Here is a 72,089-nt window from a genome sequence, read left to right as displayed (position 1 = left end):
ATAGGCCTAATGCCTTTTAACTACCTAAACCAGACTAATAATCAGATTAAAATTAGAATACAAAAATGGAATTTTATGAAAACGCTGTTATCAGTTTATAAAAGGGTGTGTGATTGGTTGTAGTTGCCTATGTGTAAATCAAATATGCAAGACACAGAAATAATAATGTGCAATGTTCCAGGATACCCATTGATTCTTGAAGAATATACATGCCTTGGGAATTTAGTACAACTGTCTATCATAACCCCAAAATCTAAGGTCGCATTACTCTATTCGTTGTTTAGCCTATGTTCTACCAAACAAAATGGTAGGGTCAGGCTTTTGAAATTACAGATTGGGAATTTAACATTTAGGGTAGACTATGCATCCACAATATCTAATGAGTTATTTCCTGAAACCTAGGTAAAAAAAAAAGTGTGCAGTGTGACAGTGTGAATAATGGTTTCTTAAAATGATGTTCCAGCCTTGAGGATATTTTGCCTCCCTCATTGTGTACACGTTTCATCAAAACTGTGACTGTCCCCCTGGGTCCCAATTACTGGAGAAATAGGACACCTCACCATCTCTTAAAAGTGTACATTGATAAAGCTATGCTATTCAATGATACTGTGCTGCATGAATATTGTGGCATATATAGCACAATATAAATCAATTCCTGAAATAGCTTTGGACTAATTAGTCACAGTGTAGTCTCCTGTGAACAGAGCAACCCTTAAAAACAAGTAGTGGTCCTGAAAATAAGAAAAGAGAATGAGAGAGGGAACAAGAATAGCCTACTAACAACAAACTTCGAACTAGCCAAGGAAGGAACAATCATTAGAGACATTCTCTGAAGTGATGCAGCATCTCTGAATTGGATATGAATAAGAGCCACATAGATCTACTGGCTATGTGAATGAATGTGTATATGAATGTGTATATATCTAACCACCACTCATCAGACTCAATGTCCCTTTTCCTCTGGTCTCAGCTGCACTCCTAATTGCCTGTGTTAACAACCCAATTAATTCAGAGGAGCGCATCATTGAAATGGAGACGGTATGAGTTTAATGCAGAGGGTCAGTGGGCTGCCTTTTCATGTGTGTCCCACTGCCCTCTCCCGTCTTTTTAATATATTCCTGATAACAACCCATAATGCTGACAGCAGCTGTATATGTCAAATCACTTCTCATTTCAAAGCGTTTAAATATGCATTAGAACTTCTCTAATCATCAAATTCAGCAGTGTGACACAATGCATATGGCTGTTGTGCAGAGATCTATGGGACGATCAGAGAATTGATGCTGAGAATGTACATTTATGGCCATACATTAAACATTCCCCTCCATTAAACAAAGTTCATCAGGGCCACTGCTTGAAGATATACAGGAGACTGAGGTGATCAATGTGGGCGTTTGGTTGATTTTTATCATCCGTATGCATAGCAAGACACCTCTTTAACAGTACTACCATACGCTACTACCACATACTGATAGACACACTCTGGGACCAACACACTCTCTCTCACACGCACATGCACACACAATCTTTGAAAAAAGGGTTCCAAAAGGGTCCTTTGGCTGTCCCCATATGGGAACCCTTTTTGGCTCCAGGTAGAACCCTCTGTTGTAAGGGTTCTACATGGAACCCAAAAGGGTTATCAGTGGTGTAAAGTAGTTAAGTAAAAATACTTTAAACTACTACTTAAGTAGTTTTTTTGGGTATATGTACTTTACTTTACTATTCATATTTTTGACAACTTTTATATTGTACTTGTTACTCCATACATTTTCCTTGACACCCAAAAGTACTCGTTACATTTTGAATGCTTAGCAGGACAGAAATATGGTCCACTTCACGCACTTGTCAAGAGAATATCCCTGGTCATCCCTACTGCCTCTGATCTGGTGGGCTCACTAAACACACATTTCATTTGTAAATGATGTCTGAATGTTGGAGTGTGCCTCTGGCTATCCTCAAATTTAAAAAACAAAAACATTTTGCTGTCTGGTTTGCTTAATATAAGGAATTAGAAATTATTTATACTTTTACTTTCGATACTTAAGTATATTTTAGTAATTACATTTACTTTTGATTCTTAAGTATATTTTAAACTAAATACTTTTAGACTTAAACTCAGGTAGCATTTTTTTACTTGAGTAATTTTCTAATGAGGTATCTTTACTTTTACTCAAGTATGACACTTCTGTACTTTTTCCACTACTGAAGGTTATACCTGGAACCAAAACGGGTTCTTCAAAGGGTTCTTCTATGGGGACAGGCAAAGAACCCTTTCAGGTTCTAGATAGCACCTTCTTTTCGAATAGTTTAGTTGCAGGGATTTTATCATTGTATTGTCAGTTCGAGTGTAGATAAAGTTCAGCTTTCCATCACTGTCTCCTTCCAGCCCAGCGGTTAAGTTAAGGTTGTGGATGGGACAGAAAGGCGTCAGAGGCTTCACCACCACTGCACCCCCAGGTAAACCAATCCTCTCTCTGTGCAGAGGAGACTGAGGAGAGAGCTAGTCTGTACACTACAAGCTGTTCTTGACTACCAAGGACGAACAAGTCTGTAAGGGGGCCTAGCCCACCCAAGTGACTCTTTACACTGTATGCAAGGATTTCCTTTGTGTTGCTCTTGACATCCCCCATTCTGTCACACCTCTATGAAGCAGAGGTTCAGTTGTCTTTATATTCTGTGATCTAATAGCTGATTGGAGGTTAACTTTACAGTAATACTGTTGGTCAACAACTCAGATTTTGAATCCAAACAACTCAGATGTTATAAAGGGGTCTTGGATTCATTGTCTCCTTTTCTTTGTTCCCGATCTGCGCTTTTGAGATCCACTCTTCTCTCTTTCCTCCCCAAGGACTCTTGGGGGCATGGGCTTTCAGGCAATGACTTCTCTCTCTCTCGCTCTCTCTCCCCCTCTCTGATCATGCCTAGAATAATGCCTTGTAATGGTTGTTAATGCTTTGTAACTTAATTAAGCATTATGCATTGTACAATGTATTGTTCATTTTACAATGATATTAAATCTATTTGCCTTTAGAATTGCATTCCTAGACTTTTCTTGACCTTTCTATTACTGTAACTCATCAATAGTCTGTTGCACATTGCTAATTCATCTTTATGGAGTCAGATATTCAGTTTAATAGACTTTGTTAACATACAAATTACACAGTTCTATCACTTACATATACACAGTTGAAGACGGAAGTCTACATACACCTTAGCCAAATACATTTAAACTCAGTTTTTCACAATTCCTGACATTTAATCCTAGTAAAAATTCCCTGTTTTAGGTCAGTTAGGATCACCACTTTATTTTAAGAATGTGAAATGTCAGAATAATAGTAGAGAGAATGATTTATTTCAGCTTTTATTTCTTTCATCACATTCCCAGTGGGTCAGAAGTTTACATACACTCAATTAGTATTTGGTAGCATTGCCTTTAAATTGTTTAACTTGGGTCAAACGTTTCAGGTAGCCTTCCACAAGCTTCCCACAATAAGTTGGGTGAATTTTGGCCCATTCCTCCTGACAGAGCTGGTGTAACTGAGATAGGTTTGTAGGACTCCTTGCTCGCACACGCTTTTTCAGTTCTGCACACACATTTTCTATAGGATTGAGGTCAGGGCTTTGTGATGGCCACTCCAATACCTTGACTTTGTTGTCCTTAAGCCATTTTGCCACAACTTTGGAAGTATGCTTGGGGTCATTGTCCATTTGGAAGACCCATTTGCTACCAAGCTTTAACTTCCTGACTGATGTCTTGAGATATTACTTCAATATATCCACATAATTTTCCTCCTTCATGATGCCATCTATTTTGTGAAGTGCACCAGTCCCTCCTGCAGCAAAGCACCCCCACAACATGATGCTGCCACCCCCGTGCACGGGTGGGATGGTGTTCTTTGGCTTGCAAGCATCCCCCTTTTTCCTCCAAACATAACGATGGTCATTATGGCCAAACAATTCTATTTTTGTTTCATCAGACCAGAGGACAGTTTTCCAAAAAGTACGATCTTTGTCCCCATGTGCAGTTGCAAACCGTGGTCTGCCTTTTTTATGGCGGTTTTGGAGCAGTGGCTTCTTCCTTGCTGAGCGGCCTTTCAGGTTATGTCGATATAGGACTCATTTTACTGGGGATATAGATACTTTTGAACTTATTTCCTCCAGCATCTTCACAAGGTCCTTTGCTGTTGTTCTGGGATTAATTTGCACTTTTCGCACCAAAGTATGTTCATTTCTGGGAGACAGAACGCGTCTCCTTCCTGAGCGGTATGACGGCTGTGTGGTCCCATGGTATTTATACTTGCGTACCATTGTTGGTACAGATGAACGTGGTACCTTCAGGCGTTTGGAATTTGCTCCCAAGGATGAACCAGACTTGTGGAAGTCTACAATTTTTTTTCTGCGGTCTTGGCTGATTTCTTTTGATTTTCCCATGATGTCAAGCAAAGAGGCACTGAGTTTGAAGGTAGGCCTTGAAATACTGTCACGGTTGTCGTCGGTGAATGAGGACCAAAACGCAGCAGGTACGTGAATGCTCATCTTGATTTTTAATTATCTTCAAAAATGAACATACAAAACCGAAAACGAAAAAACTAACAAAGAGTCTGGCAGAGCAAAGCTCAATATAGAACAATCACCCACAAATCACACACACAAACACACCCTAATATATGGGACTCTCAATCAAAGGCAGATAGACAACACCTGCCTTCAACTGAGAGTCCCAACCCCAATTAACCAAACATAGAAACACACACACCAGACTAACCATAGAATACAAACACATAGACCATCAACCAAGAACCCGGAAATACTAAATCAAACACCCTTTACACAAACACACCACCCCGAACCACATAAAACAAATACCCTCTGCCACGTCCTGACCAAACTACAAAAACAATTAACCTTATACTGGCCAGGACGTGACAAATACATCCACAGGTACACCTCCCATTGACTCAAATGATGACAATTAGCCTATCAGAAGCTTCTAAAGCCATGACATCACTTTCTGGAATTTTCCAAGCTGTTTAAAGGCCCACTGGAATTGTGATACAGTGAATTATAAGTGAAATAATCTGTCTGGAAACAATTGTTGGAAAAATGACTTGTGTCATGCACAAAGTAGATGTCCTATCCAACTTGCCAAAACTACAGTTTGTTAACAAAACATTTGTGGAGTGGTTGAAAAGAGTTTTAATGACTCCAACCTAAGTGTATGTAAACGTCTGACATCTACTGTAATATCATATGATAAGTATTACCCCACTACAGGTTCGACTAGGACAGCAGGATAATAAATCTCACATCATCTAAGTCCCAAATAACACCCTATTCCCTTTATAGTACATTACTTCTGACCAGAGCACTAGTGCACTAAATATGGAATAGGGTGCCATTTTGGGACTCAGGCATCATTACCTCAACTGGTATTTAAGGCAACTTGCTGGGTCACTTGACAAACTGCTCATAGATGGTTATCAATTCTCTTTACTCATCTATAATTCAGGGCATTGCATTACTATGTCTTTCCTCTGTCTCCTTTCCTCTGTTCCTTTGTCTCTCCTCCCCCCAGATCCACCCAACACGAGAGACGATCCGCACAAAATAGAATTTCTGAATATCACATTACATTCTTTGTCTATTATTGGAATCCAAGGAGAGAGGGATGATTGACAGGCCAGGCTGAGTGGCTGGCCTTGATTTGCAAAACTAAGCCCCTCATTGAGGGAAACTCCTGCCAGTCAAACAACAGTATAGGAAATCTCAACATGGCTGTTAAGACATTTTGAAAGGCTTTGATATTTTTGTCTTGATATTTCAGAAATTATGATCGTGTTGACGATTTAAAAGTAATAATATGTTGAAGTATTTCATCATTAACCATTTTAGTTGTGTGTCTACATTACTGTGGTACTGCGGTAGCTCTTCTTCTACAATATAATATTATATTGGGATTAAGAGCAGTGGTCTAATGGAGGATAACCACGTGTAAATGCAGTTTACCCACCTTTTTATGCTCAACAGTTTACCCAACCTTTGTGGAAAAATGCATTGAAAGATATAGGAAGCTTTACTTTTCAGATTTCAACCACCTAATATTTTACCACTAAATCTCTGATAAGAGTATGTTACTGGGACACGTATACACCATTTCAAATATTCCTAATGCATCCACTAATTCCATCTCTGTGTTTGTGCATTTTGTTCTACTTGATTCTAATTATATTGTATTGAATTTAGCCTCTCTCCCTCCAGACAGAAGATCTTGGCTGGTAGCCCGGTGGACTGTCTCCTGCTCTCTGGCTGACTACTTCTGGCTAATGTTTTTATAACTCTCTCTCTCTCTCTCTCTTTCTCTCTTTCTTTCTTTCTTTCTCTTTCTTTCTTTCTTTCTTTCTTTCTTTCTTTCTTTCTTTCTTTCTTTCTTTCTTTCTTTCTTTCTTCTCTCTTCTTTCTTTCTTTCTTTCTCTCTCTGTCACAACATCCACAGAAGGGGGCGCCTCTCCTCGGTCGAGTGGCGCTCGGCGGTCGTCGTCGCCGGCCTACTAGCTGCCACCGATCTGTGTTTCAGTGTCTATTAGTTATGTCTGGTTTTTGTTTGCACCTGTTTTGTGTTTTGTCATAAGTCTCCTGCGTTTGACTCACTCCTTAAACTGTTCATTCCGCTCGTGACAGAATCCCGCACCAGGACCAATTCATCGCCCTGCGCCCCTACCGAATCCAACCGAACCCAGTACAAGCGGGATACGGATAATGGCCCAGGGGTTCGATGGGACGGCCGCTGGGTGCAAGGGGTTTTTGCTCCAGTTGGACCTGTACCTGGCGACCGTCCGGCCCTCTCCCTCCGATGAAGAGAGGGTGAGCGTCCTCGTCTCGTGCCTCACGGGTAGAGCCCTGGAATGGGCCAACGCCGTCTGGGAGGGCCCAGACTCAGCAAAGGACAACTACCCAGAGTTCGCTCGCCGCTTCCGGGCGGTATTCGATCATCCCCCGGAGGGCAAGGCGGCGGGCGAGCAATTATTTAATCTGAGGCAGGAGACGAGGAGCGCTCAGGACTTTGCGCTGGGGTTTCGGACTCTAGCCGCCGGATCGGGGTGGAATGAGCGGGCCCTGATTGACCACTACAGGTGTAGTCTACGTGAGGACGTCCGCCGGGAACTGGCTTGCCGGGACCATACCATCACTCTGGACCAGTTGATTGATTTGTCCATCAGGCTGGACAACCTGCTAACTGCCCGGGGACGTTCCGATCGGGGCCTATTCATTCCACCTCCCATCCCTCCTGCTCCAACGCCCATGGAGCTTGGAGGGACCGCTGCTAGGAGGACCGGAGGGGGGGGCCTCTCCTGCACCCACTGTGGCCGTAGAGGACACACTGCGGACCGGTGCTGGAGAGGTTCTCCCGGGAACTCAGAGGGCAGGCAGAGCACTCCATCGACCCCCCCAGGTGAGTCCGCACCAGCCTCACCCAGACCCCCCTGTCGACCACATGTATGTCTCTGTTTTCTTCCCTGGTTTTTCCCCCCACTCCCAGTATAAGGCACTAGTCGATTCAGGCGCAGCTGGGAGTTTCATGGACCGAAGTGTTGCTGATAAGTTAGGGATCCCCCTGGTTAAACTGGACAAACCCTTCCCCGTGCACGCGTTAGATAGTCGACCACTAGGGTCTGGCCAATTGAGGGAGGAAACAGTGCCACTGGTCATGGTAACGCAGGGGGGTCATGAGGAACGTATCAGCCTGTTCCTTATTGATTCCCCGGCGTTTCCGGTGGTGCTGGGACTTCCCTGGCTAGCCTCTCACAATCCTCTGATTTCGTGGGGGCAGAGGGCTCTTAAGGGGTGGTCAAGGGAGTGCTCAGGTAGGTGTATAGGAGTTTCCATCGGTGCAACCACGGTGGAGAGTCCAGACCAAGTCTCCACTGTACACATTCCCTCTGAATATGCCGATTTGGCTATCGCCTTCAGTAAAATGAAGGCGACTCAATTACCACCCCATCGACAAGGGGATTGTGTGATAAACCTCCAGGCTGGCGCGGCCCTTCCTAAAAGTCACGTGTATCCTCTGTCGCAGGAGGAGACAGTGGCAATGGAGACATACGTCACTGAATCCTTGAGACAGGGATACATTCGGCCATCTAAATCACCCGTCTCCTCGAGTTTCTTTTTTGTGGGTTCAGTTACCCACTACCTCTCATTGCTACGGCCGTGGAGTCATTTCACGGGGCGCGCTTATTCACCAAATTAGATCTCAGGAGCGCTTATAACTTGGTGCGTATCCGAGATGGAGACGAGTGGAAGACCGCATTTAGTACCACATCGGGCCATTATGAGTACCTCGTCATGCCATATTGGTTAAAGAATGCTCCCGCTGTCTTCCAATCTTTTGTGGACGAGGTTCTCAGGGACATGCTCGGGCAGGGGGTGGTGGTGTACATCTTGATCTACTCCGCCACTCGCGCCGCGCATGTGGCTCTGGTGCGTAAAGTGCTTGGGCGGCTGCTGGAGCATGACCTATACGTCAAGGCTGAGAAATGTGAGTTCTTCCAACAAGCCGTTTCTTTTCTGGGATATCGCATTTCCACCACAGGGGTGGTGATGGAAGATGACCGCGTTACGGCTGTGCGTAATTGGCCGACCCCTACCACTGTGAAGGAGGTGCAGCAGTTCTTGGGGTTCGTCAATTATTACCGGAGGTTTATCCGGGGTTTTGGCCAGGTGGCAGCTCCCATTACCTCACTGATGAAGGGGGGTCCGGTGCAATTGCGGTGGTCGGCAGAGGCGGACAGAGCCTTCCGTCGTCTGAAGGTTCTGTTTACCAACGCTCCGGTGCTGGCGCATCCGGATCCCTCTTTGCCATTCATAGTGGAGGTGGACGCGTCCGAGGCTGGGGTGGGAGCTGTGCTTTTGCAGCGTTCGGGCGCTCCTCCGAAGCTCCGCCCCTGCGCTTTCTTTTCTAAGAAGCTGAGCCCGGCGGAGCGCAACTATGATGTGGGGGACAGGGAGTTGTTAGCCGTGGTCAAGGCTTTGACAGTGTGGAGACATTGGCTTGAGGGGGCACGTCATCCTTTTCTCATCTGGACCGACCACCGTAACCTGGAGTACATCCGGGCAGCGAGGAGACTTAATCCTCGTCAAGCCAGGTGGGCCATGTTCTTTATGAGGTTTCAGTTCACCCTTTCGTACATCCCGGGTTCTCGGAACCGGAAGGCCGACGCACTGTCACGTCTCTATGACACCGAGGAGCGGACCATCGATCCCACTCCCATACTCCCTGCGTCCTGTCTGGTGGCGCCGGTGGTGTGGGAGGTGGATGCGGACATCGAGCGGGCGGGTCGGCTCGAACCCACTCCACCTCAATGTCCCGTGGGTCGGAAGTTTGTTCCGCTGGGTGTTCGCGATCGTTTGATCCGATGGGCCCACACTCTACCCTCCTCGGGTCACCCTGGGGTGGAACGGACAGTGCGAGGCCTGAGGGGGAAGTACTGGTGGCCCACCTTGGTAGAGGATGTAACACACTATGTCTCTTCCTGTTCGGTGTGCGCCCAGTGTAAGGCTCCTAGGCACCTACCTCGAGGGAAATTACAGCCCCTCCCCGTTCCACAACGACCTTGGTCTCACCTCTCGGTGGATTTCCTTACGGATCTCCCGCCATCTCAGGGAAATACTACGATCCTGGTTGTTGTGGATCGGTTCTCGAAGTCCTGCCGTCTGATTCCGTTGCCCGGTCTTCCTACGGCCCTACAGACCGCGGAGGCCCTATTCACCCACGTCTTCCGGCACTACGGGGTGCCCGAGGATATCGTATCTGATCGGGGTCCCCAGTTCACGTCCAGGGTGTGGAGGTCGTTTATGGAGAGGCTGGGGGACTCGGTCAGCCTGACCTCGGGTTTCCACCCCGAGAGTAATGGGCAGGTAGAGCGCATTAACCAGGATGTAGGCAGGTTCCTGCGGTCATATTGCCAGGACCGGCCAGGGGAGTGGGCGCGGTTCGTACCCTGGGCCGAGATGGCCCAGAATTCTCAGCGCCACTCCTCTACTAACCTGTCACCCTTCCAGGTCGTGTTGGGGTATCAGCCGGTCCTGGTGCCATGGCAACAGAGCCAGACAGAGGCTCCTGCGGTGGAGGAATGGGTCCAGCGCTCTAGGGAGACCTGGCAGGCGGTCCAGGAGTGTATAAAGAAGGCTGGAGAACGACACAAGGAGAGCGCTGACCGCCACCACAGTGAAGCCCCCGTATTTAACCCGGGGGATAGAGTCTGGCTCTCGACCCGGAACCTGCCCCTCCGCCTGCCCTGCCGGAAGCTGGGTCCACGATTTGTGGGGCCATTCAAAGTCCTGAGGAGAATAAACGAGGTGTGTTATAGGTTACAACTTCCTACATATTATCGTATTAACCCCTCGTTTCATGTGTCTCTCCTCAGGCCGGTGGTAGCTGGTCCGCTGCAGGACGCTGAGGTGCGGGAGGCCCCCCCGTCCCCCCTGGACATCGGAGGGGCCCCGGCGTACACAGTCCGGGCCATCTTGGACTCCCGATGTCGGGTGGGGGGCCTGCAGTACCTCGTGGACTGGGAGGGGTACGGTCCGGAGGAGAGGTGCTGGGTCCCGGCAAGGGACATTCTGGATCCAGCCATGTTGCGGAATTTCCACAACCTCCGCCCGGATCGCCCAGCGCCTCGCCCTCCGGGTCGTCCTCGAGGCCGGCGTCGGCGCGCTGCGGGATCCGCGCGTCAGGGGAGGGGTACTGTCACAACATCCACAGAAGGGGGCGCCTCTCCTCGGTCGAGCGGCGCTCGGCGGTCGTCGTCGCCGGCCTACTAGCTGCCACCGATCTGTGTTTCAGTGTCTATTAGTTATGTCTGGTTTTTGTTTGCACCTATTTTGTGTTTTGTCATTAGTGGGGGGGTTATTTAGTCTGTCTGTGTTTAGCTGGGATTTTGTGCGGGATTGTTCGTTGTTACGTGTGGTGTTACTTTTATTATCTAGGCATTAGGGTTGCCGGGCTGCGCCCCGTCTGCCTTTTGAACGGAGCTTCTTTTTGTCAATTTTTCTGACTGTTATGCTCCCAGCCGTATGTGAAACTTACCCGTGGATTTATTAAATTAAGATTGTTCCAACGGACCTCAGTCTCCTGCGTTTGACTCACTCCTTAAACTGTTCATTCCGCTCGTGACGCTCTCTCTCAATTCAATTTCAATTTATGCCATCAAAAGGAATATAAAATTAGACATACAAATTAGGATCTGGCAAAAAAATACTTGAATCAATTATAGAACTCATTCATTATTTGGTGTTTTACGTTGTACACAGAGGATATTTTTTTCAGAATTCTGTTTGCAGAGTCTCAATTTGGTGTTTGTCCCATTTTGTGATTTTTTTCCTTCTCAATAGCAAGGCTATGCTCACTGGGTGTACATAGTCAAATATTTCCTTATTTTGGGTCAGTCACAGTGGTCAGGTATTCTGCCACTGTGTACTCTTTGTTTATGGCCAAATAGCATTTTGGTTTGATTAGTTTTTTTGTCAATTCTTTCCAATGTGTCAAGTAATTATATTTTTGTTTTCTCATGATTTGGTTGGGTCTAATTGTGTTGCTGTCCTGGGGCTCTGTGGGGTCTGTTTGTGTTTGTGAACGGAGCCCCAGGACCAGCTTGCTTAGGGGGCTGTTCTCCAGGTTTATTTCTCTGTAGGAGATGGCTTTGTTATGGAAGGTTTGGGAATTGCTTCCATTTAGGTGGTTGTAGAATTTAACATCTCTTTTCTGGATTTTGATAATTAGCAGGTATCGGCCAAATTCATGTCTTATTTGGTATTTTACGTTGTACACAGAGGATATTCTCTCTCTCTCTCTATAGATCGCATTATCTACTAAGCTAACATGGAATTGTTTTAAGATGGCCACAAAAATCAAATCAAATCAAATTTTATTGGTCACATACACATGGTTAGCAGATGTTATTATGAGTGTAAGGAAATGCTTCGCTCGCATTTAAGCATTTGATTTGGAATTTTAGGACCCCTGTAGGTATAAACAAATATATCTAAAAAAATTATTTGATGAAACATTGAATTTGGCCATATAAACACATTGAATAATACATTCATAAAAGGCAAAACACAAAATAAAAAAATAAATAATAAGCAAGAAGGTTTTGAAGTGTATGTCCTATATCTGAGAGATATAAGAAAAAATGTAACGTTTGGTCACGTTATTTTTGGCACATTTGACCCTCTATGTACTTTTTGTAATTTCTCCAGCCCAGTGCTGGGTTAACTTCAGATGACTCCCCTGAAGATTGTGTGTGTAGTAGAGCAAAACAACAGACACCTTCGTGTTCGTGAGAGTCTCCTTTTGATATTGGTGACATATATTTGTAGCTCCAAAAGTTTGGTCTGGACAATCTGTTTTGTGAGAAGACCTCTTCGAAATATTAATTTGTAGCTCACACGGTTTGGGTTTTACAACCAATTTCATTATGATTTTCTTGTCCGGATCCTTTCATGTGTAAAAAAAAAGTCTGCTTTCACAAGCCCCATGTTATGGAATGGGCACAAACTTTATATCTTGGCTGACAGCAGAAAGAGGGAATTGCACTGTAGCCACTACAAGACGTTAAGTTTCTATCTAGCATAAACACACCGGTAGCTACAGGGGCAAGAAAACGTATGTGAACCCTTTGGAATTACCAGGATTTCTGTATAAATTGGTCATAAAATTTGATCTGATCTTCATCTAAGTCACAACAACAGATAAACACAGTGTGCTTAAACGAATAACACACAAATTCTTGTATTTTTCTTGCCTATATTGAATACATAATTTAAACATTCACAGTGTAGGCCAGAAAATGTATGTGCACCCCTAGGCTAATGACTTCTCCAAAAGCTAATTGGAGTCAGGAGACGAGATTGGAGATGTTGGTTAGAGCTGCCTAGCCCTATAAAGAAACACTCGCAAAGTTTGAGTTTGCTATTCACAAGAAGCATTGCCTGATGAGAACCATGCCTCGAACAAAAGAGATCTCAGAAGACTTAAGATTACGAATTGTTGACTTGCATAAAGCCGTAAAACACTAAACAAGAATGGTGTTCATGGGAGGACACCACGGAAGAAGCCACTATTGTCCAAAAAAAACATTGCTGCACGTCTGAAGTTTGCAAAAGTGCACCGGGATTTTCCACAGCACTACTGGCAAAATATTCTGTGGACAGATGAAACTACAGTTGAGTTGTTTGCAAGGAACACACAACACTATGTGTGGAGAAAAAAAGGCACAGCACACCAACACCAAAAACTTATGCCAACTGTAAAGTATGGCGGAGGGAGCATCATGGTTTAGGACCTGGACAGCTTGCTATCATCGACAGAAAAACGAATTCCCAAGTTCATCAAGACATTTTTCAGGAGAATGTAAGGCTATCTATCTGCCAATTGAAGCTCAACAGAAGTTGGGTGATGCAACAGGACAACGACCCAAAACACTCAAGTAAATCAACAACAGAATGCATTCAACAGAGGAAAATACGCCTTCTGGAGTGGCCCAGTCAGAGTCCTCACCTCAACCCAATTGAGATGCTGTGGCATGACCAAGAGAGCGGTTCATACCAGACATCCCAAGAATATTGCTGAACTGAAACAGTTTTGTAAAGAGGAATGGTCCAAAATTCTTCCTGACAGTTGTGCAGGTCTGATCCGCAACTACAGAAAACGTTTGGTTGAGGTTATTGCTGCCAAAGGAGGGTCAACCAGTTATTAAATCCAAGGGTTCACATACTTTTGCCAACCTGCACTGTGAATGTTTACACGGTGTGTTCAAGAGACATGAAAACGTATAATTGTTTGTGTGTTATTAGTTTAAACAGACTGTGTTTGTCTATTGTTGTGACTTAGATGAAGATCAGATCAAAGTTTATGACCAATTTATGCAGAAATCCAGGTAATTCCAAAGGGTTCACATACTTTTTCTTGCCACTGTATACAATATTCAAAATGACGTCACTCTAGGGGGCTATAAAGGCTGGTTCAGTTCAGTTCAATTTTCATGACACACACACACACACACACACACACACACACACACACACACACACACACACACACACACACACACACACACACACACACACACACACACACACACACACACACACACACACCCCTGGGAGCCGGTGGAAGCAAAATTTCCCATTATATTCATCTGCTATATAACTTCTGATGGATGCTTTTAATACAGTTTTCAACAGGCCTATCAATGAAAACAATACATCTGCAAAGAATCCATATAATTTCTTTATTTGATACTTCCCTCACTATAATTTAGAGCAAGAAAGAAAATTACACCAGTCAATCTTGCGATACTCTGTTTCAGAGGAAAGTAATAAACATTGAATCTAATAAGGTCCAACTCATTAATTTTAAACTGTATTTCCTGCTAGTTGCTGATACAGTATATTTGACAATGACTCAATACTCTTATTTCAACATACAGTACCAGTCAAAAGTTTGGACACAGCCACTCATTCAAGGGTTTTTCTTTGTTTTACTATTTTCTACAATGTAGAATAATAGTGAAGACATCGAAACTATGAAATAACACATATGTAATCATGTAGTAACCAAAAAAGTGGGAAACAAATCAAAATATATTTTAGATTCTTCAAAGAAGCCACCCTTTGCCTTGATTACAGCTTTGCACACTCTTGGCATTCTCTCAGCCAGCATCATGAGGTAGTCACCTGGAATTAAAAATGGCGCCAGAAGAAATTGCAACAGTTTTACGGTCGCCCAACCAATTGTCCTATTATGTGGGTTTTTTTGTGTTATTTGTAACTTATTTTGTACATAATGTTTCTGCAACCGTATATTACGGCAAAAAAATAGCTTCTGGATATCAGGACAACGATCACTCACCTCGGATTAGACAAAGATTTTTTCTTCAACAAGCAAGACGCACAAGACATTCTGCAAACACCCGACAGTGCCATCATCCCCGTTATTTGCAAGAGGAGGCGACGCAGGTACAGAGGACAAAGAGCCGGATGCCTGGTCAGGACCCGGAAAAGGCCAGTGGGAAAGCGTCAATACTACTCACCAACGTGCAATCATTGGACAATAAACTAGATGAGGTACGATCACGAATATCCTACCAATGAGACATCAAAAACTGTAATATCCTATGTTTCACGGAATCGTGGCTGAATGACGACATGGATATTCAGCTAGCGGGATATACGTTGCACCGGCAAGATAGAACAGCACACCCCGGTAAAACAACAGCTGGTGCACGAAATCTAAGGAAGTCTCTATATTCTGCTCGCCTGAAGTAGGTTATATTGTGATAAATTGCAGGCCACACTACTTGCCTAGAGAGTTTTCAGCTATACTTTCGTGGCTGTCTATTTACCACCACAGACAGATGCTGGCACTAAGACCGCACTCAGACAGCTGTATAAGGAAATAAGCAAACAGGAAACCACTCACCCAGAGGCAGCACTCCTAGTGGCCGGAGACTTTAATGCAGGGACACGTAAATCAGCTCTACCAAATTTCCATCAACATGTTAAATGTGCAACCAGAGGGAAAACAATTATAGATCACCTGTACTCCACACACAGAGATGCATACAAAGCTCTCCCTCGCCCTCCATTTGGTAAATCCGACCACAACTCTATCCTCCTGATTCCTGCTTACAGGCAAAAATTAAAGCAGGAAGCACCAGTGACTCGGTCTATAAAAAAAGTGGTCAGATGAAGCAGATGCTAAACTACAGGACTGTTTTGCTATCACAGACTGGAACATGTTCTGGGATTCTTCCGATGGCATTGAGGAGTACACCACATCAGTCACTGGCTTTATCAATAAGTGCATCGAGGACGTCGTCCCTACAGGACTGTACGTACATACCCCAACCAGAAGCCATGGATTACAGTCAACATTCGCACTGAGCTAAAGGGTAGAGCTGCCGCTTTCAAGGTGCGGGACTCTACCTGGAAGCTTACAAGAAATCCTGCTATGCCCTGCGATGAACCATCAAACAGGCAAAGCGTCAATACAGGGCTAAGATTGAATTATACTACACTGGCTCCGACGCTCGTCTTATGTGGCAGGGCTTGCAAACTATTACAGACTACAAAGGGAAGCACAGCTGCGAGCTGCCCAGTGACACGAGCCTACCAGACGAGCTAAATCACTTCTATGCTCGCTTCGAGGCAAGCAACTCTGAGGCAACCAACTCTGAGGCATGCATGAGAGCATCAGCTGTTCCGGACGACTGTGTGATCACGCCGAAAGAGGCGTTAAACAGGTCAACATACACAAGGCTGCGGGGCCAGATGGATTACCAGGATGTGTGCTCCGGGCATGTGCTGACCAACTGGCAGGTGTCTTCACTGACATTTTCAACATGTCCCTGATTGAGTCTGTAATACCAACATGTTTCAAGCAGACCACCATAGTCCCTGTGCCCAAGAACAGAAAGGAAACCTGCCTAAATGACTACAGACCCGTAGCACTCACGACCGTAGCCATGAAGTGCTTTGAAAGGTTGATAATGGCTCACATCAACACCATTGTCCCAGAAACCTTAGACCCACTCCAATTTGTATACTGCCCAAACAGATCCACAGATGATGCAATCTCTATTGCACTCCACACTGCCCTTTCCCACCTGGACAAAAGGAAGACTTACGTGAGAATGCTATTCATTGACTACAGCTCAGCGTTCAACACCATAGTACCCTCAAAGCTCATCACTAAGCTAAGAATCCTTGGACTAAACACCTCTCTCTGCAACTGGATCCTGGACTTCCTGACGAGCCGCCCCCAGGTGGTGAGGGTAGGTAGCAACACATCTGCCACGCTGATCCTCAACACTGAAGCTCCCCAGGGGTGCGTGCTCAGTCCCCTCCTGTACTCCCTGTTCACCCACGACTGCGTGGCCAGGCACGACTCCAACACCATCATTAAGTTTGCAGACGACACAACAGTGGTAGGCCTGATCACCGACAACAACGAGACAGCCTATAGGAGGAGGTCAGAGACCTGGCCGGGTGGTGCCAGAACAACAATCTATCCCTCAACGTAACCAAGACTAAGGAGATGATTGTGGACTACAGGAGAAGGAGGACCGAGCACGCCCCCATTCTCATCGACGGGGCTGTAGTGGAGCAGGTTGAGAGCTTCAAGTTCCTTGGTGTCCACATCAACAACAAACTAGAATGGTCCAAACACACCAAGACAGTCATGAAGAGGGCACGACAAAGCCTATTCCCCCTCAGGAAACTAAAAAGATTTGGCATGGGTCCTGAGATCCTCAAAAGGTTCTACAGCTGCAACATCGAGAGTATCCTGACTGGTTGCATCACTGCCTGGTACGGCAATTGCTCGGCCTCTGACCGCAAGGCACTACAGAGGGTAATGTGTACGGCCCAGTACATCACTGGGGCAAAGCCCCCTGCCATCCAGGACCTCTACACCAGGCGGTGTCAGAGGAAGGCCCTAAAAATTGTCAAACACCCCAGCCACCCAAGTCATCGACTGTTCTCTCTACTACTGCATGGCAAGCAGTACCGCAGAGCCAGGTCTAGGACAAAAAGGCTTCTCAACAGTTTTTACCCCCAAGCCATAAGACTCCTGAACAGGTAATCAAATGGCTACCCGGACTATTTGCATTGTGAACCCCCCAACCCCTCTTTTTGCGCTGCTGCTACTCTCTGTTTATCATATATGCATAGTCACTTTAGCTATATACTCATGTACCTACTACCTCAATTGGGCCGACCAACCAGTGCTCCCGCACATTGGCTAACCGGGCTATCTGCATTGTGTCCCACCCACCAACCCCTCTTTTACGCTACTGCTACTCTCTGTTCATCATATATGCATAGTCACTTTAACCATATCTACATGTACATACTACCTCAATCAGCCTGACTAACCGGTGTCTGTATGTAGCCTCGCTACTTTTATAGCCTCGCTACTGTATATAGCCTGTCTTTTTACTGTTGTTTTTATTTAATACCTTTTTTGCACTATTGGTTAGAGCATGTAAGTAAGCATTTCACTGTTCACTACACCTGTTGTATTCGGCACACGTGACAAATAAACTTTGATTTGAATTAACAGGTGTGCCTTGTTAAAAGTTAATTTGTGGAATTTTTTCCTTCTTAAAGTGTTTGATCCAATCAGTTGTGTTGTGACAAGGTAGGGTTGTATACAGAAGATAGCCCTATTTGGTAAAAGACCAAGTCCATATTATGGCAAGAACAGCTTAAGTAAGCAAAGAGTAAGCAAATGACTTTAAGACATGAAGGTCAGTCAATCTGGAACATTTCAAGAACTTTGAATATTTCTTCAAGTGCAGTCACAAAAACCATCAAGCGCTATGATGAAACTGGCTCTCCTGAGGAGAGGAAAGGAAGACCCAGAGTTACCTCTACTGCAGAGGATAAGTTCATTAGAGTTAACTGCACCTCAGATTGCAGCACAAATAAATGCTTCACAGAGTTCAAGTAACACACATCTCAACATCAACTGTTCAGAGGAGAGTGAATCAGGCCTTCGTGGTGGAATTGCTGCAAAGAAACCACTACTAAAGGACACCAATAAGAAGAAGAGACTTGCTTGGACCAAGAAACACGAGTGGACATTAGACCGGTGGAAATATGTCCTTTGGTCTGATGAGTCCAAATGTTTGATTTTTGGTTTCAACTGGCAGGTCTTTGTGAGATGCAGAGTAGGTGAATGGATGATCTCCGCATGTGTGGTCCCCACCCTGAAGCATGGAGGAGGAGGTGTGATGGACTGGGGATGCTTTGCTGGTGACACTGTCAGTGATTTATTTAAAATTCAAGGCACACTTAACCAGATGGCTACCACAGCATTATGCAGCGATACGCCATTCCATCTGGTTTGCGTTTAGTCCCACTATCATTTGTTTTTCAACAGGACAATGACCCAAAACATACCTTCAGGCTGTGTAAGGGCTATTTGACCAAGAAGGAGAGTGATGGAGTGCTGCATCAAATGACCTGGCCTCCACAATTACCCGACCTCAACCCAATTGAGATGGTTTGGGATGAGTTGGACCTCAGAGTGAAGGAAAAGCAGCCAACAAGTGCTCAGCATATGTGAGAACATTCCAGGTGAAGCTGGTTGAGAGAATGCCAAGAGTATGCAAAGCTGTCATGAAGGCAAAGGATGGCTACTTTGAAGAATTTTTTTGGTTACTACATAATTCCCTATGTGTTATTTCTTAGTTTTGATGTCTTCACTATTATTCTACAATGAAGAAAATAGTAAAAATAAAGAATAACCCTTGAATGAGTAGGTGTGTCCATACATTTGACTGGCACTATAGGTGGTTAAAAAAAAGTGTCCCGAAAAGATCTGTTGAGTGTCTAACTTCTGGGGACCCATTCTCATTTCATTTGAACACAACAGCACACCCATTCATTGTCTGTCTGTTAGATTACTGGGAATCTATCACTAAGTGACTAATCACAGTGAAACAGCTGGTTATCTCCTTGTGGGCCTGTTAATGGCAGTAACAGACAATTGTATTCTTGCAACAGAAAATGAATTTGATCCTACTGCTCTGCTGAACACACCTACTGTATGTCATCAGCCACACCACACTACTCTCTTTCTGTCTCTATAAACACAAGGTACTGCCAGAATAAGTTGGGCCTATAATTAGCCTAAACAAAGCTATGACAAACCCCCATGTGCGATACAGTGTAGAATTGTTTTGATATACACTGATTGTACAAAACACTAAGACCCCCCCTCCCTTTTGCCCCTCAGAACAGCTTTCATTTGTTGAGGCATGGACGCTACAGGGTGTCGAAAGCGTTCCACAGGGATGCTGTCTCATGTTGACTCCAATTCTTCCCACAGTTGTGTCAAATTGGCTGAATGTCCTTTGGGTCGTGGACCATTTTTGATATACAGGGGAAATTGTTGAGTATGAATAACCCGGTAGCGTTGCAGTTCACACCAACTGGTGCGCCTTGCACCTATTATCATACCCAATTCAAAGGCACTTAATGTCAACCTTTTGTCTTGCCCATTCACCTTCTGAATGGCACACATACACAATACATGTCTCAAGGCTTAACAATCCTTCTTGAACCTGTCTCCTCCCCTTCATCTACACTGACTGAAGTGAATTTAAGCGATCATAACTTTCACCTGGATTCACCTGGTCAGTCTATGTCAGTGGTTCCCAAACTTTTTATAGTCCTGTACCCCTTCAAACATTCAACCTCCAGCTGCATACCCCCTCTAGGGGCAGTGTTCTGTCAAATGTTTTTTGCCATCATTGTAAGCCTACTGCACACACACTATACGTGTAACGGCCGTCATATGGAGTAGACCAAGGCGCAGCGGGTTGAGTGCTCATATTTACTTTTATTGAACACATAAAGAAAACAAGAAAACGAACGAACGACAAACAGTCTTGCAGGCTAAACACAGCTATGCAAAAAAACACTTCCCACAAAAGACAGGTGAAAAACGGGCTACCAAAGTTTGACTCCCAATCAGCAACAACGATGTACAGCTGTTCCTGATTGAGAGCCATACCAGGCCAACAAAGAAATACACAACATAGAAAAACCATAGAAATACAAAAACCTAGAGCAATACCCAAAACCCCGGAACACATAAAACAAACACCCCTCTTACATAAGAACATATCCCAACAAACCCCGAACCACATAAAACAAACACCCCTGCCACGTCCTGACCAAACTACAATAAGCAGTAACCCCTTATACTGGTCAGGACGTGACAATACGATACATAGGAATGGGTGTGAGTTTTTGTCACAACCCAGCTCGTGAGAAGTGACAAAGAGCTCTTATAGGACCAGGGAACAAATAATAATAATCAATAATTTTGCTCTTTATTTAGCCATCTTACATATAAAACTTTATTTGTTCATCGAAAATTGTGAATAACTCACCACAGGTTAATGAGAAGGGTGTACTTGAAAGGATGCACATAACTCTGCAATGTTGGGTTGTATTGGAGAGTCTGTCTTAAATAATTTCCCACACGCAGTCTGTGCCTGTAGTTAGTTTTCATGCTAGTGAGGGCCGAGAATCCACTATCACATAGGTATGTGGTTGCAAAGGGCATTAGTGTCTCAACAGCAAAGTGTCTTAACAGCGCAATTTGCCAAAGCAGGATACTCTGAGCGCAGCTCAATCCAGAAATCTGGCATCGGCTTCTGATTAAATTCAATTTTCACAGAACCGCTTGTTGCAATTTCGATGAGGCTCTCTTGTTCAGATATCGGTAAGTGGACTGGAGGCAGGGCATGAAAGGGATAATGAATCCAGTTGTTTGTGTCATCCATTTCTGGAAAGTACCTGCGTAATTGCGCAACCAACTCACTCAGGTGCTTCGTTCATTTGCACACAAAAAACATACAATGATGACCTGTGTGTTGTCCTTGTTAATGCAGACAGAGAAGAGCTCCAACTTCTTAATCATAGCCTCAATTTTGTCCCACACATTGAACATAGTTGCGGAGAGTCCCTGAATCCTAGATTCAGATCATTCAGGCGAGAAAAAACATCACCCAGATAGGCCAGTCGTGTGAGAAACTCATCACGCAAGCAGTCAGACTAGTGAAAATGATGGTCAGTAAAGAAAACTTTAAGCTCATCTCTCAATTAAAAACAACCTGTCAATACTTTACCCCTTGATGACCAGCACACTTATGTATGTTGTAAAAGCGTTACATGGTCGCTGCCCATATCATTGCATAGTGCAGAAAATACACTAGAGTCCAGGGGCTTTGCTCCACTATGTCTCCCTGTCATGGCTTTTGCGCCATCAGTACAGATACCAACACATCTTGACCACCAAAGTCCATTTGATGTCACAAAGCTGTCCAGTATGTAAAAAAAGATCCTCTCCTGTTGTCCTGGTTTCCAGAAGAGGATGTCTTCCTTAATTGACCCCCCATAAACGTAATGGACATATACCAGGAGCTGCGCCAGGCCCGCCACGTCTGTTGACTCATCCATCTGTAACGCATAGAATTCACTGGCTAGTATGCGAAGCAGTAATTGTTTCAAAACATCTCCTGCCATGTCACTGATGAGTCGTGAAACAGTGTTGTTTGATGAAGGCATTGTCTGGATAGTTTTTTGGGCCTTTCCCCCCAGCATTGTCCCAGTCATATCCACAATAGTTTGGGGCTTGCCTGTCCTAGCCACTCAGTAGCTCACTATATAAGAGTCTTCTAGACCCTTCTTATTAATGGTATCTGTTGATTTTATACATGTCTTACTACTTGACAGTCATCTTAATTCTTGCTCAAAAAACTCCTGCAGCATATTTGAAAAATTGGCATGTTTTGTTTCTAAATGTCTGCATAAGAGTGAAGGTTTCATCGAGTTGTGAGATAGTACTTTTGCACATATAACACACTGTGGCTGAGGAAAGACACCACTCCCAATATAAGTGAACCCCAAATCAATGTAGTGCTCATCATATTTGCGCCTCTTAGATGGTCCAACGTCCCTGTCTGTTGTTCGGTGCTTTCCCAGGTAAGGGGGCAGTAGCTCTTCGGCTGCATCAGATTCACATCTGTCAGTGTCCATGCTAGCTGGGCTAACAACAAATGTAGAATTACTGATGCTAGCATTGGACTTGCTCGTGGAAGCAGAACAACTTGTGTCGTCAACAGGTGCAGGTGTAGTACTGCTGGTAGTAGCAGTACTAGTAGCAGTACTACCAGTAGAGCTGATATGTGTCTATGGACGCGGGCCTTACTACTTTAACCATTTATCAATATTCGAGCAAACGGAATGAGCAGCAGCTACGTTTGGCTACATACGGACCGTTAGTGGAATTCCTGCGAGAAAGTAACGGTTAATGTGATTGGATGTTAATTATTTGACTAGGCCACCTGTATTTGACATTGTGTTGTTAATTCCCTGAACACGAGATGGTTTCATTTAATTTTTGGCAGTGAAAGAGGCTACTCAGGTGAGAAAAAAACTCACCCAAATGTATAGCCCCTTTGGAAAATATAAATGGACTGTTTGAAAATGTGAAGATTTTTTGGGGGATATTACATTTTTTATGGTTATTAAAAATAAAAAAAACATGAATCACATTTTAATCTGGTGTAACCTGACGACATTGCGTACCCCAGTTTGTGAATACCTGGTCTATGTCATGGGTGTTTTGTACTCTCAGTGTAGATAAAATGACATAACCATGACATACAGATGGTTATGAAGTTCAATCAGTGCAGAATCGGATTAACGGGAATTAACATTATAGCATACCTATGCAGGGGATTCAGCCATCTTCTACAGCTACAATACACTCTTTTGTGCTGGGCTGATTAGCAGTAAGTGCCAAGGTTGAACCTACCCACCGTTTTGAAGATGTCCTCGGGGACATGTCTGAAAAGGGCGTGGAGTATGTTTGAATCAATAACAGCCTCTCCACAGGAAACTAGAGAGCTACTACATTAGCAAGGGGGTTGAATTTGGAGCGTACAAATAGAATGGACGGGAAAGTTGCTGGAAAGCAAATTGGAGTAAATTAATAAACACTGTTTTTATTTGACTGTTTTAATAGAGGACCTCAAAGAAAAGTACAGGCTCACTAAATCACTGACAGCTGCGCTACTCTCATACGACTGTACGTGCGTTTTCTGTCCGCAAGGTGGCATTGTCTGACTTGAGAGCGGTTAGCGGAGGGCTGCATGGGATACAACCGTCCCGAGTTTCATTAGGCGACAGTAGCCTTGTCAAGTGGTTGTTTTTTGTAATGATCCTATCCGCAGGCCTACCTCTCCTCAAGGAATACTGTTTTTGAATGACATATATATATACATTTTGTATTTATTTTAATATTTAAAAAAATCTGCTGATAAATTATATTGAATAACACCCCCTCTCTCTCTTGCACACACACATATATATATACACACACACACACACACACACACACACTGTCTCTCGCTAGCTCTCAGTGTGGGCATGTCTGTTCAGGAGACTGTCTACTCGGAGCGGACTCTCACTTGAGCGGAAGGACAGCGAGCGAACAACCATCACCTCCTTATGGCACATCAACCCATCATATATTTTTTTGTGGAAAATGTTCAACTAAAGCCGGTGAGAGTAGGATAAAAGCTTTTGTAAAGAGTGCACTGTTTTGGGGAGTATACCCAGATCCTTGCGCAGCGCGTTATTGGCCATGGAGTTCTTTACGCACTGCAGATAACAAGTCTTTGTGAAACAAATAAAACAAAGTAATGGATCAAAACTGAAAGTGATTTTTTTCACACTCTGGTAAAGTTATGGCCGCGCTACGGAGGAAATTTGGGGAGGACTATCAGGTAGTGAATACAAACCGAGACACCACCGCTTTTTCAGCACCTGTGAAAAAGAAACGCCAGCGGTTCGTGGAGAAGAACGGTCGTTGCAACGTGCAGCACGGGAATCTCGGCGGGGAGACCAGCCGATACATCTCCGACCTCTTCACCACCTTGGTGGACCTCAAGTGGCGATGGAACTTACTTATCTTTGTTCTGACCTATACAGTAGCATGGCTGGTCATGGCTTCTATGTGGTGGATCATCGCCTACATCAGAGGGGACATAAACCATGGCCACGACTCGTCCTACACCCCTTGCGTTGCCAACGTTTACAACTTCCCCTCCGCTTTCCTATTCTTCATAGAGACCGAGGCCACCATCGGCTACGGCTACCGCTACATAACGGAGAAATGTCCAGAGGGCATCATTCTCTTCTTGTTCCAGTCGCTGCTGGGGTCCATCGTGGACGCCTTTCTGATCGGCTGCATGTTCATTAAAATGTCCCAGCCTAAGAAGCGCGCAGAGACGCTTATGTTTAGCCAGGACTCAGTGATCTCACAGCGCGACGGCAAACTGTGCCTCATGTTCCGCGTGGGCAACCTGCGAAACAGCCATATGGTGTCCGCGCAGATCAGGTGCAAACTCATAAAGGTAAGGTAAACAAGCATCAGATGCGCTCTGCACCACAGGGTTATTTAGGCAACTAATCATAAAATGACCCACGGTGATAATTCTCTACTAAAAGCCTTCAGGGATGTGTAAACTCTCGAGCATAAAATGCCAAGATGTTGTGTGCTAATGTCATATTTAATGTGCGTAACTAATTATCATGTGTTATATTCGCATTCATTATTTCACATATACAGTATGTGTTTCTCCATCACTCCGTCTGCATTTGGGGTCCTAAAATGCGGTGGCAAACAATAAATTAAACCTGAAAGTGGCAAACAGACAGCACAAGAAAATGTAATAAATGTAATCACATTGAATAGGGTAAACCTACAGGAGTCTAGCTGCACTATGATAGCAGTTGCATATCAGATATATATATTTTTTCTTATTTTGATATATATATATTTTTTCTAAGCTTAATTATAAGCAGGTCTTAGTCCACAGTGTGCGCCTTGTTAAACAAAAAAGGCTTAAAATTGTATTAGCATAATCCTTAGTAGTGAGATTGTATTTTGGCTGAGTTGCAGACGTTTCCAAGACAGGGTCTGGAGAAAGTGAGAGAGAGGGGTTGAGAGAGAGACAGAGGGGCTGAGAGAGAGAGAGAGGGGGGGGGGGGGCTGAGATAGAGGGTAGCTGGGAGGAGCAGAGAGCGAGAGAGTAAGAGAGGGGTTGAGAGAGAGAGAGAGAGAGAGAGCGAGACAGAGGGGCCGAGAAAGAGAGAGGGGGAGCTGAGAGAGAGAGAGAGAAGGGGAGCTGAGAGAGAGTTCTTTGGTGGCGAAGCCACGGCGTGTCCAAAATCAGTCACCCTTCAACCACTGACATTTAGAAGAGCAGGTGGTTTAACTGCGGGACACGGTAGTGTATCAGTGAGCTGCTCTGACAGAGACCTGGGCTCTCAGGCTGGGGCTTGACAGTTAAAACTCGAGCAATGAAACACACAGAATCAAATCATCATCAGTATACATGCTGCTCACCCCGATCAAGCATGATGTCAGGTCAGAAGTGGCCCTGGAGTAAAGGAATAAATCATATTTATAGTGCATGTGGATACACTTTTCATCTTCACTCTCATGTTGTAAGGTCTGGTTTACGTCACAATGTGATGTTTGAATAGGACTTTGTAGATACACTCGGATATGAAACCAAAGAGAGGCAAAAACATTGGTTTCTGAGAATACCCACACACACACACACACACACACACACACACACACACACACACACACACACACACCACACACACACACACACACACACACACACACACAGTGAGGTGCTTTGACCTTGTTTAAGTATGTGTTCCACCACTGTGAACACATCAGCACAGCACATTGAACATAGCGTGGGTCAACTTAATAACACATACTGTACACCCAGTGTGGCTGGGAGAGAGAGAGAGAAAGGGAGAACCCCACCCCTCAGTCATAGCCAGGCAGTCTCCAAAGAGAACAGCCTCCTAGGCACACAGTCAGAACAGCCACACTAGATAGCCCCAAGCAGGGTGTTTCTCTGGGATGAACCCCATCCTCTCGCTCAGCCTCCCAGGCAGACCATTACAGCAGCTGGAGGGTTGCAGCACACCTTTGACAGGGTGCACGGTGCTCCAAATGGCTGGACATTTACTAGAGGGCTGGTCTGTTGATTGATTTATCCTGTGCAATAATTGAATAGGGCTCAAGCACAGACCCAGGCGCCGTCACAATATAAAGCTCCCCTAGAGTGGGTGTATTTTGAGAGGAAAAAAGAGAACGGGAGAGAAAGAAAGTACCCACTGGGCACAGACGTCCACTCAACGTCTGTGCGCAGTGGAATGACGTGGAAACAACTTTGATTCAACCAGTGTGTGCCTAGCGTGTGCCCAGTGGGTAGGCTATGAATGGCACTCACAGAGTTTGCGTCATGAAATATGTGAAGTGCAGGCAGGCACTTTGAGCACAAGCAAGAAACCCACACTCACCTTTTCTCTCTGACTACAAAGGGGGGGGGGGGGGAAGGAAAGAATAAATATCATCCCCTGCTCTCTCTTTCTCTCTTTGAGGTACCGTTCATACAACCCACACTGTGCTCTGGGGTCTTTAGTATTGTTGCTCTGCTGACAGGCTTCACAGCACAGCCCTGTGCTACTTTCACTTCAAAGACCCTTTAGCCGGCACGAAAAAAATGTACTAATATGCCTCCTAGTGTTGGGAAAACATATCTGGAAACAAATTACTCAGAGATTAACCATATTAAAACAGTTGTAAAAGTTAACACGAATTATAGTCATGAACAATTTAACATTTCTTCACAGGAATCATGCTATTTTGTAAATGAATGTGGATATTTTGTCAGTGCAGTACTGGTAGAGGGATGATGGTGGTGCTGTTGAATCATACCCCTCTTCCACCTGTTCCCCCAAGACCCACTGTTACTCACAAATCTGTACAGGTTTTTAAATAGTCCTCTCCACCTTCCATTTAGGTATTGACTTGCCATATGTTCATAAATATACACTGTAATATTGGCATATTTCATAATGTGCTAGAACCACTTAACACCAATCAAACAAATAGAGAACATATCGGTTGGAGAAAAGCAAAGTCCTGATGAACTCCTGTATTCATTCTTCAGTTAAGTCACATCATTCATACATACATACATACATACATACATACATACATACATACATACATACATACATACATACATACATACATACATACATACATACATACATACATACATACATACATACATACATACATACATACATACATACATACATACTGTATGAATGTACAGAATGTGTGTACATATGTGAGTGTGTGTGGCAGTGACAGCTGCTCATTCAGAGGCTCATAAAAGACAGAAGAGAGGATGGGAAGGCAGTATTGGCATGACACCTGTTTGGGTTTACAACAAGGTGTAGTTAAGGCATCTGCTCCTTGTGACCATGTCTGTCAGTCACAGTCCACATCTCATTCTAGCCAGGACCGCTCACTTCAATCAAACCCACCAATTGCACAGCCAACCACAGAACCCACATCCAAAAAGCAGCGGGGCCAATTCTGCAGGCAGTAACTGTGAATATAGATCTATGCAAAGATTTCTTTCATAAGACATTTGCTGGAAGATTTGACTGGCACTGTGAGCTGGCTGAGCCAAGCGACAGTCCAGTCCTTGTCGAATGCGGGCCTGATTGCTGGTAGCTTGGCTGCTTGTTTGTTGTTTGGGGGAAAGTGTTGTGTTGGCTAGCTTGGTGTAGCCTCGCGTAATGCAGCACTGCTGAAGTGGCGTGGCTGATTACTAGAGGGGAGCAGACAGCAGAAGGGCCCAGCTCCATCTCGCAGGGCACAGAAACAGACTAATCAGGGCCGGCAGCCGTCCAAACCCAGAGCTGGTGTTGGCAGGGCCAGGCAGACTCAGTAAGCCTCCGAGTGCATCTTGCTGGAACGCTCCTCACTCTCACACCAAAATATGAGAGAGGCGCAGCAGAATGGAGAAAGAGAAGAGAAAAGTCTGTAATAGAAAATACAGAGAGAGCAAGAGAGAGAGAGAGAGAAAGAAAGACAGAGAGAGAGAATGGGTGACAGGTATTCCAGATGTAGGATCTTCATTTGTAGTGTATTTGAGGTTTAAAAAGGCATTTGTAATTTACACTTTGATATTTCAGAATTTATTTTCTCTTACAAAGAAATGATACAAAAATGTCCATGAATTATAATCCACATCATAATCCACATTTCTTGTTGCTGCAGCATAATGTTCCTGTTGTAGCAAACTGTTTCAAGGTGGGAGATGTGGTATAGACTAGACAGGCAGGCAGCTACTAGCACTGGGATTGATTTCCATTTTACTTACAAGCCCCTAACCAACAATGCAGTAAAAAAACTAAAAAACAAATAAGAATAAGAAAGAAAGTAACAAGTAATTAAAGAGCAGCAGTAAAATAACAATAGCGAGACTACATACAATTGGGTACCGGTACAGAGTTAATGTGCGGGGGCACTGGTTAGTCGAGGTAATTGAGGTAATATGTATATGTAGGTAGAGTTATTAAAGTGACTATGCACAGATGATAACTACAGAGAGTAAAAGCGGTGAAAAGGGGTGGGGGGGGCAATACAAATAGTCTGGGTAGCCATTTGATTAGATATTCAGGAGTCTTATGGCTTGGGGGTAGAATCTGTTCAGAAGCCTCTTGGACCTAGACTTGGCGCTCCGGTACTGCTTGCTGCGGTAGCAGAGAGAACAGTCTATGACTAGGGTGGCTGGAGTCTTTGACAATTTTTAGGCCTTTCTCTGACACCGCCTGGTATAGAGGACCTGGATGGCAGGAAGCTTTGCCCCAGTGATGTACTGGGACATACGCATTACTCACTGTAGTGCCTTGTGGTCGGAGGCTGAGAAATTGCCATACCAGGCAGTGATGCAACCAGTCAGGATGCTCTCGATGGTGCAGCTGTAGAACCTTTTGAGGATCTGAGGACCCATGCCAAATATTTTCTCCTGCCTCCTGTTTTCTCCTATTTTCTCCTGTCTCCTGAGGGGGAATAGGTTTCGTCGTGCCCTCTTCACGACTGTCTTGGTGTGCTTGGTCCATGTTAGTTTGTTGGTGATGTGGACACCAAGGAACTTGAAGCTCTCAACCTGCTCCACTACAGGCCCGTCGATGAGAATGGGGACGTGCTCGGTCTTCGTTTTCCTGTGGTCCGCAATCATCTCTTTTGTGTAGATCACGTTGAGGGAAAGGTTGTTGTCCTGGCACCACACGGCCAGGTCTCTGACCTCCTCCCTATAGGCTGCCTCATCGTTGTCGGTGATCAGGCCTACCACTGTTGTGTCATCGGCAAATGTAATGATGGTGTTGGAGTCGTGCCTGGCCGTGCAGTCATGAGTGAACAGGGAGTACAGGAGGGGACTGAGCACGTACCCCTGAGGGGCCCCTGTGTTCAGGATCAGGTGGCGGATGTGTTGTTACCTACCCTTACCACCTGGGGGCGGCCCGTCAGGAAGTCCAGGTATCAGTTGCAGAGACATGTATTTAGTCCCAGGGTCCTTAGCCTAGTGATGAGCTTTGAGGGCACTATGGTGTTGAACGCTGAGCTGTAGTCAATGAATAACATTCTCACATAGGTGTTCCTTTTGTCCAGGTGGGAAAGGGCAGTGTGGAGTGCAATAGAGCTTGCATCATCTGTGGATCTGTTGGTGCGGTTTTCAAATTGGAGTGGGTCTAGGGTTTCCCGGGATAATGGTGTTGATGTGAGCCATAAACAGCCTTTCAAAGCACTTCATGGCTACAGACGTCGGTGCTACGGGTCGGAATTCATTTAGGCAGGTTACCTTAGTGTTCTTGAGCACAGGGACTATGGTGGTCTGCTTGAAACATGTTGGTATTACAGACTCAGACAGGGAGAGGTTGAAAATGTCATTGAAGACACTTGCCAGTTGGTCAGTGCATGCTCGCAGTACACGTTCTGGTAAACCGGATGTACGGTCACTGTGGGGACGACATCATCGATGCACTTATTGATGAAGCCAGTGACTGATATGATGTACTCCTCAATGCCATCGGAGGAATCCCGGAACATTTTCCAGTCTGTGCTAGCAAAACAGTCCTGTAGCTTGGCATCTGCTTCATCTGACCACTTTTTTATAGATCGAGTCACTGGTGCTTTCTGCTTTAATTTTTGCTTTTAAGCAGGAATCAGGATGATAGAATTATGGTCAGATTTGCCAAATGGAGGGCGAGCGAGAGCTTTGTATGCGTCTCTGTGTGTGGAGTAAAGGTGGTTCAGAGTTTTTTTCCCCTCTGGTTGCACATTGAACATGCTGATAGAAGTTTGGTAAGACCGATTTATGTTTCCCTGCATTAAAGTCTCCAGCCACTAGGAGCGCTGCCTTTGGGTGAGCGTTTTCCTGTTTGCTTATGGCGAAATACAGCTCATTGAGTGCGGTCTTAATGCCAGCATCAGTCTGTGGTGGTATGTAGACAGAAGAAAAATACAGATGAAAACTCTCTAGGTAGATAGTGTGGTCTACAGCTTATCATGAGATACTCTACCTCAGGTGAGCAAAACCTTGAGACTTCCTTAGATATCGTGCACCAGCTGTTATTTACTAAAATACATTGTCCGCCTCCCCTTGTCGTACCAGACGCCACTGTTCTATCCTGCCGATACAGCGTATAACCAGCCAGCTGTATGTTGGCAATTTTCAGCCTAGACTCCGTGAAGCATAAGATATTACAGTTTTGAATGTCCCGTTGGTAGTTTAATATTCCGCGCAGGTCATCAATTTTATTGTCCAAAGATTGCATGTTTGCTAGCAGAATGGAAGGCAGTGGGGGTTTATTCGATCGCCTACTCATTCTCAGAAGGCAGCCCGCCCTCCAGACCCTTTTTCTCTGCCTTCTCTTCACGCAAATGACGCAAATGATGGGGATCTGGGCCTGTTCCCGGGAAAGCAGTTTGTCTTTCACGTCGGGCTCGTCAGACTCGTTAAAGCAAAAAAAGGATTCTGCCAGTTTGTGGTGGGTAATCGCAGTTCTGATGTCCAGAAGTTATTTTCGGTCATAAGAGAGGGTAGCAGCAACATTATGTACAAAATAAGTAAAAAAATAAGTTACAAATAACGCAAATAAACGAACAAAAAAACACAATTGGACAGGAACACAAAAAAGTCAGCCTTCTTCTCCGGCGCCATTTAATAATACTTGTTAGCTTCTTCAGGGTTGCTGGGGAGAGTACATATTTATGTGGGTGCGCGCACACACACACACACACACACACACACACACACACACACACACACACACACACACACACACACACACACACACACACACACACACACACACACACACACACACACACACACACACACACACACACACACACAACTATATCATCCGATCCAAGGCAGTGGAAGGGTTAACACTACCACCTGGCCTCTCATCCCACATTATCCGAGGCAATAAAGGAAGCCACGCGTGAAGTGTATGTTTGAGGTGTGTGGCGGAGTATGTTTTATTTCTTATATCACTGCCAGAGACCATGTGACCCATGAGTGATATAGAAGTGGAATGTGGAACGCGGAACGCAGATGGACACGGTTTGTCGGCGGACATACCCTGGAGACAAAAATAAAGCAAGAGCATTTGACTGTAAACCATTATGTTACTCAACAACTGTTGGTTATAGTACAGTGTACTCACAGAGCCACATTAGACTAGGATCTTATTCCTGGTGCTCCAATATGAATCCCTCTCAGGTTTTAAATTGAACTAGTAGGTGGGCTGTTACATTAAGCCCTATTTTGGCCATGGAAGTTGTGACCGGAGTCGTTTTCAACCGCTCCTGTGACAGTCTATGAGCATTACACTGCACATTAAAACACGGTTCAAGACATGAGACAGAGAGAGCTAACTAACCTCCAGTTTAGCATTACAGAACAGCCTATTTGAATTTCAGAGTGAATTATATTATTTCCAAGAAAACAGTGATTTCCATTTCCCCTACGTCTCCTCCTTGTGTGAAGCGCTTCCAACCAACCTCTTTAATTTCCTCAGCAGCCAGTGAACTAGGGACCACAACACATTCACCGTCGCCTGCCTGCCGTTCGGCCTGCCCCTGATTAATGAGGGCTTTGGAGAGGCCCAGGCATGGAGTGTGGAGATGCCTCGGATGACCAGGCCTCTTTAGGCCCAATCAATTTCATGTAGTGCCTGTCCTCAGCCATGAGTCACTCACTGCAGAGATAAGACTCAGAAGACATGGCTCCAAAGAGGAAAATCTCTGGGTGAACAAAAAAGGACTGAAAGGCTGTTTGAAATGTTTATAAATGGGTGGTTGTTTAGAGTCGTTACTGGAAAAACACACATATGCACACACACTCACGTTTGTTTTACTGTCCTTTTCGGAACCAAACAATTGATTCCCATTCAAAATCCTATTTTCCTTAACTCTTACAATTAACCTAACACTAACTTTAACCCCTTAACCTAACCCTAATGCTAAACCTAACCTCTAACCCTAATTGTAACCCTAATTGTTACCCAAACCCTAAACCTAAACACTACGCTTAAAATAGCCTTTTTCCTTGTGCGGATCGGCAAAATCAAATCAAACTAAATTAAATTGTATTTGTCAAATGCTTATTTACCAGCCCTTAACCAACAATGCAGTTTTAAGAAAATACCTAAAAAAGTCAGAAATAAAAGTAACAAATAATGAAAGAGCAGCAGTAAAATAACAATAGCGAGGCTATATACAGGGGGTACCGGTACAGAGTCAATGTGCGGGGGCACTGGTTAGTCGAGGTAATTGAGGTAATATGTACATGTTGGTAGAGTTATTAAAGTGACTATGCATAGATAATAACAGAGAGTAGCAGCAGCGTAGAAGGGGGGGGGGGGGCAATGCAAATAGTCTGGGTAGCCATTTGATTAGATGTTCAGGAATCTTATGGCTTGGGGGTAGAAGCTGTTTAGAAACCTCTTGGACCTAGACTTGGCACTCCAGTATCGCTTGCCGCAGTAGCAGAGAGAACAGTCTATGACTAGGGTGGCTGGAGTCATTGACAATTTTCAGGGCCTTCCTCTGACACCGTCTGGTATAGAGGACCTGGATGGCAGGAAGCTTGGCCCCAGTGATGAACTGGGCCATACGCACTACTCACTGTAGTGGCTTGTAGTCGGAGGCCGAGCAGTTGCCATACCAGGCAGTGATGCAACCAGTCAGGACGCTCTCGATGGTGCAGCTGTAGAACCTTTTGAGGATCTGAGGACCCATGCCAAATCTTTTCAGTCTCCTGAGGGGGAATAGGTTTTGAAGTTCCCTCTTCACAACTTTCTTGGTGTGCTTGGACCATGTTAGTTTGTTGGTGATGTGGACGCCAAGGAACTTGAAGCTCTCAACCTGCTCCACTACAGCCCCGTCGATGAGATTGGTGGCATGCTCGGTGTACTCATCAATGCCATCGGAAGAATCCCGGAACATAGTCCAGTCTGTGCTAGCAAAACTGCTTCATCTGACCACTTTTTTATTGACTGAGTCACTGGTGCTTCCTGCTTTAATTTTGGCTTGTAAGCAGGAAACAGGAGGATAGAATTATGCTCAGATTTGCCAAATGGAGGGCGAGCGAGAGCTTTGTACACGTCTCTGTGTGTGGAGTAAAGGTGTTCTATAGATTTTTTGCCTCTGGTTGCACGTTTATCATGCTGATAAAATTGAGGTAAAACTGATTTAAGTTTCCCTGCATTGGAGTCCCCAGCCACTAAGAGCGTCGCCTCTGGATGAGCTTTTTCCTGTTTGCTTATGGCTTTATACAGCTCATTGAGTGTAGTCTTAGTGCCAGAATCGGTCTGTGGTGGTATGTAGACAGCTACGAAAAATACAGATGAAAACTCTCTAAATCAATTCAAATCAAATTTTATTGGTCACATACACATGGTTAGCAGATGGTAATGCGAGTGTAGCGAAATGCTTGCGCTTCTAGTTCCGACCGTGCAGTAATATCTAACAAGTAATCTAACAATTTCAAAAGAACTAGCTTAAACACACAAGTGTTAAGGAATGAATAAGAATATGTACATATAAATATATGGATGAGCGATGGCCGTGCGGCATAGGCAAGATGCAGTAGATGGTATAGAGTACAGTATATACAGTGAGGGAAAAAAGTATTTCATCCCCTGCTGATTTTGTACGTTTGCCCACTGACAAAGAAATGATCAGTCTATCATTTTAATGGTAGGTTTATTTGAACAGTGAGAGACAGAATAACAACAACAAAAAATCCAGAAAAAAACGCATGTCAAAAATGTTATAAAATGATTTGCATTTTAATGAGGGAAATAAGTATTTGACCCCTCTGCAAAACATGACTTAGTACTTGGTGGCAAAACCCTTGTTGGCAATCACAGAGGTCAGACGTTTCTTGTAGTTGGCCACCAGGTTTGCACACATCTCAGGAGGGATTTGTCCCACTCCTCTTTGCAGATCTTCTCCAAGTCATTAAGGTTTCGGGGCTGAGGTTTGGCAACTCGAACCTTCAGCTCCCTCCACAGATTTTCTATGGGATTAAGGTCTGGAGACTGGCTAGGCCACTCCAGGACCTTAATGTGCTTCTTCTTGAGCCACTCCTTTGTTGCCTTGGCCATGTGATTTGGGTCATTGTCATGCTGGAATACCTATCCATTACCCATTTTCAATGCCCTGGCTGAGGGAAGGAGGTTCTCACCCAAGATTTGACGGTACATGGCCCCGTCCATCGTCCCTTTGATGTGGTGAAGTCGTCCTGTCCCCTTAGCAGAAAAACACCCCCGAAGCATAATGTTTCCACCTCCATGTTTGACGGTGGGGATGTTGTTTTTGGGGTCATAGGCAGCATTCCTCCGCCTCCAAACACGGCGAGTTGAGTTGATGCCAAAGAGCTCCATTTTGGTCTCATCTGACCACAACACTTTCACCCAGTTGTCCTCTGAATCGTTCAAATGTTCATTGGCAAACTTCAGACGGGCATGTATATGTGCTTTCTTGAGCAGGGGGACCTTGCGGGTGCTGCAGGATTTCAGTCCTTCATGGCGTAGTGTGTTACCAATTGTTTTCTTGGTGACTATGGTCTCACCTGCCTTGAGATCATTGACAAGATCCTCCCGTGTAGTTCTGGGCTGATTCCACACCATTCTCATGATCATTGCAACTCCACGAGGTGAGATCTTGCATGGAGCCCCAGGCCGAGGGAGATTGACAGTTCTTTTGTGTTTCTTCCATTTGCGAATAATCGCACCAACTGTTGTCATCTTCTCACCAAAATGCTTGCCGATGGTCTTGTAGCCCATTCCAGCCTTGTGTAGGTCTACAATCTTGTCCCTGACAACCTTGAGCTCTTTGTTCTTGGCCATGGTGGAGAGTTTGGAATCTGATTGATTGATTGATTCTGTGGACAGGTGTCTTTCATACAGGTAACAAGCTGAGATTAGGAGCACTCCCTTTCAGAGTGTGCTCCTAATCTCAGGTCGTTACCTGTATAAAAGTTACCTGGGAGCCAGAAATCTTTCTGATTGAGAGGGGGTCAAATACTTATTTCCCTCATTAAAATGCAAATCAATTTATACAATTTTTTACATGCGTTTTTCTGTTTTTTTGTTGTTGTTGTTATTCTGTCTCTCACTGTTCAAATAAACCTACCATTAAAATTATAGACTGATCATTTCTTTGTAAGTCGGCAAACGTACAAAATCAGCAGGGGATCAAATACTTTTCCCCTCACTGTACATGTGAGAAGAATAATGTAGGGTATGTAAACATTATATAAAATGGCATTGTTTAAAGTGACTAGTGATACATTTATTACATCCAATTTTTAATTATTAAAGTGGCTAGAAATTTGAGTCAGTATGTTGGCAGCAGCCACTCAATGTTAGTGATGGCTGTTTAACAGTCTGATGGCCTTGAGATAGAAGCTGTTTTTCAGTCTCTCGGTCCCATCTTTGATGCACCTGTACTGACCTCGCCTTCTGGATGATAACGGGGTGAACAGGCAGTGGCTCGGGTGGTTGTTGTCCTTGATGATCAATTTGGCCATCCTGTGACATCGGGTGGTGTAGGTGTCCTTGAGGGCAGGTAGTTTGCCCCCGGTGATGCGTTGTGCAGACCTCACTACCCTCTGCAGAGCCTTACGGTTGTGGGTGGAGCAGTTGCCATACTAGGCGGTGATACAGCCTGTCAGGATGCTCTCGATTGTGCATCTGTAAAAGATTGTGAGTGTTTTCGGTGACAAGCCAAATTTCTTCAACCTCCTGAGGTTGAAGAGGCGCTGTGGCGCCTTCTTCACCACGCTGTCTGTGTGGGTGGACCATTTCAGTTTGTCTGTGATGTGTGCACCGAGGAACTTAAAACTTTCCACCTTCTCCACTACTGTTTCGTTGATGTGGATAGGGGGTGCTCCCTCTTTCTTAACATTCTCGGAATAATTTGAGAACATGACTTTAAATAGAACCACGAGGAAACATGTAGGAAACATGATACTGAAGTACTGAAATTCCCACAGAATAATTTTTTTCCTTAACGTTATCTGAACTATTTGAGAACATGTCCAATGTTAAACCAGTTGAAGAACAATGCTATAACATTTCAAAATTGAAATGAAATGTAACCATGTTTGAACTTTTAGGAAACGTTCTATTAAAGTAATGAAATACAAAGAAAATAATGTTTTTTGGTCAAGTTCTTTAAATGTGCTGAGAATGTTCCAAGCCAAACAACTATCGTGCACCATTCCCAGAAAGTTGTGGGAAAGTTGTATGCAAAATAACCATACACTCTAGGACAACCAGGCCCTCACCAAGCTCTACGAAACATATGGTTCTCAGAACATTATGTATCATATCAGAAGTTTGGTGCTGCCTTCTTCTCAAAAGCATCTAGAATTGATAAGTTAAAATGACCTGTCTGTCTGGTTATGTCAGTGGGAAGGTTAGCGTGTTTGTTTGAACAGAGACAGAGATGTAGAGAGAAAGACTGTGCACCAACAGCTTCTTCCACTTTACAAAGAGAGTGGAGGAGAGTGCCACAGGCACAGGAAGATTTGCTTGTCAACGTTTGCGATACAGTCATCCGTCTTTTTAACCGACACAGACAGCAAGTAAAAGCAGTAGTGCCCAGAACCAATTTGGGCTAAACCACACACAGAAGGACAATGGCCAACACATGTCCAGTATTCACTGGGCTGTAAACACCTGACAATAGACATGAACAATATCCCCTCTAAACACAGAGAGAGATGAGTTTATCATAACACAAACCCCACTGTGCCGCTCATTGAGATTCAGTGTGTAGTAAGACAGTGGTGATATTTCCTGGCATCCCAGAGGATGTTTACTGATGCATCATTCCCTGTTTGGCACCTCAGAGGACTAGACCACAGGCCAATGTCATGGGGAGGTCAGTATCAGACCAGGCTTGGCATTTTTGTCATTTAGCAGAGAGTCTTATACAGAGCAACTTACAGGAGAAATTAGGGTTAAGTGCCTTGCTCAAGGGCACATCAACAGATTTTTTTTATTTAATCGGCTCTGGGTTTCGAGCCAACGACCTCTTGGTTACTGGTCCAACGCCCTTAATCGCTAGGCTACCTTTACACACAGGATTGAGAAGCCTCCTCTATCTATATGGATGTATGATCTTTGTGGATTCTTGTATCTGTACAGGGTGAACTCTGAATTACTCTTATGCAAAGGGAATTTTTTGGTCTTCTCATGTATTCTGTCTTACTTACATTGGTCTCACCCCCCACACAAGCTGCTGTGACATCCTGTGGAGATTGGTACTTAGTGGTCAGATTACATGGCTAACTTGGTATCGTTTCATTGGCCAATGGTGCTTGGTTTTGGGTTGAGAAGGTTACATCTTCAGATGTTATAAATGGAATTAAATGCCTTTCTTCTCTTATCCTCTATCCCGTCCATGGAGGAAGGATTGTATGATCCATTCTCATTTCCTAGGTTTTTAGGTATCTGGCCTAATGGGCATATCTTTGTTCATGCAGTACCAGTCAGAAGTTTGGACACACCTACTCATTCAAGGGTTTTTCTTTATTTTTACTATTATTCTACATTGTAGAATAATAGTGAAGACATCAAAATAAAGAAATAACACATATATAATCATGTAGTAACCAAAAAATGGTTAAACAAATCTAAAATATAGTTCATATTTGAGATTCTTCAAAGTAGCCACCCTTTGCCTTGATGACAGCTTTGCACACTTTTGGCATTCTCTCAATCAGCTTCACCTGGAATGCTTTTCTAACAGTCTTGCAGGAGTTCCCACATATGCTGAGCACTTGTTGGCTGCTTTTCCTTCACTCTGCGGTCCAACTCATCCCAAACCATCTCAATTCAGTTGAGGTCGGATGATTGTGGGTGTTAGGTCATCTGATGCAGCACTCCATCGCTCTCATTCTTGGTCAAATAGCCCTTACACAGTCTGGAGGTGTGTTGCGTCATTGTCCTGTTGAAAAACAAATGATAGTCCCACTAAGTGCAAATCAGATGGGATGGCGTATCGCTGCAGAATGCTGTGGTAGCCATGCTGGTTAAGTGTGCCTCTCACACATGCAGAGATCATCCATTCACCTACTCTGCGTCTCACAAAGACACAGCGGTTGGAACCAAAAATCTTAAATTTGCACTCATTAGACGAAGGGACAGATTTCCACCAATCTAATGTCCATTGCTCGTGTTTCTTGGCCCAAGCAAGTCTCTTCTTCTTATTGCTGTCCTTTAGGAGTGGTTTCTTTGCAGAAATTTGACCATGAAGGCTTGATTCACGCAGTCTCCTCTGAACAGTTGATGTTGAGATGTGTCTGTTACTTGAACTCTGTGAAGCATTTATTTGGGCTGCAATTTCTGAGAATGGTAATTCTAATGAACTTATCATCTGCAGCAGATGTAACTCTGGGTCTTCCTTTCCTGTGGCGGTCCTCATGACAGCCAGTTTCATCATAGCGCTTGATGGTTTTTGTGACAGCACTTGAAGAAACTTTGAAAGTTCTTGAAATTTTCCCGGATTGACTGAGCACTTGTTGTCTTAAAGTAATGATGGAGTGTAATGATAGAAAGTAATGATGGACTGTCATTACTCTTGATTTATTTGAGCTGTTCTTGCCATAATATGGTCTTGATCTTCTCAGACAACAGCTCTGTTAGACATTCCTGCTGTCAGCATGCCAATTGGAAGCTCCCTCAAAACATGAGACATCTGTGGCATTGTGTTGTGTGACAAAACTGTAACTTTTTAGAGTGGTCTTTTATTGTCCCCAGCAAAGGTGCACCTGTGGAATGATCATGCTGTTTAATCCGCTTCTTTATATGCCACACCTGTCAGGTGGATGGATTATCTTGGCAAAGTAGAAATGCTCACTAACAGGGCTGTAAACAAATTTGTGCACACAATTTGAGAGAAATACGCTTTTTGTGAGTATGGAACATTTCTGGGATCTTTTATTTCAGCATGGGACCAACACTTTACATGTTGAGTTTATATTTTTGTTCAGTATATTATGAACACGTAGCCTACACAATGGATAAAGTGCAAGCTATAGACCTTTTTGAGTTAAGGGAATCTCGTATTCATGAGTTGGCTCGAAAGCTGATCAAGAAAGATAAGAATCATCTTAATATTATTTTGACAAGCGATTAAATACTTGATTGTAACAGCTGTCTTCAGAAATGGACCAAAATACGGCGGAGTTAGGGTTCGTCATATTTAATCACACGAACACTTTACAATTTAACAAAACATGAAAACTGACAGCCAACACAGTCCTGTCAGGTGCAACCACTATGGCAAGAACAATTACCCACAACCCAAAAGAAAAACACACAGTCCTATATAGGACTCCCAATCAAAGGCAACTCAACACACCTGCCTTCAATTGGGAGTCCTAATCACCAACACAACCATTCACACACACAAAAACCCTGCCACATCCTGACCAAAACTAATCCAATTGCTCCCTCTGCTGGTCAGGATGTGACATTGATTACTGGCAAGCAATTGGTATGCATAAAAAAGCAGCCTAATTCTAGAAGTTAGTGAGCATTTGCTTAGCAAACACCAAAATAGGAAATTGAAGTGAAATATAGGCATTTTGGAATTATTTTTCGACGAGATACGTAAAAACATTAGTTAGAGTGAGAGCTGATGCGTTTGAAGCCGCAATGTAAAGTGCTAGAAAAAGAGTGTCAAGACACTGGAGCATTCAGGCACTTGTGACGTTTCAGATACCGATAGTGGTGTTGGCTTTACCGATGACTGTGGAGAGTGCAGCCACACTCCAAAACGCACGTTATACTGCCGGCATATTCAAACTCCTAGCTGATGTCGCACTCCTCATAGACTAGCAAGTCCATTTAAGGCAGTAGCAGCTCATATTTCAGTCATTAGGACATTTACAAACAATGCAGACGCATAGTGTCATTTTGTGCAGGTTAACATGAGTGAGGCCATCTCTCACTTAAACGATATTGGACCATTCCCACCATGGTGAGAACGGGTGAAGACTCAGTAAAACACGTATATTCTTGAAATGCGAGATGTATGGCAATTACTTTTGCTCTTAACTCCAAGTGAAAAGCAAACTTGCTTGCTCTTCGGGGTCCATCTCATGCAAACTGGACTAGGTTCATGGCTTGTAGGCAGGGCACAAGATAACCTTTTGAACAGTATGCAGCGCAACTGTGGAAACATTTCTATTCATATTTTCTATTCATATAGACACCATTCTGTATACCTCTGGCCCTTCCTTGGACACTGTGTTAACTAACCTCCAGATGAGCTTCAATGCCATACAACTCTCCTTCTGTGGCCTCCAACTGCTCTTAAATGCAAGTAAAACTAAATGCATGCTCTTCAACCGATCGCTGCCTGCACCCGACCACCCATCCACCATCACTACTCTGGACGGTTCTGACTTAGAATATGTGGACAACTACAAATACCTAGGTGTCTGGTTAGACTGTAAACTCTCCTTCCAGACTCACATCAAACATCTCCAATCCAAAATTAAATCTAGAATCGGCTTCCTATTCCGCAACAAAGCATCCTTCACTCATGCTGCCAAACATACCCTCGTAAAACTGACTATCCTACCGATCCTCGACTTTGGCGATGTCATTTACAAAATATTCTCCAACACTCTACTCAACAAATTGGATGCAGTCTACCACAGTGCCATCCGTTTTGTCACCAAAGCCCCATATACTACCCACCACTGCGACCTGTACGTTCTCATTGGCTGGCCCTCGCTTCATACTCGTCGCCAAACCCACTGGCTCCAGATCATCTTCAAGTTAGGTAAAGCCCCGCCTTATCTCAGCTCACTGGTCACCATAGCAGCACCCACCCGTAGCACGCGCTCCAGCAGGTATATCTCGCTGGTCACCCCCAAAGCCAATTCTTCCTTCGGCCGCCTCTCCTTCCAGTTCTCTGCTGCCAATGACTGGAATGAACTGCAAAAATCACTAAAGCTGGAGACTCTTACCTCCCTCACTAGCTTTAAGCACCAGCTGTCAGAGCAGCTCACAGATCACTGCACCTGTACATAGCTCATCTGTAAATAGCCCATCCAATCTACCTCATCCCCATACTGTATTTATTTATTTATCTTGCTCCTTTGCACCCCAGTAGAGCATTCCAGTGTTTAATTGCTAATTACTTCGCCACCACGGCCTATTTATTGCCTTACCTCTCTTATCCTATCTCATTTGCACATGCTGTATATAGATTTTTGTACTGTATTATTGATTGTATGTTTGTTTATTCCATGTGTAACTCTGTGTTGTTGTTTGTGTCGAACTGCTTTGCTTTATCTTGGCCAGGTCGCAGTTGCAAATGAGAACTTGTTCTCAACTAGCCTACCTGGTTAAATAAAGGTAAAAAAAAATATATATATTCTGGCCATGAAACCCCATCATGTGAAAATGACATACTACGGACAATGCTAACATGCAACTCACCTGAGTCAAGAAGCATTAGGGGGGGGGGGGGGGGGGGGTCCTGTAGGAATTATTACATGGGCCACTAATATTTAATCTAGGACAAGATGTCCTAACCAGGCATGTTCCGTTGCATCTAACTATGTTATACATAAACAGCATACTAAACAGGAGATGTTGTGAAAACTTGTTGGGATCTGGGGAGGGATCCCCCCCCCAGGCATTTCAACCAAGGTATAGGATGGGTTATCTAGCATCGAGGTGTTGGAACCTTGGAATTGGGAATCCCCCTTTCTTTATGCGGCTTAAACTAGACACAGAGCAAATGTTTCAGACTTGAATAGCACTTGTCTGTAGCCTACCTGGTGGTAGCCAAATCCCGGCCTCTCTAAAACAACCAGACAGGTCAAGCTACAGAGCTCAGACATTTTTCCGATTCATTGAAACTCTAATTAGTTAAGCGTTCCTTGTTTTTCAACATGAATAGCACGTTTTAACCAACAACGTGATCATTGGACAGACCGCAGTGTTTTTTGGAAACGTGGATAGTTTATTATGGTGCGATTGTCTTGGTTGCGCATAGGACAGGTTTCAACTTTAGTAAATTACAAGGTATAGACATTCTCTCAATGTATGGTGTGAGCATGTAATTATAGAGCAAATTATTCAGCAAACCCTCTTTTATAAATATCCTGACTTGTTTGAGAAACGGCAGCAGACTCTACCCCAACGTTTTAAACTCAAAATGCAGTTGCCTGGAGCTCAGATGCTCAGACTAACTGTAATTCTAACATAGCCGGTAGACTGCTACAATGTAGTCTCAAACATATGTTTATAGTATTTAACCCTTTAAATCTTGTATGGTAGTCAGTTGTGTTAGATTTCTGAGTGGGATTTCTATTCATATGTGTATTGTGCAAATGGCCAAGTCCATCTGATATGTGACGATGAGTTTGTCCCACCCTCCGATAGCCAGTGGCTGGCTGGGTGGTTGTTTGCTGATAGGCTACACAGGATGGTCTAAGGTATTGGATAGGAGTTTCCTATGTTTCCTATGTTTACATTTATCTGCGTGTTACAATGATGATTGACTCTTTCCCCTTACACAGTAAATACGACATGTCCGACTGATTCGATTTCAGATTTGAATTTTTTATGATTATGTGGATGTTGATTCTTTTTCTATCATTTTAGCTAATCACTGACATTATGGAAAGCTGATTACTTGGATGAATTTCTTAGCTTCGGCTCGACGTCCCTTTTATGTGCACGATAAAAGGGAATCACGTTCGGCTGGTTGGTTTTCCATAACATACTCAGCTCTCAATGTGAAACAGTGGATTTTATTGCATTTTTAATGGCAGATTATGATTATCCCACTTTTTAACTGACTCTGATAGTCCTTGGCCCAGGCGACTCCTTCACTTTGTTCCATATAGGCCTACGTTTGTCTACATTATACAGTTGAAGTCGGAAGTTTACATAATCCTTAGCCAAATACATTTAAACTCAGTTTTCCACAATTCCTGACATTTAATCCTAGTAAAAATTCCCTGTTTTAGGTCAGTTAGGATCACCACTTTATTTTAAGAATGTGAAATGAAAGAATAATAGTAGAGAGAATGATTTATTTCAGCTTTTATTTCTTTCATCACATTCCCAGTGGGTCAGAAGTTTACATACACTCAATTAGTATTTGGTAGCATTGCCTTTACATTGTTTAACTTGGGTCAAATCTTTCGGGTAGCCTTCCACAAGCTTCCCACAATATGTTGGGTAAATTTTGGCCCATTCCTCCTGACAGAGCTGGTGTAACTGAGTCAGGTTTGTAGGCCTCCTTGCTCGCACACGCTTTTCCAGTTCTGCACACACATTTTCTATAGGATTGAGGTCAGGGCTTTGTGATGGCCACTCCAATACCTTGACTTTGTTGTCCTTAAGCCATTTTGCCACAACTTTGGAAGTATGCTTGGGGTCATTGTCCATTTGGAAGACCCATTTGCGACCAAGCTTTAACTTCCTGACTGGTGTCTTGAGATGTTGCTTCAATATATCCACATAATTTTCCTCCTTCACTATGCCATCTATTTTGTGAAGTGCACCAGTCCCTCCTACAGCAAAGCACCCCCACAACATGATGCTGCCACCCTCGTGCTTCACGGTTGGGATGGTGTTCTTCGGCTTGCAAGCATCCCCCTTTTTCCTCCAAACATAACGATGGTCATTATGGCCAAACAGTTCTATTTTTGTTTCATCAGACCAGAGGACATTTCTCCAAAAAGTACGATCTTTATCCCCATGTGCAGTTGCAAACCGTGGTCTGGCTTTTTTATGGCGATTTTGGAGCAGTGGCTTCATCCTTGCTGAGCGGCCTTTCAGGTTATGTTAAATAGGACTCGTTTTACTGTGGATATAGATACTTTTGAACCTGTTTCCTCCAGCATCTTCAGAAGGTCCTTTGCTGTGGTTCTGGGATTGATTTGCACTTTTCTCACCAAAGTACGTTCATCTCTAGGAGACAGAATGCGTCTCATTCCTGAGCGGTATGACGGCTGCGTGGTCCCAAGGTGTTTCTATTTGCGTACTATTGTTGGTACAGATGAACATGGTACCTTCAGGCATTTGGAAATTGCTCCCAAGGATGAACCAGGCTTGTCTAAACATTTTTTTATGAGGTCTTGGCTGATTTCTTTTGATTTTCCCATGATGTCAAGCAAAGAGGCACTGAGTTTGAAGGTAGGCCTTGAAATACATTCACAGGTACACCTCCAATGGACTCAAATGATGTCAATTAGCCTATCAGAATCTTCTAAAGCCATGACATAATTTTCTGGAATTTTCCAAGCTGTTAAAAGGCACAGTCAACTTAGTGTATGTACACTTCTGACCCACTGGAATTGTGATACAGTGAATTATAAGTGAAATAATCTCTCTGTAAACAATTGTTGGAAAATTACTTGTGTCATGCACACAGTAGATTTCCTAACCGACTTGCCAAAACTATAGTTTGTTAACAAGACATTTGTGGAGTGGTTGAAAAACGAGTTTTAATGACTGCTACCTAAGTGTATGTAAACTTCTGACGTCAACTGTATGTTCCGTGTATGTTCCATGTCTTACTGTTTCTGTCCTGTCTGGAGAATAACCCAATATTTTGCTCAAGAATTATACTGACAGGCTTACTAACACCCAGCTAACATGTCTGGTTTTAGGTTATCCTGAAACTGGTGACCACATTACATTTAACTGTTCTCCCTTTGTTGTCACACACAATGCATGACAAAATGGTTTATGTGGTTATGCAAGGGATCAGATTAATGTTGATGTAGGCGCATGGTCAAATCTTCCTGTTCACTGTTCAAGATTGGGTTTACAAATAAAATTATTCATATTTGATTTGCACAAGCAGTGGGTGAGCTTTGGATCTCCCAAGTTGTATTTTGAATTTTGATAGGTGACTTGCTAAAGATAGCATAGTTTTTAAATTAATATTTGAATGTGATTTTGTCAGATTGGAAATACATTTTGTTACATACGACAGCTCTGTCTCCAGAGACAGAACACTGAGTTAGTCACATACCATTTAATCAATGTTTAAAGATGCAGGTAAATGGTTTTCATATTTTTATGGCAAACTTCCTCCAAGAGGGGAGAGTTTTTTATTTATTTTAACCGCCCTTTTTCTCCCCAATTTCGCCAAAAACAATTACGATCTTGTCTCATCGCTGCATCTCCCCAACGGGCTCGGGAGTGGCAAAGATCGAGTCATGCGTCCTCCGAAACATGAAACACTCCGCTTCTTAACCCACAAGCCAGCTGCACCAATATGTCGGAGGAAACACCGTTCAACTGACAACCGAAGTCAGCCTGCAGGCGCCCAGCCCGCCACAAGGAGTCGCTAGAGTGCGATGAGCCAAGTAAAGCCCCCCCTGCCAAACCCTCCCCTAACCCGGATGACACTGGGCTAATTGTGCGCCGCCCTATGGGACCCCCAGTCACGGCCGGTTGTGACACAGCTTGGGATAGAACCCGGGTCGGTAGTGACGCCTCAAGCACTGCGATGCAATGCCTTAGACCGCAGCGGGAGGTCCGGGGGAGAAGCTTTTTCAGTTGATTGTTCTGTCTTTCTCAAAGAAAAGTACAATTTGACACTTATAATAGTGTAACTTTAATTACAGTGCATTCGGAAAGTACTCAGACCCATTGACTCTTTCCACATTTTGTTATGTTACAGCCATATTCTAAAGGATTAAATCTTTTTTCCCCCTCATCAATCTACACACAATACCCCATAATGACAAAGCAAAAACAGGTTTTTAGAAATGTTGCAAATGTATAAAAAATAAAACACTGAGAGTCACGTCTGGATCGGTTTCAAGTCTGGGCTCTGGCTGGGCCACTCAAGAACATTCAGAGACTTGTCCCGAAGCCACTCCTATGTTGTCTTGGCTGTTTGCTTAGGGTCGTTGTCCTGTTGGAAGGTAAACCTTCGCCCAAATCTGAGGTCCTGACTGCTCTAAAGAAGGTTTTCATCAAGGATCTCTCTGTACTTTGCTCCATTCATCTTTCCCTCGATCCTGACTAGTCTCCCTCTCCCTGCCGCTGAAAAACATCCCCACAGCATGATGCTGCCACCACCATGCTCCACCGTAGGGATGGTGCCATGTTTCCTCCAGACGTGACACTTGGCATTAAGGCCAAAAAGTTCAATCTTGGTTTCATCAGATCAGAAAATCTTGTTTCTCATGGTCTGAGAGTCTTTTAGGTGCCCTTTCGCAAACTCCAAGCGGGCTGTCGTGCCTTTTACTGAAGAGTGGCTTCTATCTGGCCACTCTAGCATAAAGGCCTGATTGGTGGAATGCTGCAGAGATGGAGGTCCTTCTGGAAGGTTCTCCCATCTCCACAGAGGAACATTGGAGCTCTGTTAGAGTGACCATCAGGTTCTTGGTCACCTCCCTGATCAAGGCCCTTCTCCCCCGATTACTCAGTTTGGAAGGACGGCCAGCTCTAGGAAAAGGCTTGGTGGTTCCAAACTTCTTCCATTTAAGAATGATGGAGGCCACTGTGTTCTTGGGGAATTCTAAAAACCTGTTTTCGTTATGTAATTGTGGGGTATTGTTGGGAGATTCATGAGGAAAAATGTTATTTAATGCATTTTAAAATAAGCCTGTAACATAACAAAATGGGGAAATGGTCAAGGGGTCTGAATACTTTCCAAATGCACTGTATGCATTTAATGGCCTTTCATTCCTTTTTATATCTATCTGATTCATGCTTGATAAACTTCGAGGATACCATTGACCAGACCAACCAATCTGACAACATACAAAGCCAAAAAGTGACTAGTAACTCTTGACTGTATTAATGTTTCATCAAATGTTGAGAACTGATTGGGGCTCCCGAGTGGCACGGCACTGCATCTCAGTGCTAGAGGCATCATTTCAGATCCTGGTTTGATTCCAGGCTGTATCACAACCGGCCGTGATTGAGAGTCCCATAGGCTGGCGCACGAATCGTCCAGCGTCGTCCGGGTTAGGGTTTGGCCGGGGTAGGCTGTCCATGGGCGGCAGGGTAGCCTAGTGGTTAGAGTGTTTGACTAGTAACCGAAAGCTTGCAAGTTCAAGTCCCCGAGCTGACAAGGTACAAATCTGTCGTTCTGCCCCTGAACAGGCAGTTAACCCACTGCTCCTAGGCCGTCATTGAAAATAAGAATTTGTTCTTAACTGAATTGCCTAGTTAAATGAAGGCTAAATAATAACTGATGTAATCTTTCTGCCATTAACAAATAATTATGTTTTATTGAGCTTAGTTGAATGAATTTGTACTTAGGGATATTGGCATGTCAAAGCACATTGTCAATGCTCCCATGTAAGACACTCCTGATGTCATGGGCCCAAGGACTAGAAGTGAGGTATATATAATATACTGTACATGTCAAATATTACTGCCCACTACAGGTTCTATGGTTTGGTCTGGAAGTACTGTAAATGCTCTTGAGTTTCATATAGCAGGTAGGAGGCAGGATAAGAGGATCCTAAAACAGCAACAGCAGTGTGTTGAGTGGAGGAGTGGGACTCTGTGTGTGTGTGTGTGTGTGTGTGTGTGTGTGTGTGTGTGTGTGTGTGTGTGTGTGTGTGTGTGTGTGTGTGTGTGTGTGTGTGTGTGTGTGTGTGTGTGTGTGTGTGTGTGTGTGTGTGTGTGCGCTAAAAAAGTTAGAGGTGAGGTGTGTGTAGGCGGTGAGGCTGACACATCATCCCAATTATCAGGAAGAGATAAGAAACAGAGATGAGAAAACTGAAGTAAGAATCTTTTTTGGAGACTTACTGTACAGAGAGAGAAAAAAACTAAAAAAAAATGAAAAACATAAAAGAAAATTAAGATTATGTTCTTCAACACTCCAAAACAGTGGGAATAAAAACAATTCTGCAACTCCACACTCAGTTGTCCTTCAATTTGAACCACAAAACCTCAATTTCTGACAAAAAGCCTGTCTTAAATGGCCAATCAGCAGTTGCTACATCCATTTTTGGACATAAATTAATTATATATTCCCCTTGAACTATAATTTTAATATCATGGATGGTCAGTCCCTGCATCAATTGCTCTGTCTATGAATTTGACAGTGAATCTAGCCCAATCCCTCAGTTTTTACAGAAACGGTGGTGGGGAGCCGGCTTTGTTATTGTTTCTGCTGATTGGCCCATTCATGTTCATTAACCCTCTTATTTTCCTCACGGAAAATCCCAGCAGGTGCATTGTGCACAGACTTACAGAGAGATACAGAGAGGAGTATAAGGAAAAGAGAGAGGAAAGGTCGGAGGGAGACACAGAGAGAGAACTATTAGAGAGGGTTTCAGAACGAGTGAGAGAGAACGAAAGAGACAGAGAGAGTTAAAGAGAAGAGCCCAGTTCAGCTTAGCTCAGACAGCTGAGAGCCCAGCTGGGCAATGAAATGCTTCCGCACCAGTTAGCAAGCCGTAGGCTGGGTCTGTCTAAACAGGGTTTTCTCACCACCTCCTCATCTAACCCTCGACAGGCCCACTGCAAATGAATATGACGGACTAGGCTTGCTACCAACCCGGGTTCTATCTCAGGCTGTGTCACAGCCAGCCGTGACTGGAAGTCCCATAGGGCGGCGCACAACTGGCCCAGCGTTGTCCGGGTTAGGGGAGGGTTTGGCCGGGGGGGCTTTACTTGACTCATCGTGCTCTAGCAACTCCTTGTGGCGGGCCAGGCGCCTGCAGGCTGACTTTGGTTGTCATTTGAACGGTGTTTCCTCTGACACATTGGTGCAGCTGGCTTGCGGGTTAAGTGGGCGGGTGTTAAGAAGCGGAGTTTGGCGGGTCATGTTTCGGAGGACGCATGACTCGACCTTTGCCTCTCTCGACCTTCAGCCTTGAATATTCAGATGAAGGAATGCCTTCTGGCGTTCCCACGTAAGGCATTCCCACGTGGTACGGGGCAGGAGAGAGAGACAGAGTGTGTGCATGTATGTATGTGTGTGTGTGTGTGTGTGTGTGTGTGTGTGTGTGTGTGTGTGTGTGTGTGTGTGTGTGTGTGTGTCTCACCTTTTTAGAGCGGTGGCTGTTTCCTTGTTTAGTTTAGGTTATCAATTCGACCATTTTAAAAAACAAGCACACATAAAACTTAAAAGCCATACATGCACATGAATAAAATCATTGAGGATAACACACAATAAAGTCTGGGACTTATTTCCATTGTGGTCCTCATGAGACAGGATGGCTAGATAAGATCAAAAACCGTATGGCGGTGAAGTAATAAAACAAAAACAGAGAAGAAGAACATCTATCTCATCATTCCAGTTACATCATAGGGGTTATTCATATGGGCACAGAGGACATCAAACATATTTTTCTTTTATTTTTAAAGCTGTCCAGAGAGGACGTTGTTTTTATAGGCAGAGGCAACTCATTCCATTCTGAGGCTCCAGTATACAAGAAAGTACCTTTCCCAGCATTACTCCTGAACCTGTATAAGCACACATCAGCAACACCTGATCTGGTGCTGTGATTGTGTGCATCCCTAACACGAGGAAAGTAATCACTTAGATATCTGGGCACAGGACCATAAATACACCTGTAAACCAAACCTAGTCTAATCTGGGACACCCTAGCCTCAACAGGCAGCCAGTTTAGTTCCTGAAAGCAGCTCCTGCCTATGTGAGTACGTGGACTCACCTTCAATACTACCCTGATCAGCTTATTCTGGGCTATCTGGAGCTTCCCCTTCATAAGTTTAGATAAGCCCCCAAACCAGGAAGTACTAGCATAGTCAAAATGGCACTGAATGAGGGCAGTAGATAGCACTTTCATGGAGTCCTTATCAAGCAGCTTGGACTTTCTAGCCAAAAACTTAGTCCTGGCATTAACCTTCCCTAGCACCTTATTGGCCATGCTCACACCTCTCAAGCTTCCATCAATGATACATCCCAAGTAGCTAACAGAGGTTTTAGTAGTCGGCACCTCACCCCCTAACTCCACTCTGATTTCAGACGACCTACACAATTTAGGTCTGGATCCAAAAATAATTGCTTCAGTTTTCCCTAAGTGCAGAGATAGCTTATTATCTCCAAGCCATTTGCTAATGTTAGTAAGCTCTGTGCTAAGTATACTTAGACGGCAAGAACAAGCATCTTTCATATCGTTAATATACAGTAAAAACAGCAGAGGCCCAAGCACGCTCCCCTGCGGAACGGCACAACTCATTGGTTTTGCCTGAGACAGTGAACCATTAACCTCTACTACTTGCTCCCTTCCTGATAAATAGGACTTTACCCAGCCTAGAGGGATACTGCTTAACCCCAGTGCCTCCAGTTTGGAGATTAGGAGACAGTGGTTAACTGTATCAAAGGCCTTCTGTAGGTCAAGCATTTCCTGATGAAGTCAGTCAAGTAAAATAGACATGAATCAGTGGAGTATGTTTTTCTAAAACCTGACTGAAAATCATTCATTAGACCCTATTTGTTAACTTCTTGCGGATTAGTGGGACGCTATCGACAATTTCCGGTGAAATTGCAGAGCGCCAAATTCAAATTAAATTACTACAAATATTAAACTTTCATGAAATCACAAGTGCAATACATCAAAATAAAGCTTAACTTGTTGTTAATCCAGCCAAGGTGTCCGATTTCAAAAAGGCTTTACGGCAAAAGCAAACCATGCGATTATCTGAGGACAGCGCCCAGCACACAAATGCATAACAAATTATTTTCAACCAGGGAGTTGCGACACGAAAGTCAGAAATAGCGATATAAAAAATGCCTTACCTTTGAAGATCTTCTTCTGTTGGCACTCCAAAAGGTCTCAGTTACATTACAAATGGTCATTTTGTTCGATAATGTCCTTCTTTATATCCATAAAAACTCAGTTTAGCTGGCGCGCTTCAGTCAATAATCCACTCGGTTTCCCTCCTTCAAAATGCATACAAAATGAATCCCAAACATTACCAATAAACTTATCCAAACAAGTCAATCAACGTTTATAATCAACCCTTAGGTACTGTAATACGCAAATAAACGATCAAATTTAAGATGGAGAATCGTTATTGACTTTACCGGAGAAAAATACCAAAGAACGCACTCTCAGTCACGCGCTTGGAAACACTACAGACAAGAGCCACCTAGAAAAACTACAATTTCTGGGTCATTTTTCCAAAAACCAGCCTGAAACTCTTTCTAAAGACTGTTGACATCTAGTGGAAGCCCTAGGAACTGCAATCGGGCACGATTTCACCCTATTATAAATGTGCCAGCCATTGAAATCAGTGGTAGGATGAATTTATTTATTTTTGGGATGGTTTGTCCTCGGGGTTTTGCCTGCCATTTCAGTTCTGTTATACTCACAGACATTATTTTAACAGTGTTAGAAACCTTAGAGTGTTTTCAATCCAAATCTACCAATTATATAAATATCCTAGCTTCTGGGCCTGAGTAGCAGGCAGTTTACTTTTCCGGACGTCAAAATACCTCCCCCTATCCCAAAGAAGTTAACATATTCATACATTTGCTCATGTACAATTCTTTGAAGTTACACAGAGGATAGATACAGGCCCATAATTCCCAGGGTCAGACTTTATCCCCTTATACAGAGGTATAACTTTAGCTTGTTTCATGTCTGTGGGTTTCTTGTTCAAGAGAGAGATTAACGATATGTGTAATACAAGGGCCAATTTGCTCAGCAGAATCTATTAGAAACCTTGCAGGAATATTATCCAGGCCTGTGGCTTTGGAGCATTTAAGCTCCGCCAGCATACTGACTATTTTGGCTGTTGCTACCTTTGCAAAAGAAAAAGAGTTTGACTGAACCCCTAACTCTACATAATACTTCTTGACTTGGTTGCTTCCACACAAACCAGAACTGGTGGGCAGCTTGCTAACCAGCTTGCTGGCAACAGAAGTAAAAAAGAGTAGAATTCATTGGCAACCTCTGCTTTTTCATATACCATCTCCCCTTTGATGTTCAGTCCAATACTGTTTAATTAGTTTTTGGTAGTACTACTACAGCCTAGTTCCTTAAATGATTTCCAAAGCTTTTTAGGGTCATTTTTGTTTTCAATGATTTTTTCAGCGAAGTGACCCCTCTTAGCTTCATCCATCCTGCTCTGTGCTTCCTTTCTGTGATGTTTATATAGGACAAAATCATGCTGCTCTTGAGAGTTCTTACATTTTTTATTAAAGGCCTTATTCCTTGCTTGGATAGATTCTAGAATCTCATTATTAAACCAAGGGCCAGATCTCTGCTTTACCCTGACCCGTCTAATGGGAGCCATCACATTGACCACATCAAGGAATCTACATTTAAAGACTTCCCAGGCACTGCCTACCCCTACACTATCTAGCACAGGTGACCAGTCAATTTTACCCACTTCCTCCCTAAACCTTTCTACACAGTATTTTTTGAGTCCTCTGATTCTAACGGTTTTGTGACACTTAAATATATCTTTAAAAATCCTCCTTGTGCAAAATGTAATAAAATGATCAGTGATTCCATAGGCTATTTCTCCACTCTGCGATATTTTAGATTTATCAGACACCAATATTAAGTCAATTGTACTTTGCACTGTTTCACATATCCTGGTGGGATCTTTTATCATTTGGGTCAGAGCAAGTGATCTACAAAAGTGCATAAATACATTGTGGGTTGGTCTATTCTTTTTGCAGACATCAGTATTGAAATCCCCTAACAAAATTATTTCCTTCAACGGGGAAACATTACAGTTTGACAACACAATTTCAAGACCTTCATAGAATGCATTCTGCTTGGGTGGCCTATAACACACCCCCAACAAATTCAGATTGGTTTTGGGAAGGCAGATATCCAGCCAGACAATCTCCAGATCAGCTTATAAATCCGATCTGACGTTAAAAGCAATGTCTGATCTTACAAACGCACATATTCCCCCACCGTTCCGATTCCGATCCTTCCTGACAACAGAGTAATTACCTATCTCAATTTCTGAGTCACAAACAGATGAATCCAACCATGTCTCAGTAAAACATAAGACACCCACCTCTGATTTGCAAACCAACAGGTGTATCTCATCGATCTTCGGTAGTAGGCTTCGGACATTTAAGTGCACAAAATGTAAGCCCTTCTTCCCAAAGGCCTCATTGAATTCCTGATCCACTTGTAACTCACCTCCCACTGCGCTGCCATCTTCCCACTGCCCTGCCTCCGGTGGCCTCTCTGTCGCCATGGAGCACCCCTCCCCAGGTGCTACTCCATCGTCCTCACCACTGTGTCCCCCGTCACTCGCCTCTGGTTGCCTCCGCTCCGCTGTGGACCTCCCCTCCTCCGGTGCACTCTCCACCCTCGGTAAGTCCTCTGGTCCCACTCCACCTTCAATGCTCACACACCCCGCGGGTACAGCACACCGACAGCAACGGTAAGCTTCATTGACCCCTTGCCCAAAGCTAGAATCGCTGCATTTTAAATGAATCCACTGCGCACATTCCAAACATACCAAAGCTTTGCTGTTACTCTTTATCCACCGTTCGCAAGAGGAGCTTGGGTGCATAGGCCGTTTGATGGGGTTCGTGATAAAGTGATGTCCAGGGTATTGATGGATATCACCCGATAAGAGAAGGCATAGAGTTTTTATAAGATCTCCACCATTAATTTGCGATTTCAGACTGGATTTTGATGATCGTTTTGGTTTGTGCCAAGGTGCTATGAAAGTTTGGTATATAACTTTCCTTCCAAATCCAAAGTGCTGGATGCCATCAAAAGTGTTTGCATGACTGAGAAGTTGCTGAGAATTTACTATTCTTTCATCTAAATAGCAGATGCAATTATTTCCAGTAACATTTAAAACAAACACATAAAGTAAAAGTGCTGCCACCATGCCGAACTTGCCGGTTGCCATCTTGCACAGATGTGTAGTGGTTCCCTGGGTTGTAGATAAGGTAAGGGGGATGGGATGGTATGCTGGGCGATAAGAGAAAATAGGTACATTGTGCTGAAGGCCATGGCACCTGAAACATGAATGTTCTATCATATATATCGATATATGGACCCCCATGTCCTGAAATGTTCCTATATTACTTTTGCCTGCCTACTTTGCTTTGGTTTATGTGCAGTCCACTCACCCACCTCCTGAAGGGAAGAAAATAGGAAATGAACAACAAGACAAACAGCATGTGGTGGTGTAGAGAAAATTGATAGGCTCCAGGCTACTCTGCTCCAGTCACACTGTTATCTACAATCATCTTGGTAGCACTGCAGAGTGACTCCAACAGAGGCCATGGTAGAGTGGAAAAATGCAAGTCTATAGTTTAAAGTAAAAAAAAACTCTCTCTCTCTCTCCCCCCTATTTCTCCTTTCTCTCCTCCCCCTCCCTCTCTCTCCCTCCCTCTGCCCCAGTCTCGTCAGACCCCGGAGGGAGAGTTCCTACCCTTGGACCAGTGTGAGCTGGATGTGGGTTTTGGGACGGGTGCGGACCAGCTCTTCCTAGTGTCACCTCTCACCATCTGCCACGAGATCAATCCTAAGAGCCCTTTCTTTGACCTGTCCCAGCGCTCCCTCATGAATGAGCAGTTTGAGATTGTTGTCATCCTGGAGGGCATTGTGGAGACCACAGGTGAAGAACCACTACCCACTCTCCTCCTGTTAACCCTTTACTCTCTTCTTCCTACCCTTCTCTCCTCGTTATTAATTGATTATTCTTTCACTACCCTTTCTCCTCCTTTTAACCCCTTACTCTCTTCTTCCTAAAGAGGCTGCTCCTTTTCGAAGGCCCAATGCTGCCATTTTATTTCTGGGTAACAATTAAGTACCTTCCTGTAATAGATTTCCATTCAAATTGGCAAAAAAAAATTGGGGGCAAAAAACTGTTTCTCAAGCAAGTTTCACGATGGAAAGCCAAAACTCCCGCCCATTCAAACCTGCTGATTAGAAGGTCCTGTGTAGATTGTATTTTAACCCTCCTGCTGTGTTCCGGTCGAATTGGACCGATTTACAAGTTTTCTCTCTGAAAAATGTAGTTCATTTAATCTGATTGTCATAAGGTTCCATGACTTTGTCCACACAGGGCATCTGAACACACAAAATACTTTTGGATGATTTCCATAAAATGTTATTTAACTTATGTACACCTGTGGTGTTCCCGGTCAAAAATGACCGGTCATTAGAAATTAATGGGTGAGACTACAATTAGTGTATAATATTGAGTTCAGGCACATGCTCATTCATCACATGGACACACTTCCTCTCCCAGACCCCCACATGCGTGTGGGTTTGCGCACACACACGCACACCTCACTCCCTTTCTTGGCTTCCATGGCAACCCCCACGGGAACCTTTCTCCAATAGAATCTTTCCCCCACGGGAACCACACCTGTTGGCCTTCTCACAAACAATCGCAACATTGTTTCAATAATATATAGAACTTTTCTCGCAGCTCTGGTATATAAAGCTTTTTTGAGGCCTTGCTCACAATTCATTCTGTGGCAGCACAATGAACAAACGATATATGTATGTGAGGCTCTTGATCACATCTTTGATCATGACACTGGTGAGTAGGAGAGAGTCTTTGTTAAACTTTGACACAAAGTAGTCTGTGATAACATTATGATTTTCTTACTCAAAAACGAGTTGTATGAGCTCAGGTCAATGAGGCCTACAGGCCATAAATAGCAAATAGAAGTTCAAAACTTGTAATGTTCAATAGAACTTAAGTTGATAAAAATATCTAACACAACATTAGGTGATAATATATGTATTATTATGGATTTATAATCAGCTATAATGGCAGTAATTTTGGACCGGGAACACAGAATTAATTAACATGAAACAAACACAACAGGAGGGTTAACCAGCAACTATCAGGAAATAACACTGATAAAAAAATGTCATGTATTTACAGTGGTAGTTTCATCAGCTGTTGTACAATATGATATAAAACACAGGAAAAAAACTGAATTTTGACTACACTAGGCCTTTAATTAGTCCTTTTCTTCTCCACCCCAACTGTTATCTCTTTCCATTCGGTGGGTTGCTCTTTCCCTATCTCCACCCTTTAGCTTGCAATTCTGTTATTCCTCTCTCTCTCCTCCATTATCTGAACTGAAATTAAACTGTATTCTTATATGCTAATCAGTCTTACTTCTTAATTTCAACCTGTCACATATCCCCATGCAATATTTCCATCCAGATTCTGGAGATAGAGTCAGACTAACACATATCTCTGAATCTCCAAAGCCCTGTAAGAATGTAGCAGATCTTAGTAAGCATTCAGTGGTAAACAGTGGAGAGGTGGACGTTGGGTACTGAGGACAGCACCAGGGAATGGCTTCCTGATTGAATTATGAACCACATTTTATTACTGCGGGATGGTTTTTATCCCTAACCCTTGTATAATAGATAGGGTCATAGATGCGAATGTCACTTAGATAAATAAGCTGGGGGTTCAGCTGAAGTTTTTCTATATTTCTCACTGGGCAGAATGCAGGGTTATTTCTGGGATAATTCTGAAACAGTAAGAGACGCTGAACACAACAGCTACAGGCAGGCTGCAGGTGTGCTGGGTTGCCTACGGCAACAAAAGTGATTTTCTGTCTTCTACATTGAACAATATGATTCCTCATCCTAATACTCATACATAAATAACAAAGTCTTTGTCTTCTCTGGCATCATTTATTTATTTATTTCTCTGCTCCCTTTTCTTTTTCCTTTCATCTCTCCTCTGTTCTTCTCCTCTCCTCCCTTCTCATTGTCCTGGGCAGAAGCATGAAGCTGAATAGGTTTAGAGGAGGAGGGAGGGATGAGCAGGCAGGCAGCACAGTCTGTGCTCTGTTGATAATGTCATTAAGGCAGGCTGCAGCCAACCGTTTAGCCCCTTTTAGCCCCTTCTCTCTCTCCTCTCTCTCTCTCTCTCTCTCTCCTCTCTCTCTCTCTCTCTCTCTCTCTCTCTCTCTCTCTCTCTCTCTCTCTCTCCCCCCCCCCAGCAGGACTGTGGTTCTCTGAGCTGAGGAGCAAAGCAGGGGGCAGATGAGGGGGTCTGCTCTGTATGAATGAGTTGGCCTTGGAGTCACCTGTGGTTCCGTGCACAGTGTACAGACATCCCTTACTCCCCAGAGAAATAAATCCATATCATCCACTGAGAGACAGACAGAGCATTGTCCTGCCATTTGAGAAACCTTCTGTCACCAACTGACAGCCTTTGCATCTTTCTGGTGTTTGATTGGATGGTTATGAGGTCTCTCTACTACCACTATGATTGTGCATCAGCTCCTGTTCCAATAGAGATGTATGTTATGTCGGCCTAGTTGTCACAGCTTTCTGACAGGTGTGTGTGTGTTAGATGAAGAGAGCCAGTAGTAGGATTAAAAAGAGGCTAGGAGAAGAAGGCATTGTATTATGGAAATGCACCACTTGAGTAGTGCCAGAGGAGGCTTTACATAAAGCTCTCTCCAGGGACGCGTCCCTCTCTCTGTCCACCAGCTGTTTGCTCACTTGCTCAGCCGCTTTGATTTTCATTCAAGACCCACAAAACAGACTGTTAGTGTAACTCAGGACACTTGGATGATGATGGGGCGAACCGGCAGGAACGCTGGGCCCTGACGCCACATAATTTCCTGCTGCACCACCATCAATGGGCAAATTAGAGCTTATTATCACCAAATTCTATATGCAGGGTTATAAAATAACTTTAATTAATTTCAGCTTTGGGTTGAGGATAGTCAAGGGTTTGGGTATAACCTTAGGCTTAGGTTGTGATAACCCCTTGGTAGTGATATTACTGTGTCAGTCAAATGTCAGGGAGAGGATCAGTTTCTCTTTCTGCAGTCAGCCAGCTCTGTTTAATAGAGTAATACAGGGCTCATAGGTGCTTTTTGATAAGTGAGGGCCCTCGATACAGATATAATTGTCAAGGAAATAATTTTACAAGAGCTGAGGTCAAATAAAAACCTGGCCTGTCAAATCAAATAAAAAAATTGAATACAATTGTATTTGTCACATGCTTCGTAGATAACAGGTGTAGACTAACAGTGAAATGCTTACTGACGGGTCCTTTTCCAACAATGCAGAGTTAAAGATAAGATCAGGGAGTACCAGTACCGAGTCGATGTGCAAGGGTACAAGGTAATAGCTATGTCCTATACACGTACAGTGCCTTGGGAAAGTATTCAGACCGCTTGACTTTTTCCACATTTTGCTTGGTTACAGCCTTATTCTAAAATTGATTAAATTGTTCTACACAGAATACCACATAATGACAAAACAAAAAGCACGTTTTTAGAAATGTTTTCTAATTTATTAAAATCACATTTACATAAGTATTCAGACACTTTAGTCAGCACTTTGTTGAAGCATCTTTGGCAGTCTTCTTGGGTATGACGCTACAAGCTTAGCACACCTGATTATTTTTTTCATCGCATTCCCATTGGGTCAGAAGTTTACATACACTCAATTAGTATTTGAATAAGGTTTGTAGGCCTCCTTGCTCGCACACACTTTTTCAGTTCTGCACATACATTTTCTATAGGATTGAGGTCAGGGCTTTGTGATGGCCACTCCAAGACCTTGACTTTGTAGTCCTTAAGCCATTTTGCCACAACTTTGGAAGTATGCTTGGGTCATTGTCCATTTGGAAGACCTATTTGCGACCAAGCTTTAACTTCCTGACTGATGTCTTGAGATGTTGCTTCAATATATCCACATAATTTTCCTGCCTCATGATGCCATCTATTTTGTGAACTGCACCAGTCCCTCCTGCAGCAAAGCACCCCCACAACATGATTCTGCCACCCCCATGCTTCACAGTTGGGATGGTGTTCTTTGGCTTGCAGGCCTCCCCCTTTTTCCTCCAAACATAACGATTGTCATTATGGCCAAACAGTTCTATTTTTGTTTCATCAGACCAGAGGACATTTCTCTAAAAATAACGATCTTTGTCCCCATGTGCAGTTGCAAATCGTAGTCTGGCTTTTTTATGGAGGTTTTGGAGCAGTGGCTTCTTCCTTGCTGAGCGGCCTTTCAGGTTATGTTGATATAGGACTCATTTTACTGTGGATATAGATACTTTTGTACATGTTTCCTCCAGCATCTTCACAAGGTCCTTTGCTGTTGTTCTGTGATTGATTTGCACTTTTCGCACCAAAGTATGTTCATCTCTAGGAGACAGAACTCGTCTCATTCCTGAGCGGTATGACGGCTGCGTGGTCCCAGGGTGTTTAAACTTGCATACTATTGTTTGTACAGATGAATGTGGTACCTTCATGTGTTTGGGAATTGCTCCCAAGAATGACTTGTGGAGGTTTACAATTAAATTTCTGAGGTCTTGGCCGATTTCTTTAGATTTTCCCATGATGTCAGGCAAAGAGGCACTGAGCTTGAAGGTAGGCCTTAAAATACATCCACAGGTACACCTCCAATTGACTCAAATAATGTCAATTGGCCTATCAGAAACTTCTAAAGCCATGACATAATTTTCTGGAATTTGCCAAGCTGTTTAAAGGCACAGTCAACTTAGTGTATGTCAACTTCTGACCCACTGGAATTGCGATACAGTGAATTATAAGTGAAATAATCTGTCTGTAAACAATTGTTGGAAAAATGACTTGTGTCATGCACACAGTAGATGTCCTAACCGACTTTCCAAAACTATAGTTTGTTTACAAGAAATTTGTGGAGTGGTTGAAAAATGAGTTTTAATGACTCCAACCTTAATGTATATAAACTTTGGACTTCAACTGTAGGTGTTCCTTTTGTCCAAGTGGGAAAGGGCGGTGTGGAGTTTAATAGAGATTGCATCATCTGTGGATCTGTTGGGACAGTATGTGAATTGGAGTGGGTCTGGGATGATAATGTTGATGTGAGCCCTGACCAGCCTTTCAAAGCATTTCATGGCTACAGATGTGAGTGCTACGGGGCGATAGTCATTTCTAAAGTTTACCTGGGTGTTCTTGGGCACAGGGACTATGGTTATCTACTTGAAACATGTAGGTATTCCAGACTGAGTCAGGGAGAGGTTGAAAATGTCAGTGAAGACACTTGCCAGCTGGTCAGCGCATGCACGGAGTATGCGTCCTGGTAATCCATCTGGCCCTGTGAATGTTAACCTCTTTAAAGGTCTTTCTCACATCGGCTAAGGAGAGTTTGATCACACAGTCCTCCAGAACAGCTGGTTCTCTCACGCATGGTTCAGTGTTGCTTGCCTCGAAGCGAGCATAGAAGACATTTAGCTCGTCTGGTATGCTCGTGTCACTGGGCAGCTCGTGGCTGAGTTTCCCTTCATAATATGTGATAGTTTGCAAGCCCTGTCACATCCGTCAAGCATCAGAGCCGATGTAATAGGATGCGATTTTAGTCTTGTATTGACAATTCGCCTGGTGAATGGTTTGTCGTAGGGCGTAATGGGATTTTTTATTAGAGTCTGGGTTAATGTCCTGCTCCTTGAAAGCGGAAGCTCTAGGCGGATGTTGTCTGTAATCCATGATATGTATGTACAGTCACTTTTGGGACGATGTCGCCAATGCATTTATTAATGAGGCACCCAGAGAAGGCTGTGCTCAGGATGATGCTCCGGTCATTATCTGACTGACTCCTAGAGACATTTTTAAATAGGACCAGGATGTAATGTAACCAACCACTGGTATAGGGACCTTTTCATATAGGACTATAGGACATCATGCAGACAGAAATACCAGACTAAGCTTTCCTCGGCTACAGGTGCTACATGTTTTCTTTTTATTGCTGCATGGATGCTGCAATTTCTGTTCCAATGTTACTGCTCATGTTTTGTTTATGGTAGTCTAGATTCAAGTAATTTATATGAATAAGGCTATTAGTACCATTGATAGGAGTGAAGTTAGGCGAGGACCCATGTCTCCTGCAGCATCAAGGTATGGATCTGGTAAAGGTGATGTTAGGAGATTCCTTATTAGCCCGAGCAGAAATAAACAACAGGTAATTATCATTAAATGCATTACAACACTGATCAAAGGGATGAGTCACCTTTGGCCTCTAGTGATTGCCATGGATACAAAAGAACAGCTGTAGAATCTGGTAGGATGAGGTTTCATTGAGACAGAGCTAGATATAAAAATAGAAAAGAAAAGTATTGCAGCCAATATGTCCTTTAGTCAGCTGTTTCCATCAAGCTTATTTGAGCCAATGGCCCCACACTCTGCAGAGGCAGAGGGAGGTAAACAGTGAGTGAAATATCTCTGCTGTTTTGTCTCAGGGACAGCCTCAGCCAAACCTATTAGTGGAAATGGTTCGATGAGTAACAGTGCCGTGGCCATTTCTACAAGCCGTCAGAGAAACGGCAAACGTCTTCCGGCTTGATTTTACGGACACATCAGTATTTAAATCTCCCCTTTATGGCTAGAGTGAGGGAGGTCTGTGCCAAAGCAGGTCTGTGTCAGGAAAATTGCTCTTTTCTCATGCTGTCAGGCAACAATTCAAAGCCTGAATTGTTTCCACACATGATGAGAGTGGAAGAGAAAGAACAAGGGGGATGGAACAGAGGATTAGATAAGCAGGAGGGGGTTGTTTGCTGCTTCATTTTCTCCTTTCTTTTACGTCTTATTGTTTGATGGTAACTGAACTCCACAGTATTTTCATCATATTTATCAAAAATGACAGTTATTACAGGGCTATTTAACACCTGTGTTTGTGCTGCCTAGTCAATGCTAGAGGCTGAGTTTCACTTTTTAATTCTCTCTCTCTTTCTACCTCTCTCTCAGGTATGACGTGTCAGGCGCGGACGTCGTACACGGAGGATGAGGTGTTGTGGGGCCACCGCTTCCTGCCCGTCATGTCTCTGGAGGAGGGATTCTTCAGGGTGGACTACTCCCAGTTCCACAGCACTTTCGAGGTCAACACCCCACCGTACAGTGTCAAGGAGCACGACGAGAAGTCCTCCCTGCCTTCACCCCTCTCCACCCCCACACTGGGCGAGAGCCACGGTGCCGCCCGACGTGCCCGGGTATTCTCTGTGGACTGCATTAACACTACGGACCGGGAAGAGCGGGCGGGGCAGTCCAGGCTGCCCAGTAAGCTTCAGAGGATGAGCTCGTCTGGGAAGGAGGACCTACAGAGGAAGGTTCTGATGCTGAGCTCCCAGCACTCTGAGAAGGCCTGCAGTACTGGAGACCTGCCTCTCAAGCTGCAGCGTCTCAGCTCCTCCCCCGGCCCAGAGGTTGCAGATCGGCTGCAACTCAAGGCCTTGAAGGTGGGCTTTGAACCCATGACCCAGTCCACTGGAGACCTGCAGCTGCCCCCCACCCCAGTCCCTGTCCCCGCACGCATCCACACCCCTCTGCCCTCAGGAGGGGGCCGACCAGAGGACAACCTGCCGGCCAAATTACGCAGGATGAATGCTGACCGCTGAGGTCATCATGACCAGACTTTGCATGCATCCCAATGGAACCCTATTCCCTATATAGTGCACTACAATAGACCAGGGCCCATAGGGGGCTCTGGTCAAAAGTAATGCACTATGTAGGGAATAGGGTGTCATTTGGGACGCATTCCCAGAGTCTAACTTCTCTTTGACCACACATCAAACTATGGAGACAGAAAATGAAATGTGACTGAATATACTGAAAGACAATGATATGGAAGGGGAAAAAACTATGATGGATGGTGTGTCACTATTTCTGTTTTTTCAAACACAATCTTTACTGGAATTACTGTGATTTTAGTGTGTTTTATAGCAACAGTGTTCAAACTGGTCAAACACACACACAAACACACACACACACACACACACACACACACACACACACACACACACACACACACACACACACACACACACACACACACACACACACACACGTTCATCTTTCCATCATCACACACACACTCTAAAGAATTGTGCATGTATACAATCAATCCATCTGAATACACTACATACCCCCTCTCTTAGTTTTAAACAAATAAAATATATTTAAGATGATAATATGTGGTGTACCTGCAACTTCCTTTGTCTATATTCTAGTTTCCATCAAAGGGAACATCTACTTAGCTAAGAATACAGTTAAAATGCAATCACACTATTTTGTTATTATTCATAATTGGGGCAGTATGTTATAGTAATCTGTTACTCATTAGTTTACATAATACCTTTGTTTTTACATTCAACAGGCTGTTGATGGCCTAATCTTAGCTGCTGGCGAGAAAACACTTTCCATAACAGTTCCTTTAACTCCTTTGAACAGAGTGAGTGGATAATGGACTTTTCTGATACCAGAGAGAAAACACAATCTTCGTCCCAAATGGCACTCTATTCCCTAGATAGTGGAGTGCACTACTTTTTACCAGGGCCCATAAGGAACAGGGTCTCATTTGAGATGCCGACAGAGGCTTGTCCTTGGTGGTGATTGGCTGGTGTTTAGGAGTGGAGGATGGGGAGTGAAACAGTGGAGGAAGTGTCCACCCCCTTCAGACGGGCAGAGACAAGCAGCATGGCTAAACAGACATACAGACACACACTCTTTCAATTGACTTGTAGCCCATTGTAGCTGAAAGGAATTATGATTATTATATAGAATAGGACATACATTAGTCACAAGACTTCCCTCACAATGAAGTCTCCATGATAAAGTCCAACGGCAGACTTTAAGGACAGAAGCTTTGAAATGGACACAACCTTTTACTCATCCGAACAAATGGAGAGGAAGAAGTCGAGAGGGAGAGAGCAATGGAGGACTGAGAGAAAAGAAAGAGTGGAGAGGGTCACCAGAGCTCAGGGACAGAGAGCAGCGTAGGCTTTGGGATGATTAGTCCATGGTTGCATCCCAAATGGCCCATAGGGCTCTGTTTAAAAATATTGCACTATAAAGTGGAATGGGGTGCTATTTGGCACGCAGACAATACAGGCCTCAGTGGGATTTAGCACTCCTATGAGTAGAGGGTTCAGACCAACGGATGTATGATAGTTACACCCACCCACCCACCCACCAAGCTCTAATTTCTCCACCAATGCCACAAAAGGAGGAGAATCGATCAGGGGAATTGGATATTCCCTACTTGAGGTGCACGCCTGAACCGACCTGCGTGGAGCGATCTCTATCCTCTGGTAATGAATTCCTCACTGCGTTCGCCCACTCAGATCCTAACCTGATCCAAACGCTCCAACCTTTTCATTTAGCAGCATAAAGAGTCCGTAAGTGTGTGTGTGTGTGTGTGTGTGTGTGTGTGTGTGTGTGTGTGTGTGTGTGTGTGTGTGTGTGTGTGTGTGTGTGTGTGTGTGTGTGTGTGTGTGTGTGTGTGTGTGTGTGTGTGTGTGTGTGTGTGTGTGTGTGTGTGTATTAAACACTACACTCCTTCCACTGGCTCAACAGAGGATAAGTCGCCCAATCACACTACAACAATGAATATAAATAGCCTCATTACAGTAAGAGGAAAGGGACGAGTGACCGGGACGGAGCTCAATCTACACCTCTTCAGAAGATGATTACAATACATTCTAATATCATGGTCACAGATCGTATGCTCTTAACAAAGATGTCATACTGTGTGAACGAATCGATGCACCACACAAGAGCGTATTACTCTCATATACAGAGAACTTTCCTGCAATGAAGAAAACATTTAACTTGTAGTGTATTTGAGATTTAAAAAGGTTTCTGAAATAATTCTCACTTTAAGTTTCAGACTTAATTTTTCCATTATGAAAAAATGATCAACCCCTACAAAAATGTTGATTAATTATAATCCACATAATACTGTGATTCACATTTCCTGTTGATGCAGGATTATTATCCTGCTGTAGCAAACTGGCTCAAATTAAGACCCTTCATCTGTACACCACTTAGTCAATGTCACTATTAGAGACTGATGTAAATGCTCTGACTGAAGATACATGGTTGGCATGACAATGAGTGACATGGAGTTGGCAGTGATAGCGTGAGCAGACTGGAAATCAGGCTAGAAGATACTCTGGACCTATGGACATTACTCATTCTTATCAGTTCTCAAAATACCGATTTAAAGGTCTGTCGGGAACTCGCTACATGCTAAAAATAAGGATATTGAAGACCTTTCCTGTGCTCCATCATTTCCTGCTCCATATTTTGATGTCTTATTCAGGAGTGTCAGAGGTTATTTAGGTAAAGATCTGTCTCAGAAATAACATCTCCACTGGGTAAAAATACCAGGAGCATGAATAATTGGTTTGCGTACCAAATGGCACCCTATTCCCTATTTAGTACACTACTTTTGACCAGGACCCATAGGGAATAGGGTGCCATTTGGGACGCTTAGTTGGCATGGTGAAGTACAGCACAGTGAGATTAAAGAACAGTCTCCCTTTAGATTGTCTGTTCTGTTCTGCCCCCGAGTCTGTTTGTCTGGCTCACTGTCAATATCACTGTCTTCCTCCCACAGCTTCAGTCCTTGGCTTTGATAATGGAGAGAATACAGTTGTTAGTGAAAGTCTACACACCCCTTGAACAGTCTTCACATTTTGCTGCCTTAAAATGTAATCTAAAAAGAGATTACATTTTATTTATTTCCTACTGATTTACACAACCTACTCCACATTTTCAGTGAAATAAAAATTCTAGAAAATGTTTCAATTTACTAAGAAATATAAAATTATGATGTATTGGATGCGAATATCTTCACACCCCAGAGTTAATACTTGGTGGAAGCACCTTTGGCAGGCATTACAGCTGTGAATAATGTTGAATAAGATTCTACCAACCTTACACAACATTTTAAGGCAGCAAAATGGGAAGAATGTCAAAGGGATGTGTAGACTTTCACTAGGCACTGTATGTACTTTAATCACAAGAATCACAAAAAATAATTAAACATCTTCTGAACACATCCATACACTAAACACAGACAGACAGAAACACACACACACACACATACAGACACACTTACATCTTTTTGTGTAATGTCACCAACTTTGGTGGAGGTGGGAAGGAGTTGAGTTATTCCATTTCTCCTGTAGATTGATGTATTGTTGTCACACAGAGAAGAAGATTGACCAGCCATCACATTAGTGTTTCTACAAAGGGATATGTGCCTGGCCGAGCAACCACAAACACAAGACCTCTATGTTTTGCAAATTTGTAACATATAATACGAATTTTAATTCGTACCATATCATACAAAATGGGTGATGGACATCCACAAATTAATACATACCATACTAAACCTAACATATCATACTAAATGGAGTGTCCCGGATTGACGTACAGAATAATTAGATATTCTCTGAGACCAGGTTGAGATAACTTTGTGGCTGGAAATAATTAGCAAGCTAGAAAACCTTTGCGAATTAGCTTCAGCGAGTGTGCGACCGTGGTAAAGTTAGTTCGATGTTGGATATCTCTATGGGGATTTAGGCACCGTCAATAAATTAAACAATGTAAACAATATTAATATTAAACAATATTTTCATGTTAACAACCTATTAGTTTTCTCATTAAATGCTTTCAGTATTTTTTATATATACATTTTTACAATTGGTTTCAGGTTTTTAAGCCATGGAAATTTGTAGCTGTTGAAATGTCAAAATATTGTCCCATGTACAGTGCCAGTCAAAAGTTCAGACACAAAAACTCATTCAATGGTTTTTCTTTATTTTTACTATCTTCTACATTGTAGAATAATAGTGAAGACATCAAAACTACGAAATAACACATATGGAATCATGTAGTAACCATAAAAGTGCTAAACAAACCCAAAAAATATTTTATATTTGAGATTCTTCAAATGAGACATCCTGTGCCTTGATGGCAGCTTTGGCATTCTCCCAAACAGCTTCATGAGGTAGTCACCTGGAATGCATTTCAATTAACAGGTGTGCCTTGTTAAAAGTTCATTTGTGGAATTTCTTTCCTTCTTAATGTGTTTGACCCAATCAGTTGTGTTGTTACAAGATAGGGGTGGTATACAGAAGATAGGCCTATTTGGTAAAGGACCAAGTCCATATTATGGCAAGAACAGCTCAAATAAGCAAATAGAAATGACAGTCCATCATTACTTTAAGACATGAAGGTCAGTCAATCCAGAAAATTTCAAGAACTTTGAAAGTTTCTTCAATGGCAGTCGCAAAAACCATCAAGCGCTATGATGAAACTGGCTTTCATGAAGACCGCCACAGGAAAGGAAGATCCAGAGTTACTTCTGCTGCAGATAAGTTCATTAGAGTTAACTGCACCTCAGATTGCAGCCCAAAATTTTTTTTCACAAAGTTCAAGTAACTGACACATTTCAACATCAATTGTTCAGAGGAAACTGTGTGAATCAGGCCTTCATGGTCGAATTGCTGCAAAGAAACCACTACTAAAGGACACTAAGAAGAAGAAGAGACTTGCTTGGGCCAAGAAACATGAGCAATGGACATTAGACCGGTGGAAATCTGTCCTTGGGTCTGACGAGTCCAAATTTTAGATTTTTGGTTCCAACTGCTGTGTATTTGTGAGATGCAGAGCAGGTGAACGGATGATCTTCGCATGTGTGGTTCCCACCCTGAAGCATGGAGGAGGAGGTGTGATGGTGTGGGGGTGCTTTGCTGGTGACACTGCCAGGGATTTATTTAGAATTCAAGGCATGCTTAACCAGCACGGCTACCACAGCATTCTGCAGCAATACGCCATTTCATCTGGTTTGTGCTTAGTGGGGCTATCATTTGTTTTTCAACAGGACAATGACCCAATACACCTCCAGGCTGTGTAAGGGCTATTTGACCAAGAAGGAGAGGGATGGAGTGCTGCATCAGATGACCTGGCCTCCACAATCACCCAACCTCAACCCCATTGAGATGGTTTGGGATGAGTTGGACCACAGAGTGAAGGAAAAGCAGCCAACAAGTGCTCAGCATATGTTGGAACTCCTTCAAGACTCTTGGAAAAGCATTCCAGGTGAAGCTGGTTAAGATAATGCCAAGATTGTGCAAAGCTGTCATTAAGGCAAAGGATGGGTACTTTGAAGAATCTCAAATGTAGAATATTTTGATTTCTTCAACACTTTTTTGCTTACTGCATTATTCCATATGTGTTATTTCATAGTTTTGATGTCTTCAATATTATTCTACAATGTAGAAAATAGTAAAAAAAAAATTGAATGAGTAGGTGTGTCCAGACTTTTGACTGGTACTGTATGTACATTGTATCATTTATTGATGGTCCCTAACTAGCCACATAGAGATATCCAACATCGAACTACCTTTACCACGGTCAGTGTGCGTTCTGAGAGAGAATTTACGAACTAACACCCACGTGTTAGTGGGAATTACTTGAAATCAAATCCAACCCTCAAATATGCCAAGGAAAGCAGAGACATCATCGATCCCCTAAATCTCAGACATTCTCGTATTGTAAAATACTGACTTTATGACCAAAGTTATCCTATTTACACTTTTCAGTAAATTTTGGGACTAGAATAGAATTGACCCCTACCAATGCCACATAGGCCGTATTCAACCAGGGTTTTGGTTTTCCGGTTTAGTTCCTTTTTAAACAATTGCTTGCTGGAGTGTACAGCCTGTCAGTGTGAGTCTGAATGAATCACGAGTGTGAAGAAGTGGGAGGAAGGGAGAGATGTCACTCATAAACACTTCACACTAGCGGAGGCTTCTCAGAGGAGGAAGGGGAGGACCATCCTCCTCAGTGTAAAAACAGTTAAGATAAAACTATACTAAGGTACAACTATACTAAATATATTAATGTCACCAAATCATTGATAAAAAACACACTGTTTTTCTATGAAGGTCTGCAGTAGCCTCAGCTTGCACTCTGTAGGGTAGCACCATGGTGTAGCCGGAGTACAGCTAGCTTCTGCCTTTCTCTGGGTACATTGACTTCAATACAAAACCTAGGTGGCTCATGGTTCTCCCCCTTCCATAAACTTCCAGAGGACATACTCCAAATTATCAGAGTTCACTTATTCAGAGAATGAATCTAGTACTGAAAGCATAAGCTACAGCTCTCTAGCACTGCAGTGCATAACATGTGTGAGTAGTTGACTTAAAGAGAGAGAGAAAGACAATAGTTGAAACTTTTTGAACAAATTCATTTCATCAAAAATTAAGGAGAAGCGAGAGAGAGAGAGATGGCTATAGTTGGTTGTATTTTTTTAAACTTTCATTTTCACTTAGCTAGCGAATACAGCTAGCTTGTTTCACCTACTCAAACACCCGGCTCAAACAGAGAGGGATGCAATGTTAGCTAGCTGGCTATGGTTATCCAACACTGGAACTCTCCCATGTCAAGGCTTTATTAATTTATTGCGACCTGGACCAACTGCTAAACTGCTTGCTGACTTTACACTGTACTGCATGATTGTAGCGGGTTTACTAACGCATTAGCCCTACTAGCTATGTTGACATGACAACAATATAGGCTGTGTGTAGCGGTTAGTGGTCATTATATGAATGTGTGGTCACAGACAGCTGATGTGTTGTGCACTGAAGTCCACAAGCAAAGGGAAAATGTGAGGGGAGGAGAGCGCGTAGATAGTGGCAAGAAGGAATTATATATACAATGAGCAAAGTGATCCTGCTGTTTTTATGTGGCTGCTATGAAAGGGAACTGTGTTTGTGTTTGATGAGGGGTGTATTCATTCCACCGATTCTGTTGAAAACGTTTCTTAAACTGAAGCAAACGGAAAGAAACAGGGATAAAGATACCTGAATTTATCCAATACAAACTCACATTTGCAATTGTTGGACTAATGATTACACGCTAGATCAGCTAGATACAGGCAAGACTGTGCAAGGCGGTATTGAATGTGTCACAGTCTGTCACCTTGATTACTCAAAATTCTCTCGCCCCGTTCACATACGTTGTAAACTCTCATTCATAGGCTAGGTTGTAGTAACCTCATGACGGATACACGAAAATTTGAGTATCATGTAGTAGCCTAAACCAATCAACGTTATATTGCGCTGGGTCAATGTAATATGAATGGCAGTCATCCAATATGCTGTAATAGAAATAAGATGTATCATCCTCCCTCATAAATGGCACTGACCTCCAGTACTTCACACACACCATATGGGGGGAGGAAGGAAAAGAGCTCTCTCTTTGTGTCTCTCTCTCTCGCTCTCTCTCTCTCTCTCACACACACACACACACACAAACACACAAACACACACGCAGGCACACATAGGGCCAATTATGTCAACCTTCACCACAACAATTCTAGCTGCAACATTCCTCAAGCGGACATAAACGAAGCGACAGCTTCCCTCCAACAACATGACAGTCACCACGGCAATCTGGAAGCATGTCTTTCCTGCAGTGATGGAGGCTTATCCCTAATTTTGCAGTCAGTTTTAGAATGGGTGGCCACTAATAAACTGGTCCTGAACATCTCTAAAACTAAGAGCATCATATTTGGTTCAAATCATTCCCTAAGTTCCTGACCTCAGCTGAATCTGGTAATGAATGTGTGGCTGTTGAACAAGTTGAGGTGACTAAATTACTTGGTAGATTGCAAACTGTCATGGTCAAACATATTGACTGGATGGTTGTAAAGATAAAGTTTCTTTCCCTTGCTCCTCTAAATTGGAGCTTGAACGTGACTGAACCTCCCATACATCTCTGATTAGGGCTAGATGAAGAACCTAAAGTTAAAACAAACCCAATGGAAACAGCCAAGAAATTATCAGAAAAAACCCACATAAAGCAGATCAATGGAAATCTACTCTTACAGAGAAAGTAGTACTGCATTACTGGTCTCATTGATTAGGCGTAACATAGTCAATGAAAATCTGCGAGACCCTAATTAGCATAATATGTTACGTTTGGTATGGTTACATAAGACAGAAGGTTACTTAAGGCAAAAATGAAAGGAGGGTGGTTGATCGAGGTGAATGGGTAGCTGTATAATGCTAACGTCTAGAAACGCTAACGTCTAGAAACCCAAAGGTTGCGTGTTTGAGTCTTACCACGGACACCTTTAGCATTTTAGCTAATTAGAAACTTTGCAACTACTCTACTTATTACTTTTTATCTACTTTGCAACTACTTAGCATGTTAGCTAACCCTTCCCCTAACCCTAACTTTAACCCTTTAACCTAACTCCTAACACTAACCTTAACCCTAACCTTAACCCCTAGCCTAGCTAATGTTAGCCACTTAGCTAACGTTAGTG

The 72,089-nt window shown here is 43.5% G+C and overlaps 1 protein-coding gene across 1 annotated transcript; it reads left to right on the top strand.

Moving 5' to 3' along the window:
• Positions 1-23,815: 23,815 nt before the first annotated feature.
• Positions 23,816-63,910, top strand: LOC106607518 (G protein-activated inward rectifier potassium channel 1). The gene is made up of 3 exons (XM_014204547.3): positions 23,816-25,001; positions 55,386-55,602; positions 62,714-63,910. The coding sequence occupies exons 1-3, from the start codon at positions 24,333-24,335 to the stop codon at positions 63,358-63,360; spliced, it is 1,533 nt and encodes a 510-aa protein (XP_014060022.1). The 5' UTR covers positions 23,816-24,332; the 3' UTR covers positions 63,361-63,910.
• Positions 63,911-72,089: the final 8,179 nt, after the last annotated feature.

Source organism: Salmo salar, chromosome 06 (genome assembly GCF_965601325.2).
Source record: "Salmo salar chromosome 06, fSalSal1, whole genome shotgun sequence".
Lineage (NCBI taxonomy): Eukaryota > Metazoa > Chordata > Actinopteri > Salmoniformes > Salmonidae > Salmo > Salmo salar.
This window is presented reverse-complemented; position numbering and strand designations above follow the sequence as displayed.

Bases quoted from the DNA above. Each gene is read 5' to 3' on its own strand.
- LOC106607518 (XM_014204547.3), top strand. From the start codon at position 24,333: ATGGCCGCGCTACGGAGGAAATTTGGGGAGGACTATCAGGTAGTGAAT. The intron at 25,002-55,385 runs GTAAGGTAAACA...CCTCTGCCCCAG, and splicing joins TCAGGTGCAAACTCATAAAG to TCTCGTCAGACCCCGGAGGG. The intron at 55,603-62,713 runs GTGAAGAACCAC...CCTCTCTCTCAG, and splicing joins GGGCATTGTGGAGACCACAG to GTATGACGTGTCAGGCGCGG.